Source organism: Telmatherina bonti (assembly GCF_933228915.1).
Source record: "Telmatherina bonti genome assembly, chromosome: 14".
Taxonomy (NCBI): domain Eukaryota; kingdom Metazoa; phylum Chordata; class Actinopteri; order Atheriniformes; family Telmatherinidae; genus Telmatherina; species Telmatherina bonti.
In genome coordinates this window covers 30558620-30627955 of record NC_136612.1, presented here as the reverse complement: position 1 = coordinate 30627955, position 69336 = coordinate 30558620, and the positions used below count along the sequence as shown (strand labels likewise).

At 38.1% G+C, this 69336-nt stretch overlaps 10 protein-coding genes across 11 annotated transcripts in view; 2 read left to right on the top strand and 8 right to left on the bottom strand.

Annotated features, from left to right (window-relative positions):
- Positions 1-4373, bottom strand: part of LOC306765641 (uncharacterized protein) — a gene marked incomplete at its 3' end in the record, with an annotated part of 12750 nt that extends 8377 nt beyond the window's left edge. Inside the window, exons 1-8 of the mRNA XM_079253126.1 lie at positions 4304-4373; positions 2697-2723; positions 2290-2358; positions 2171-2203; positions 1959-2033; positions 1778-1861; positions 1454-1483; positions 1169-1213 (exon numbers count right to left, since the gene is read on the bottom strand). Coding sequence (XP_079109252.1) covers positions 1169-1213; positions 1454-1483; positions 1778-1861; positions 1959-2033; positions 2171-2203; positions 2290-2358; positions 2697-2723; positions 4304-4370 — 430 coding nt within the window. The 5' untranslated portion in view covers positions 4371-4373. The remainder of the gene's footprint in view (positions 1-1168; positions 1214-1453; positions 1484-1777; positions 1862-1958; positions 2034-2170; positions 2204-2289; positions 2359-2696; positions 2724-4303) is intronic.
- An 8977-nt stretch (positions 4374-13350) lies between these two features.
- On the top strand, positions 13351-14644 carry cox6a2 (cytochrome c oxidase subunit 6A2). Its single transcript, XM_079252522.1, has 4 exons — positions 13351-13489; positions 13857-13932; positions 14212-14354; positions 14451-14644. Exons 2-4 carry the CDS (start codon positions 13857-13859, stop codon positions 14538-14540), a joined length of 309 nt encoding a protein of 102 aa, XP_079108648.1. The 5' UTR covers positions 13351-13489; the 3' UTR covers positions 14541-14644.
- A 1053-nt stretch (positions 14645-15697) lies between these two features.
- On the bottom strand, positions 15698-22740 carry armc5 (armadillo repeat containing 5; the record flags this gene model as incomplete). The annotated part of the gene is made up of 9 exons (XM_079253122.1): positions 21918-22740; positions 21794-21824; positions 21599-21709; positions 20235-21129; positions 19421-20145; positions 19109-19241; positions 17524-18973; positions 16036-16154; positions 15698-15932 (listed from the first exon to the last, which is right to left on the bottom strand). The coding sequence occupies exons 1-9, from the start codon at positions 22281-22283 to the stop codon at positions 15698-15700; spliced, it is 4065 nt and encodes a 1354-aa protein (XP_079109248.1). The 5' UTR covers positions 22284-22740.
- A 2156-nt stretch (positions 22741-24896) lies between these two features.
- Positions 24897-27541, bottom strand: LOC306765638 (uncharacterized protein; the record flags this gene model as incomplete). Its single annotated transcript, XM_079253121.1, has 3 exons — positions 27153-27541; positions 25676-25907; positions 24897-25594 (listed from the first exon to the last, which is right to left on the bottom strand). The coding sequence occupies exons 1-3, from the start codon at positions 27456-27458 to the stop codon at positions 24897-24899; spliced, it is 1236 nt and encodes a 411-aa protein (XP_079109247.1). The 5' UTR covers positions 27459-27541.
- A 699-nt stretch (positions 27542-28240) lies between these two features.
- elob (elongin B) lies at positions 28241-31994 on the bottom strand. Its single transcript, XM_079252514.1, has 4 exons — positions 31954-31994; positions 30654-30788; positions 29740-29848; positions 28241-29637 (listed from the first exon to the last, which is right to left on the bottom strand). Exons 1-4 carry the CDS (start codon positions 31954-31956, stop codon positions 29525-29527), a joined length of 360 nt encoding a protein of 119 aa, XP_079108640.1. The 5' UTR covers positions 31957-31994; the 3' UTR covers positions 28241-29524.
- A 1203-nt stretch (positions 31995-33197) lies between these two features.
- On the bottom strand, positions 33198-37425 carry LOC306765059 (uncharacterized protein). Its single transcript, XM_079252402.1, has 12 exons — positions 37299-37425; positions 36672-36873; positions 36484-36516; positions 36222-36340; positions 35418-35526; positions 35205-35237; positions 35076-35108; positions 34758-34991; positions 34208-34311; positions 33802-33967; positions 33672-33720; positions 33198-33517 (listed from the first exon to the last, which is right to left on the bottom strand). The coding sequence occupies exons 1-11, from the start codon at positions 37361-37363 to the stop codon at positions 33676-33678; spliced, it is 1143 nt and encodes a 380-aa protein (XP_079108528.1). The 5' UTR covers positions 37364-37425; the 3' UTR covers positions 33198-33517; positions 33672-33675.
- A 541-nt stretch (positions 37426-37966) lies between these two features.
- On the bottom strand, positions 37967-41326 carry rusf1 (RUS family member 1; the record flags this gene model as incomplete). The annotated part of the gene is made up of 14 exons (XM_079253120.1): positions 37967-38052; positions 38155-38220; positions 38331-38468; positions 38567-38631; positions 38707-38764; positions 38888-39072; positions 39184-39254; positions 39557-39658; positions 40328-40433; positions 40518-40550; positions 40661-40706; positions 40811-40925; positions 41015-41092; positions 41177-41326. The coding sequence occupies 14 exons, from the start codon at positions 41324-41326 to the stop codon at positions 37967-37969; spliced, it is 1299 nt and encodes a 432-aa protein (XP_079109246.1).
- Positions 41327-47605: 6279 nt separating this feature from the next.
- Positions 47606-61885, bottom strand: prr14 (proline rich 14). 2 transcript variants are annotated; one of them, XM_079252533.1, is made up of 11 exons: positions 61831-61885; positions 60953-60984; positions 60655-60850; positions 58569-58731; positions 58420-58485; positions 57642-57682; positions 54211-57093; positions 53973-54114; positions 52652-52761; positions 51395-51463; positions 47606-49872 (listed from the first exon to the last, which is right to left on the bottom strand). In XM_079252533.1, the coding sequence occupies exons 3-11, from the start codon at positions 60795-60797 to the stop codon at positions 49560-49562; spliced, it is 3930 nt and encodes a 1309-aa protein (XP_079108659.1). In that variant the 5' UTR covers positions 60798-60850; positions 60953-60984; positions 61831-61885; the 3' UTR covers positions 47606-49559. The 2 variants fall into 2 exon arrangements, with proteins under 2 accessions (XP_079108659.1, XP_079108660.1); XM_079252534.1 differs by lacking the exons at positions 60655-60850; positions 60953-60984; positions 61831-61885 and adding an exon at positions 58942-59030.
- An 860-nt stretch (positions 61886-62745) lies between these two features.
- Positions 62746-66730, bottom strand: cd2bp2 (CD2 (cytoplasmic tail) binding protein 2). Its single transcript, XM_079252264.1, has 7 exons — positions 66650-66730; positions 66314-66392; positions 64523-64655; positions 64168-64325; positions 63506-64088; positions 63339-63424; positions 62746-63026 (listed from the first exon to the last, which is right to left on the bottom strand). The coding sequence occupies exons 2-7, from the start codon at positions 66386-66388 to the stop codon at positions 62916-62918; spliced, it is 1146 nt and encodes a 381-aa protein (XP_079108390.1). The 5' UTR covers positions 66389-66392; positions 66650-66730; the 3' UTR covers positions 62746-62915.
- Positions 66731-68097: 1367 nt separating this feature from the next.
- Positions 68098-69336, top strand: part of pheta2 (PH domain containing endocytic trafficking adaptor 2) — a 3365-nt gene continuing 2126 nt past the window's right edge. The window contains exon 1 of the mRNA XM_079252747.1: positions 68098-68280. The gene's annotated coding sequence lies outside the window, so the exon portion shown is untranslated. The remainder of the gene's footprint in view (positions 68281-69336) is intronic.

Here is a 69336-nt window from a genome sequence, read left to right as displayed (position 1 = left end):
GCATGTGAGCACACAGTGCCTTAAAAATACATCTGTGATGCAACACATGACACAAGATTTTTTTTACTCAGGATAAAATTTTGTTTGATATCATAAAAATGATTTTAAAAAACATGCTGTCACCTCATGGCTTGAGAGAAAGATAAATTATATGACGATGATTGTTGTTACAACTAAAATACATTCTTTTTACAATGAGCTTCATCATTTCTGTAATTTGCTTGCAGTTCCTCTCCTAACCACTAGAGGTCACATATTCTTCAAAAATATAAAACAGGATAATTCAACAACTATTTAAATTTTTCAATATTAACTATAAAGCTGAACATATTTTGTGTGTTTAAAGCAAAATGGACCCTTATATGTTGGTTTGTTTGTTTCCTTCTTGTTAGCGATAAGTATTTGACCAATGCATAAACATTTTGAATTTCCATCTCATATAGATTCACCCACTTGCACTGACACAGAAAGACTCTGTAATAACAAAGTTGTCCTTTTGCATTTCATCTGGAAAACCTTTTTACCAGCAGCCTCAATTCAGGTCTTGTTAACCAAAACCAGCACTTCTTATTCTGCAAAGATCAACCCTGATGAATTCATGACTCAAGGTGAAGCACAAGGAGCTGGGAACTCATGCAACATGCAAGACAGACAAAAATCAGCACATAGATATCCTCTCTGCACACAAAATAAGACAAAGGAGCTGATGATTGTAACAGTTTGCAACAAACATTGTTTCATGCAAGTACAAAAACAACATATACTGAGCCACAACAACTTTACAGAATGCAGACACACAAAGCACGGAACAAAGACAGACTGAGACACAGAAAGACCACGTGGATTTTAGTTCATCAGATCAGCGGGATAACCGAATTAACTTTCCAATGGAAAAGTGTGCCCAAACTTTTCACTGGTACTGTAACTCAGGTATGACTAACATGGACATTGTGGTTTACAAACAGCAGGATTTAAATGTTTGCCATTTATTCAGAGGAGCAGGGAATTGCATGTGCACCGACATACTACAGAAAGTGTGGAAGAATCTCGTCTGGGCGCTTTTTTTTTTGTGTTTGTGGCCACCACTTTGAGACAGGACACTCATCTACTAGAAGCATCTACTTCTTCCCACAATGATCTAAGTGATAAGACATGATTCACCACTTACCTGGTCGTGCTCCTGGATATCCCATGCCAGCATAAGGCCCGTATCCTGGCAAGGAGACAAAAAGCTTCTTTCATCTTGAAATCAGAGAAGCACTCTTGGTTTTACAAGGACACACAATTTATCTGCTGATAAACAGTCTGCTTCTGCACAATATGATCACAGACATTTAAAGAAATTTGGGATTTATCCATAACTAAGCAAACAAGCAGAGGCTCAGAGCAGCTATATGACTGCTTACACTCAATTAAAGCGACGTAAGAAATTGTGGAAAATAGTATTCCTCACCTGGAAGAGTGCCAAGGCCAGCACCATATACTGGAAAGTCACAAAACAAACCAAAAAAAAAGTTCAATTCAGCTGATCATGTAAGATGCACCTGTCTCTACTTTTCCAGTTTAATATTCTGGATTAAAATGTGTACAGATAAAATCTTTGTGAGAAAGACTCCAGAATCACTGTAGAAATTAGGCGTCATGTGACTTTTGGAGGTTCAGCGTCAACGGTTTCCCACCGACATTCAACATGTCCAAGACTTGTCAGTTCACTGTTAATGTCAGTATGAATTCTCTACTGGTTAATATTTCTTATTTTTGTTCTTTTAAGTCTCACCACGTTTCCCTCCTTGGCCCAAACCAAGACCATAGCCATTTGCGAGTCCAGGTCCCAGTCCCATTCCTGCGCCTAAACTGGCTCCTGTGTCCAAAACATAGATGTAAAAAATGAATTATTGTTATAAATTTGGAATCATTTTTATATGAGTACTTGTTGCCATGAGGGGTTGATGATGTACCATAGGCTCCCTGGGTTCCATATCCACCATGCTTCAGGCCTGCTCTCCCTCCTAATCCAAGCGATCGGTACCCTCCTGTAAAAGCAAAAAACAACTCATTTCACTTCGCTATAATTTCAGGAATGATACAAGAATTAAGTCCTTTATATTTTGTTACTGATCATTTTATGATGTTGAAACATTTCTGACATTAAGATACGATCACAGCTTACCGACACCAAGGTGAGCTGCAGGATAACGCCCCACTAAGATAAAAAATACAAAATATCTAAACTTAACAAACATGAAGTTAAAGCTGTATGATGTGCTGTTGTCAAAAAGTTAAACATACTTCCAGTCTTCATTGCTTTGGTGCCATATCGACTCCCCAGCGCTCCAAGGGCGCCTGTAACTGCAGGAACTAAGAGAAAATTATGTTGTTTTTTTTTAATAAACTTTAATCAGATGTTAATTTCTGTGCAGTAATAGTTTAAGATAACAAAAAAATCATTTACACTTCCCTTGTTTTAATTAAGTTTATTAAATGTCCATCCAGGAGCAGGTGCTCCTGATATTACAAATAACATTTCATTTGTGGACACAATTCATAACAACATGACAGGCATGTTTTTAAGCTGTATTAGAGCTGGTCTGATGCAAATCGGTCAGAAAAATCCACAATGCAACCTGTAAAAGAATCTCTGACTTGTTGGTTTAATGTTTATCTGATGGTGAGTGTGCACTATGAGAAAGACTGACCTCCAGGCTTCACACCGATGCCGACACCTGGGAAGAGAGAAATAAACACAGAAATCAGAAAACACAACCTGACATAACATGTTCTCATTCTTTTTCATATAATTAAACATGCAAGAAAATTAAATGGAATAATATGAATAAAAACTTCATGAACCCCTGAAATATAGAAAAATTCAATTAACTGCTGTTAAAAATGAATAAAATTAAGTTCAATTAATCGTTAATTACAGTTAACTATATATATATATATATATATATAGATAGATATACTTTATAACACGTGTTTTATATATATATATATATATATATTTATATATATATATATATATATATATATATATATATATATATATATATATATATATATATATATATATGTGTATGTATGTATATATATATATATATATATATATATATATATATATATATATATATGTGTATGTATGTATATATATATATTTATTAAAAAAACACGTGTTATAAAGTATATCTGTTTATCTCAGAATCATCCTATAAAATGTAAATGGTGAATATAAGGCGTGTAAGTAAGGCTGCATGAAGCACGCTGTCATATAGGAAGAAGAAGCGATATGAGCCGACTGTAAAGAATCCTAGTGCCATCATATTTTTAGATTTAATATTTTCTCATCTTGAATTTAGACTTTAAGCTTTTAAATTAAACTTTCTGCACGTCAAGCAAGATGTTTAATCCAAGAAACAAGTTTTAATCAGTTTTACATTCGAATCAATACTACTATACAGTACCAGTCAAAAGTTTGGACACACTTTCCCACTGGATTTATGGGGGAAAGTGTATTCAAACTTTTGACTGATAGAGTACCTTTTAATTTCCACTTTGAGGCAAAAGACTATAAATGATTTAAAATGTGTGAGAATTACAGAGTAAATGCCAGCTGAGGGGTTTGTGCTGAATGAAGGTTGACTCAGCAACATGAGCATAGAGACAGTCATCCATTGATGGACACAGAGGACAAAATGTGGGGACTGTGTGTCCGATCAGTTCTTCTCACAAACCGCTGTCAGATTTTACCGGCTTCTGCCACCTTTTCATCGCATCCTTTGATCCAGTAAAACCAGAGAACATAAACCACGGTGGCTTGGCAGGGATGCAGATTTTGGAGCCAAAGCCCACAGAGACCAATGTTTTTTTTTCTTCCCTTCACTCTCACAGACATGATATTTAACACGTATGTGAGGTGAGCCAATGAAAATGTTTGATTCATCAAAGTTTCGACTGTAAAATTAGACTAATTTGTGCTGCTGACATATGCAAAGTATTTTCTTTGATCTAATATATTTATCACAGAAAATAACAAACAATAACTTGAATTTTGGTTGCATTAAAACACTATTCTGTTTATTTCAATATATGCTTTAGATTTAAAGCCCTTTCTTTAACAAGCACCCATGTAAGTTAAATTCCAGAAAAATTAGAATTGTATTGGTGACAACTGTATCAATCAAATCATAGTACTCAACCGTACATATGGAAATAACGGCAGGCATAAAGTAAAAACAAATCTTGAGCTAAGTTGTTTCAAAACTTAGATTTTCCAGCTGTGAACTTTCTCCTCTGCATTTCTTACCTCCTTGTAGAGTTTGCTGAGCCAACCAGAGAAGCAGTGAAGTCTGCAGCAGGGCTCGAAGCAGCATGATGGAGGAGGATGGAGGAGGATGGAGGAGGGCTGGGTGTTGCACAGAGACAGCAGCACTGGACAGAAGCAGCTGATGGACATCTACAAAACCAGTACTGAAAGCATCACTGCCCCTGATGTCTTATATATGTTGTTTTTTTTGGTTCTTTTTTTCTTTTTTTTTTTAATACACTCCCACTGAACCATCCTGCCTTCTGGACACACATTTGTCTTACAGTGTGGACAGTGTGTTTCCATTAACTGGAAGAGCACACACACACACACACACACATACACACACACAAGAGGCAACTATTTTCTTCTGAAATACATAAGTTCTTAAATATTATGAAGGCAGAAAATATTAACATTGGGGAAAAGAAACTGAATTTGAGTTAAAACTTCATCTAAAATGTTGTCATGGCAGCGGTTAGGACATATTGCAAAAAAATATAAATTGATTAAAACATATTATAAATCCTGCGATGGACTGGCGAGCTGTTCAGGGTGTACCCTGCCTGTCGCCCAAAGCCAGCTGGGATAGGCTCCAGCTTCCCCGCAACCCTGAATTGGATTAAGCGGTTTAGAAAATGAATGAATGAATGAATGAATATTATAAATCATTTTTGTTCAATATAAAGTAATAAAACCATTAGAATATGTATACAGTATGTGCTGGTCAGGGAGTAAGGTGCTAGACAAGGCAGAGTTGACTGGTTTTTCTGTGTTAGTGGTGAGAAGAGAGGCTGCCATCTTTTGCTGAATTGCTACACAAGCATCATCTTAATAGTTTTGGCTCTGTTCCACTTCCTATAATGGAAACCAGTTCACCGACCAGATGATGATGAATGACAGTCTCCCAATGAAAAATCCGAGACAAATGAAAGAGTGTTTTCTCTTCACGGATGTTCTTCAGGACAGAAAACTGGTGGCATAAAGAACAAAAACATTACGGTTATGCAGTAAAATTAATATTAAAATAAAGACACACCAGTTATGTCAGGCCGTTTGATAACGCCATGATAGATTTAACATGTTTTTCCCTGCAAATATACTCCTGTGATTTAAAAACTTTTTACTATTTTCCACATTTTTAGTGAATCAAGCAACATTATACCTTTTTATAAGATAATAGCCAATCATTGCATGACTCAATGATGGACTCACTTGCATGACTCCATCATTTAAATAATGATTAAATGAAATAAAATAAAAAATAGAAGTTAATGAGACCATGAAAATAAAATCTCTTTATGAAGTTAAATATCCTGTTGGAAAAAATAATGGAAATTGCAAAGTAAATATGAGATCATTAGTCAGAGAATGGGGGGGCTGTTGTTAGAGCAGGTGGACCAGGTGTAACCAGATGTGATGCCAAGGAACACATTGTGTGTTTCTGCTGTCTGTCGAGACTCTATAAGACCCACCAGGCCTGGTAGGATCACCAACATACGTTTAGGATAATCTTTATGTTGAATACTGTGGGAGGTCTCCTTGTATGAGAGCGATTTTTAATGCAAAGTTTATGTCTTAACCTCGAGCACGACAGCGTTCAATGCAAACGTCTGCCTAGAGAACCACATATTATGGTTAAATCTTGAAAGGAGCCACTTGTTTTTATGCCACCTTAGGAAAACTGTAGTCACATATGAGGACCACCACATCGTCTTCCCAGGTGGTACAAAGCATAAAACAATAACAGAACCCCCGTCTGACTCACGACTCCTTCACCCATGACTAACCTCTAAACATTTATCTGTCTGCATCTGTCTCTTCTATAAGGAGTGTGTCAGTTTCTCAAAAGAACATGTCAAAGCTTTGAGAAGAAGAGCGGGTAGTTGTCAGAAGTGAGAAAGAGGTGGAGGTGCAGACGGTGTTGGCTCATTTATCTGGAGAGGCGTAATATAACATCAGTTTGTGGAGACACATCTGGATGGCACTTTCACTGTGGGCTTTTATAAAACACTATGGGCCCCTGTATACTGTACATACAAACAAATGACAAACCGTGTGTGTCTGAGTCTTCTTTTTGTGTTATTTAAAGAGAAAAGACGGGTTGTGACATGAATGTATATGCAGTGTTCTCGATGAGTTTTGGTTCATTTCTCCTATTGGAACAATACTCTATCTATCTATCTATCTATCTATCTATCTATCTATCTATCTATCTATCTATCTATCTATCTATCTATATATCTATTATCTATCTATCTATCTATCTATCTATCTATCTATCTATTATCTATCTATCTATCTATCTATCTATCTATCTATCTATCTGTCTGTCTGTCTGTCTGTCTGTCTGTCTGTCTATCAAAATAATAAATGGAAATGATAGTGAATACTAATGATACAGTGTTCCAATTTATTCTCCACAACAACTTCCAAACATTAAATAGGTTCAGGGAACTAAAAATGTGCACCTGATGTATTTTTTTGCATTACCCAGGGGATGTTTTTTTTCATTAATAAGAACAGTTTCACAGATCCAGTTTGTTTATGTCACTTTAACGACTCTCCTATCCAATGAACATATAAATCCATGGATGGTTTCTGCTCGGGTCTGATTTGTTATATTTCCTTTGTAATTTATATTCTTTATAACAGCTATATATGTAAATATTTACTTCAAGCTTTACTGACTTATAAAAACGTTGTTTGTGTGGCACCTTTCACAGATTAATTGTTCTTTACAGAGAAAGCAGATCAATAAAATTCACAACCAGTAAAAGATGCCTCGTGTTACCACCAATACATGTACTAAATCACCAGCCAGACTTTTTCCTCTGTTGTGCCACGATGGTGGAATGATCTCCCAAACTCTGAAATGATTAAAGTTTCAGTCTTTTGAGGATTTAGCTGAAGACAATTTTCCGTCAGCCACATCTTTACACTTGACAGACAATCCATTAACTCTGAAAGTGTATGCAACTCTGATTCCTTGAATGAAAAGTACAATTGGATATCATCAGCATAAAGATGATAGGACACATTTTTTAAAAAGGCTGATGATTTTCTTCAGAGGGGTGATGTACAACAGAAACAAAATTGGGCCTAAAACCGACCCCTGAGGAACACCATACAGCAAAGGAGTAGCTTCAGACATAAAGTTATTCAAACACACAGAGAATGTCCTATCAGTCAAATAGGAGGACAGCCACTTAAGGACAGTTCCAGAGATGCCAAACTCTTTGTTCAGTCTCTGAAGCAACAAGATGTGATCTACAGTATCGAATGCTGCAGACAAATCTAAAAGAATCAAAATAGAATATTCACCAGAGTCTGCAGCCATTCGGATGTCACTGGACACTTTAAGTAGGGCAGTCTCAGTAGAGTGCATCTTACGAAAGCCAGATTGAAATTTGTCCAACATGTCATTGGTGTATAGAAAAGTGGTCAGCTGCTCAGCCACCACCTTCTCCACAACTTTTGAAAGGAAGGGTAATTTAGATATGGGCCTAAAATTACCAGGCTCTGCAGGGTCCAAGTTGTGCTCTTTTAAAATGGGACTTATCACTGCCTGTTTAAAAAAGTTTGGAACAGACCCAGTGGAAAGTGAAATATTGATCAGTTCAACAACATGTGGGGCAATAAGGTCAGTTACCTTATAAAACAAAGATGTTGGAATGACATCAAAAGGACAAGAAGAAGGTTTCATTTTCCCCAGCAATGCCAAAATGTCTACATGTGTAGAATAGAATAGAATAGAACCAACTAAAATAAACAGAATAAAACACAAAGTATAAAATGTAAAATCAGTCATAAGATCCTTTTTTAACTACAGGCTTGTTGGGATAAAAATGTCTTCACGTGCTTTTTAAAAACAAATATCTTGATCTTATTATATTTTTATCATTGATGAGAGAAATAAACATTTCAGTCCTCCTTCACGTCTGGTGAGTTCAGAATAAAAATCTTTGAATCTTGATTCCTGAATATTTCAATTTGAGGATCACAGAATTACCTCCTAAAGTTGCTGACAGGAAGTTGTACTGCACTCCACCCTCCCAGATGTTCCAATAAGAAATGCCCCAGGTCCCCAGTATGGTTGAGGTCATGAGATGATGGTGGACACATCATGAGTTGTTCTCTCTCCACAGCAGCAACACATTCTCAGATAGTGTTGTCTTTACTGCAGAAGACCATGTTCTTGACTTTATTCCATGGCTGGAAATGATCAGTTAGAAATTTTAAGTATTTTGCAGAGGTCGTTTTGACACCTTCAGGCATCCAAAAGGCTCCGTCCATCCCACTCCCCATTATTCTACCCAAAAACATCACTCCACCACCACCTTGTTGACGCCACAGCCTTGTTGGGACATGGTACCTATCCTCCAACCATCCAGAACTTCATCTATCAGAAACAATCCAGTGTAGCTTAGCATTCATCAGGGAATAAATCTGTTTGAAAATGAGTCTTTGTGTATTTCTGAGAACACAGCAAACATTGCGAGCATTGTTTAAGAATGGCTGAAATAAAACTTTACCCACAGCTGCAGCCTCTGGAGTACATGGCCCTACCTGCAGAATAATCTGGAACACGGAGCACAAAAGCTTGGCTGTTGGCAGAAGTTGGAGGGATTGACGCAGCATTACGTTTTATACTCATGAGACAAGCTTAAAGCACTTTTGGATTTACAATAGATGAAGGTTTTAGACATTGGGAAATGTGCAGAATCAGCTTACAGTTCTCTTCTGGAAAACTTAACATTACCAGTGCATGCTAACCGCTTAATCAGATGAAGGGTCGCGGGGAAGCTGGAGCCTATCCCAGCAGTCATTGGGCAAAAGGCAGGGTACACCCTGGACAGCTCGCCAGTCCATCACAGGGCTAGTTGTTGAGTAAAACAAGCTAAACTCCTTTTCATATCTATCATATTTCATACATACAGTTTCCAAGACTTTTTTCATTTCTTTAACAAACATTGCAATTTGATACTTGTCATCTTCCCCTTTTGCACTACAATCATTTTGAAGAAATCCCAAGTTAATAAATACAAAAATCAATTTTTAATTTATTTTTTCTTTTTGTTACATATTGTTCAAATGTTTAAAAAAGATTCATAACAAAAGATTTGAATTATCTCCACATTTTTCTTGAGTGGGGTTTTAAATGAAGCAGATCAATAAATCAGTTTGGCCTCTGAAGTAATAAAAATCAGCGTACCGCTTCTCCTCTGTGAGAGTCCAGTTGTAACTCCTCCAGCTTATAAAATACTCAGACTAATTCAAATAAAGCGATTCCATTTGCCTAATGATTGTAAAGCAGCTGATTTTCTGGACTTCAACAGTTTCATGGTAAATAAACACAAACAGCAGTTAAATGATATGATTTACTCATTGTAAACTCCAGCAGCAGTAAGTTTCATTCACTCAGCCAGGGGAATGGAACAGAAGTGTTTTTTCAGAGGTTTTATCGTCTTTTTCTTCCAGCTTGTGAAAGACTATGGTCCAGCTGCAGGAGGCTTAATATTAGTGTTGAGCTCCATGTAGCATACAGACAAAGAGAAAGACACGAAGACCTGCAGAGCAATGCTGCTGGCACTGCTTTTTTTTAGGAAGGTATCAACTGGAAGTTGCACAACTGAATGTGTTGAGAGTGGAAATCTGCTGACATTAATTCACCCTCCCAGACAGAATAGTTCATTTAGGGTTTTAAGGTATTATATAGTTACATTTTATTTAATTCGGGATGTTTTTTTAAAAAAATATCATCCAGATGAATATTTATTGGATATTTTGTCTGAGATAGCCATTGATATGACAAAGGAGAGGTTACTGTGTGAGTCAAAAATTGGAGTTTCCACTGGTTATTTTTGCAGCCAAATGTCAGTGGTACTCATCATTTCCACTTACTATGAGTTAAAAATCAAAATATACCTCAAACAAGTCACATAGTGTTAAAGTAGGGAGTACATTTCAGCGTCAGACAGTTAATAAACATCCACAGGATGATAATGTAGGTCCTTCACTTACTCTGTCTGCACGGTACCTGCCTGTGTGATGGACGGTGTTACATTAAATCACCTGCTGGAGTAATGAATGGTTCAAGTGTCTGCAGCCAGTTACTCTGCAGGCCTGTTGTGACCACAATCAGCTTCTTAGAGAGGTGTTTACTCCTTCCCACTGTCATTTGCCTTGAAATATCAGCTCATATTGATTCTACTCTGATGAACTTCTTTTGGCGGCAGATTTTGGTGCTGAAAGTATTAAAGAATGAAGCTTTATTTTAGGATTTTTGTTTTGATTTGCTCAGGTTTGCAGTTTTTATATGTTCAAGTATTCATTTAGAGCTTATTTCATCCCATGAAAACAATCAATGTAAAGTAATGATTTAAGTTTGTATATCTATTTATGGCTTGTATGGTTTTGATCGTAATTTATCAGCTTGTATGTATTCTCTGTCTACCTCAAACGTCTTGAGTTTGCATAACAGACATCAGAGAAGTGGTTGCCATGACGTTGTAGACTCAGTAAAGACGTAAGATGTGAGCCACTCTTGAAGTGCCTACAAATAAAGACGGCTTTTGCTTTATAGGGGAGAAAACAGGTCTGGGCTTCTCAGACTGGCCGAGACTGCTGTCGCCTCAGTCCAACATCACACACACTTACTGCATTGCACACAATCAACAGTTGTGTTTCTTTTTCTGGCATCAAAAATGTACAGACTGTGCAGGTGTGAAGGTTAAAAGTGCCTCAATTCAGTCTGCAAGTTATTTACTGAAATTAGGAGATGATTTTATTGCATCATTCCAAAGAGATAAGATATGTTCGCTCACACTCATTGCATCTTTTTACATGACTGTCTGTCTCTCGTGTGCACTTTGCAGTGTTGCATCTGCAGTGCCTTCATCTTCTGCTGGGTGTGTATAACCGTCACTCCCACTAGTGAAAGTGAAAAACACATTTTATGCACGGTTGTCAACCATCTTTCAATAAAAAAGTACTCAAGACATAACAACTCTGACATAGTTATGCTGTAGCAGGGTTTTATCTGTAATAATGTCTGTAATAAAAGGGGAATTTGTCCAGTAGCTGTTCATCCAGGATCAAAGTATTGAACCAATAAAAGGAGTTTCCATCCCTGAAGTCAAACTTTGCTGCAGAATCAAGAGGCTTAGGAAACATGTATCCTATACAGCTATTCAATAACTCATTTAGAAGTTATTGAGTTTTCCTGAGATCCAGCAGCACATGCAAACATCTCTGTACCTGCAAGTACTGAAAGGGTGTTCGCTTCTCTGCCCACAAAAACACAGGAGCTAGACGTTTAGACAGGCTGCTTGCATGACTGACTGACATCACTGCTGGCTCGCTGTGCTGTCTGCACTGCTGCTTGAAGCTGTCCAGACAGAGACGACAAAGCCCAGTGTGAAAACTGACACTCAAGAGGGGCAGAATACAGAGAAGAATTCAAGTCACACAAGTGCATTTTTGTCAGGATAAAAATCATGAAAACAGTGAGAAAATTTGTTTTATGCCCTTTGAAGTTATAAAAGAAAACTTTGCACTCAGCTATGAGCTGACAAATCTGCCAAAATCCAGACACATGCCATCACGTTTCTTTTAAGTACCAAACACTGTGACTTCAGCAGGACAAGGAGCCTGTGTGGAGGTGAGTTTGGATGGCGAAGTGAGCAAAGAAAGAGTCCTCTCGGAAAGTTTCAGATGCACTCAAAGCAACATTACCCCATCTGGTGGACAGTTCTTCATCTTCGATTCAGCGCAGAGCTTCCTGCCCTACTGACTGCCGTACAACCCCAAGACAGAATATTTACACACAACATTGTCCTTGTGTTGCTTCCTGTAAAACCTGAAAGATCCCTCTAACAAGTGAAATTTAATGCATCCACAGTCGTTAAACTGTGCCAAGCTGGTACTAAGGAGCCCAAAGTGGGTAAAGAACATGTCCCTCACACACCACAAGCAGCCTGCTCCACTGATACAAGCTAGGATGGATCCATGCTTTCATGTAGTTTCCACCCAATGTTGATCCTACTGTGTGAATGTGGGGATGCAATGGAGACTATTCAGATCAGACAACGCTTTCCTCATCTCCTGTCCAGTTTTGGTGAGTCTGGGTGAAATGTAGCCTCAGTTTCCTGTTCTTAGCTGACAGGAGTGGCATTCAGTGTGGTCTGCTGCTGCTCTTGTAGACCATCTGCTTCAAGGTTGGACATGCTGCATATTCAGCTCAGCTTTACTTGTATAGCGCCACTTCACAACAATGTCATCTAAGGGCACTTTACAGACACATCAATTCAAACCAATTTATGATAAACAGCATAGATCTGAGAGAAAGCAACAGATTGCATGAAATCTTGACTTTGATCCAATCCCCCATCCTGAGCATGCATGAGGCAACAGTGGAAAGGAAAACTCCCTTACCTTGCATAACTTGGTTAGAAACAAGTGCTTATTTGACTTCCTTTAGTCTTTATACCATCTCCAACCAGTCTGTTTACTTTCCTCTGATATCAACAAGACATTCTTGTGTAAATAACTAAATATTTCATCTTTTTCAGACCATTCTTTTTAAACCCAAGAGATGGTTGTAAATGAGAATCCCAGCGGATCAGTAGTTTCCGTAATGCTCAGACCAACAACAATGCCGCCTTCAAAGTCACTTAAATCCCATTTATTCCTCATTGTGATGCTCAGTTTTAACTTCAGGATGTCATCTTGACCATGTACACATGCAACAAAAATTGGCAAAAGAAATTATTTCTCTGTTTTCAAAAACACAAGGCATCACTGACTAAAATATTCAACTTTGTGACATCGCTGTTCATTTATCTGTGTAAAACTGACTAAGAATGGCATTAATCCATTAAAGTGTCAGTAAATGTAAATTAATGTGAATTTCCCCTCTTTTTCTCTTTTCTTTCCATTCTATTTGTCCTCCACAGCGCCTCCTCCCTCATCGCTGCTGTCACATATCAGCCTGCCTTTGCACTTGCCCAAATATAAACTAAGTTTCTTGGCCCAGTGACAGCTTGTAATGGGGAGGAGTCTGACCCAGTGAGTTCAACTTAGGACAGACTGAAGGACAAGCACGCGGGAAGGAGGATTTGTCGAGAAAACAAGAAGACAAGAAAGAGGACAATAAAGCTTACTGAACATTTTTGGCCCGAAAAAGTAAGTTTTTGCCATATTTTTTGCAGTATTCTCACTGGTACACAGCTAGCACCCTTCTGACCATACTGTAACACAAGTAGGCCCTGCCTCAATCCTCAGGTGTTTAGTTTAGACAGTTTGCTTTTGAGAGGACAGCTGTTCAATCAAATATATGTAAATGACTTTAAAATCAATAGAGTTATCATATGACTTCTATATTTTGTTGTGACCTAATACTGAGCTCATAAAACCCCCTGACATGTAATTACATTAAAACATTAACTTTCCTCATCATATTCATCAGGTCAATGTGTGTGGTCATCGATGAAAGTTGTATATATCAATATCATTCTAATAAAACTTTCTCAATCATAATCCCATGATGCAGATGTCTTTGTCTTCAGCCACCTTGGCAGCTCGTCGGGTGCTTGCTGCAGCGTCACATTCAAGCCATGAGGGAGGAGGTAGGGCGTCTTTACGGACCTTTAGAACCAAATACAACTAAATGATTTAAAACCTTCACGATTAAAGCCCTTGCTTGCAAAAGCACAACTAAAGGACAGAGAGTCGGATTCTCCTGTTAAATATTAACTGCAGAACTGGCAGCCAGCCTGCATGCCCATTCCTCTGGCAAATAATCAGGAACGGAGCATTAAAGAAACAAGAGCCTGTAATTTCCCACTGCTCCTTTGTCTCCTTGTTTTAATCAAGTATTTCTGTTGTTTCTTTTTTGTTTCTAACAGCGAGGACCTGGAAGATACTGACTATCGTTTTGGCCTTTCCTGGAGTTGGTGTCTGCATGGCCAACGTTTACATGAAGATGCAGGCGCACTCACACGAACAGCCAGAGTTTGTGCCGTATTCCCATCTGCGTATCCGTACCAAGGTGAGTCTGGAGGGAACTTACTTAAAGCTGATCTAAAACAAGTAGTAATTATTTTCTGGACAAGATATGATGTAACATTGCTACGACTCCTTCCAGAAATTCCCCTGGGGTGATGGAAACCATACTCTGTTCCACAACTCTCACACCAATGCCTTACCTGATGGCTTCGAGAGCTCTGATCACTGAGAGGATCGTTTGTCTCGGCTTTGACCTGCTGCCTGCCTTAAACTCCAATCATCAGTGTACTTCCTCAGCAAAGTACCACCAATAAAGAGCTGTATTTACATTAAAAGCCACTTCTTTTTTTTTCTTTTTTTTTTGTTAGAGAATCACTTCATTTTATCAAGACTCAAAATGTCTGTGTGCATCCATTTGGTGTTGAGATGAAAACTTTAACACATAAATATCCATATGTTCCTTTCCTGGCATTCTACTGAGGTTGGCAAAGATAAAAGTTAAAATCGACCATATGTGGGCTTTGAAATATTAAGAAAGAAAGGTGAAAAAAAAAGCCTGATTCAGCTGGAAAAATAATGCATAACATGTTGGCACAAGTTTGACACATATCAGATGGTCAATTGTTTATATGAGCATTATCAATTAAACAAGATGTGGTTTTGTAAACCAACCACAGCCTCCCTACCTGGGGTACCTGGGCCACAAACAGGGTCCCCAAAAGTGCATAGGAGGTCCCTGAGGTCTTAACTATTACGAGTCAGAGTGATTTAAATTAGGGCCATGTACACACACAGCCTAGCTGAGGTGTACTTGCTTAAGTGTTTTGACATTTGGGTGTTTCATTCACATGGAACCAGTGTTTTAGGAGAATAAAAATACTAGATTAGAATTTTTCATTAATGAGAAAAGTGCTGAAGATTTTTACTCATTTTAGGAGAGAAAAAGTAAGGTTATATGTTGATAATTACCTTAACTTTGGTTTTTAAAGGTAAATCTGGAGAAAGGAAATTTTCCAGAAGCAGCACAAATAAAGCTCACACTTTATTTTTGCTACTTAAAATACAGATTAAATAAAGATAATCACTTTCCAGTACCGCATTCTGGTTAACAATAATTTAACCATTAGTAGGTACTGGTAACAATTTTTAAAAAAGCCTCTAAAATGAATTAAAATGTGATGCTGACAGGAATTCTACAAAAAGTTCAGTGTCTATATTTTTTGTTGGCACCTAAAGACTCGGTGGTCGCTGAGGCAAACACTCGGGAATGGGAGAAGTTCAGCAAGGCATCCATTTTTTGATGGCTTCAAGGAAAATGTGGTCAACCATCCAGTGACTCGAGGGGGAAGCAGTTCTGTGTACAGTGGGGATGGGGGGCTGCTGACCTCAACTTGGGACATTGTAGGTTAGTGACGGGAATACTTCGAAGACCTCCTCATTACCACCACCATGTCTTTGATAAGGAAGCAGAGCTGGGGGACTTGGGGGTGGGCTCTCCTGTCTCCAGCTGAGGTCGCTGAGGTGTTTAAAAAGCTCCTCAGTAGCAAGGCGGTGGGGGTGAATGAGATCTGTCCAGAGATTCTTAAGGCTCTGCTTTGGGACGGTCCTGGCTGACACACCTCTGCAGCAGTGCGAGGACATCAGGAAATGTGGCTCTGGATTGGGCAGACTGGAATGAAGGTCCCCTCATCAAGAAGGGGAACCGGAAGGCATGCTCAAACTACAGGAGGATCACACTCCTCAGCCTCGCTGATAAGAGGAAGGTCCATTGGATAGTAGGAGCAGCGTTTTTTTCGTCCTTGTCGTTAAAATAGTGGACCAGCTCGATACCCTCTTCAGAGTCCTGGGGGGGCATGGGAGTTTGCCCAACTAGTCTACATGTGTTTTGTGGACTTGAAGATGGCATTAGATGGAGTATGGGATACCGGACCCCTTCATATGAGCCACTCAGCCCCCGTATGACCAGTGTTAGAGCTTGGTCCACAAGTATATCAGATTCATTTCTAGTGAGGGTTGGACACCACCAAGGCTACACTTCATTACCAATTCTCTTCATAACTTTTATGGACAGAATTTCTAGGCGCAGCCAAGTTGTTGAGGGGATCCAGTATGTTGGCTTCAGAGAATATTCAGCTGTCCCCCCCCCCCAATTCATTTGATTACAGCATGTTAGCTTGTACACTTACGTGGTTGAAATTCTTACTCAAGGGTTTCAAACCCCAGTCCTCGATGACTTGTATCCAGCAGGTATTTTTTTCTTGCACCAACACAGCTGATTCAAATTAAATGGATCCAACAGCTTCTTGTCAACCTATTTATGAATTTTGGTCAGATGTGTTGGAGCATGGAGACAAAAGAAACCTGCAGGATACCAGCCCTCGAGGACGGGAGTTTGACACCTGTCTCTCAGATCAAGGGTGGGAACCTTGCCCTCTTGTCCTGAAATTTTTTTTATGTATCCCTGTTCCAATACACCACATTCAAATGAATAAATCACTGTGCAATTCTTGATCAGCTATTGGATCCATTTGATTTGAATCAGGTATGATGGACCAGGGACACATGGATATTCTGCAGGATTCTGGCCCTTGAGAACCAGGGTTCCCAATCCCCATGTTAAATGGAGCTTGATCAAACCTTTTTTCGTTTAAACACACACACACAACACGAAACAAAACATACCCTGAAAGCAAAGGGATGTTCCAACATTATATTTAGTGAAATAAATTTCTGACAGACAGCTGAAACTTCTATAATGTGTTCTGTTCCATATCATTTGTTATGTACAAAATAAACAAACCTACCCTGATAAATCCAGCAACATGACATTTATCTAAAGTAGTTATTCAATCAAACGTTTTCCAAATAAAAAGCAAAATTAAAATGACAGTATCAATGCCATTAGAAAATAATCAAATAAGACAAAAATATAACACAAGTATGCCATGAAGGGACAGGCTTAAATTACATCAAAACTCAAAACATAAGCGTCAAGATTCTCGGAAAAACAAATCATCGCTTTAGCCCGGAAGAAATTCATCCATGTTTTTCACGCAATCATGCTGTTTTTGGAAAAATAAAACAATGGCAACTCCAGACGTTCAATAACTTGGCTTTAACTTGCACTGGCCTCCTTTGAAATTAATCCACCAGTCACTCCAGTCTATATGTGCTCCCTCTGCTCAGCTCAGAGCTGTTGAGGCCAGCCATACCAGGTCCTGTTTGAGAGTTTCTACACAGTCCGCCTCTCTGGCTAGTCTGCGAAGGCAATCCCCAGCAACGGAAGAGGACAAAAATGGCTGAGGACAGTCCTGACAGCCCAGCAGCAAGGTCAGGCAGGCCCGACCCAGTCCAGGATAGCTATACCGTTGAGAAAACCAGTACAACTGGGGCAGTAAAGCAGCCAGGGCCTCAACTGCAACAACAGTTTCTGAAGTAGAACCGGTACCCTGAGCTGCTGGTTTCACAACTTGTGTTTCACCTTTAACCAAGTCTTTTGGTCCTAATGACAACTCTTCTGGCTCAAGTGATTTGTCCATTGAAGCACACACTGATTTAGAAATAGAAGTGACTCTTTTGATTGTGTTTTGGTCTAATGCTTCACTCAGTCCTGTGTTCATTTTCTGTATCGTTTCAACAACAGAAGTTATCTTCGTCTCCATTTCTTGTAGTGAACTGTTCAGCTTCTTTGTCAGTCCAGTCAGCTCCAGCTCAGATGTTTGAAGAACCAGGCTCTCCTTAGCAGACTTTGGGAAATCTTGGTCCATTTTAAGTACAGTCTTTTCAGCGTTGTCCTCTGTTGGAGCTGACGCACGCTCACTAGAAGCCTTTGTGCAGCAGGACAGGAGACGAGACACACAGAGATCCTCCAACTCAGTCTGTAGCTCACTGACCAAAAACCTGCATGCTCCAATCATCGTCTCACCTAAGGGGGTTTTTTGGAAAACCATTTCGTCTGCTGAGAGGTCCTCTGCTTCGTTTTGGCAGACCCCCAACACATCAAAGGTTGTTGTGTCCAAAACCTGACAGCGCCCTATCCTCCCTCCCTCCTTGTCCTTCATTGTTTCAGCATATTTGCTGAGGCGACATCCATGCAGGTAATGCAGCACCGGCAGTAACATACCTGCACTAACATCTTTGATACGAATGGCTTCTTCTGCATTGCCCTGAGCTTCTCCAAACCCACCCCTTAACAGAGCCCTGAAGTAATCAGACCCTACACTATCTATGCCCTCCACTCCAGCCACAGCCTCCCTATTGGCTGGGACTCTGGTTCCATCATCCAGCAGTAAGATCAGGTCAAAGTTAGAGCTGTCATAAGGACATGTGTCAGCAAGACGGGGCTTTTTCAAGGGAGGGGGTGAATCTTTGTCAATATTACAGACTGATGGTGTTGGGAACGGATTTGTTTTTCTTCTGGTAAAGTCAGTTTTAACTGTGCCCATCAGAGCAGACAGGCATCCAGTCAAGAGAGGAAAGTACAGCGAATGAAGCTGTGAAGTTAGACCTGAATGTGGTGAATTAAAGAGGTCAGACAGCAACTGTTCACACTCTGTAGGGTGGTCGTCATCCACCTCATCGTCAGTGTCACAGCCAAGTCGCTGCAAAGCCAAAAGCAGCCCGCCACTATCCAGAAGAAGTTTCTTCAACAGGGGTTTGTTACTGTTGGAAGAGGAAAATAAATACAAGTCATCAAAGCAGATCAGAGACTGCAAGGATAACAAGAGAAAGCAACAATCACTAATTAAGTTCCAAGTTCCAACATAAAGCATATTCAGAAATATATTTAATATTCACCTGCTGATGAAGGGCAGAGAAAGTGCACAGTTCATCTTGTCCGACTCTGAGCCTGACAACATCACATGTGCAAGAACACCAGAACCAAATCCAGACTCGCACTGGACACGCAGATTGTTCAGAAGAGCAGTACCTACAAAGTTAGCACACTGTCATAAACTCATTCTGAATTCACTAAAAATTTGTTGAAAGTACAAAGATCAGGTACAGTTAATGAATTAATCATTGATAAATAATAATGGCATGAGATTAATAATCCCCACTTTTTGTCACTAAAAACAGTTAAATAATGCTTCTCTGTGTTTATCTTACCCAGCTGTTTAACTTTGCCTTTCACTCTGTCAGTCCGCTTTTCGCCTCTCTCCCATCCCCCTCCTCTCTGGCAGAGATGGTGGCGAATCAGCGCTACAGACCCGGTTCTGACCAGCGCTTGCAAACAATATGGGTTGCAGCTCAGCCTGCAAAGCATACGGAAACACCTGCTGCTGGGGTCGTGGTGCTGAGTGAGGTAGTACAGCAGGCCGGACATGACGCCTGAGCTGACCAGAGCGGCACTTGGGTCGCTGGCGTGGGAGAAACGTGACAGCAGTAGCAGGATGGGGGACTCGGGCGTCCAGGGCTCTGGGTGATATGGGTGATGGTAAGCAGTTGATCGAGGTATGGAAGGAGGGGTGTCAAGAGTGACTTTAGTAAGGGAAGCTGTTGAAGGAGCTCTTCTCCTTTTCTGTGAGGTTGACAACTTTGATGGAGAGAGAGGTGTTTGGGTAGTTTTAGTTGGAGAGGAAAGGGTCTGAGCTGTGAGTGAACTGGAGGATGATGAAGATGAAGAGGACACAGGGGAATGCTGAGCAGCTTTTTTAGGAGTTACAAAGCCAGCAGAGTTTTTCACAGAGGAACTGGAATATGGGTTTGGGGAGGAAGTTTGAGGGGATGATGATGATGATGGAACCTGAAGACTCCCCCATTCCCCATCAACAGTGGAAGCGTCCAGCAAGTCTCCTTCAGAAGATATCAATCCTTCAGACAACAACCAGGACCTGGAGAGAGCATGAGAGATGTGCATAAATGCTGTCATTTACTGGGAAAATGAGCTCTGAAATAAAGCTGCACATTTTATTCTTCATACCTGAGACTTAGAAAGCTCGATGAACATAGACCTTGTTCCCTACCAGTCTCCTCCCTCTTGTACCCGTCTGGAGAGGGAAAGTCAAAAGAATCCAAACCTGAGGGGGGGAAGAGCTCCATGGAAGACATGCTGGTGGAGAAGCTCACATCCATTTTCTCAGCTATCTGCTCCTCCTCTCTGGTGAGCTTCACTAACTGTGCAACAAGAAGAGGGACCAGCCCAAACTCTTGCAACTGCTCCATGGCAGATTCATCAAAAACAAAGTCAACACAGGCCAGAATAGCGAGCCTGGAAAGTGGGTGACTCCGATGAGCCGACAGGAAGCCCGTTAGCACCTCCAACCCGCCACTGTCTTTGACCTTGGCTCGATTGACTGCTTCTTTGCAGCACAAGCACAGAGCCTTAAGGAAGAGTCCTGACTTCAGCGGGTCCTTTTTAACCTCCTCAACGAATTTCTGAATGACCCCCAGGGATCCCACAAGAGGCCGCAGGCAACCTTGGGAGCACATGTTAGCCAGGGTTTTGAGTGCAAGCTCTTCAAAGGGAGTACCCAAGTCCCCTGTTGCCATGACACCAAGCTGAGCCAGCACCCCAGAACGGGACACCTCCCTGGCACATTCAACACCACAGCCCCGGGTCAGCTCATGGAGGGTCTTTAATGCCGCCCTCCTTAAACCCTGGGGATATTCTGAAGCAATGAGAGGGGCAAGAGCAGATAATGTCCCTTGAGTGAGAAGTGAAAGGCGGTTTGAGGGTGTATCTGAGAGGTAGAGAAGAGCCCGGGCAGCTGACTGAGCACACTCCAGTTTGGGACTGGGGTCTGTAGCTGGAGCAGCTGTGGGAGAGGATGAGGCAGAGGACAAGGACACGCACAGAAGAAGAAGAGGAACGCCACCTGGAAGAAAAACAGAAAAATATATGGTAAAAAAAAAAAAAAAAAAAAAACATGTACGCAGAAAAATAGAGGGTCAGAGATCACATTAAAGCTGCATACATTCAGAAATGGTACTTTTGTCAGGATTTGGCCTCAAAGTGTCTTTACCTCACAGATAATGAATAAATTGGAAAAAAAAAGCTTCGATCATTGATCCTTTGAAATGTTTACATGTTTAATTATGGAAACAGTGTCTATTTGTATATGAATAATTTATTCAGTATTTTAAACCAACAAAGACCGAGGATATGTTGTTTAAATCCAGCAACAGCAACAAACATGAGGGTTGTCCACCGTTTCATATAAAGGAATCACATACATGTGAATCTATGACTGATCTCCTAATGCTCCGCGTGTGTTTCATATTATTAGTCCATGCATGATTACCATTTTAATTATATAAAGAGACACAGCAACATTTCAAAATTACCAGAAGAGTGGATGAGTGCAGAGCTCTCTGGATCCATGGCCAAATTTCCCAAAGCCCGGGCTGCTCGATTCTGGACAGTCTCCATGGCTACATTTTTCTTCATGATGTCAACTGAGAAGATTCAGAAAAATGCGTAAATTTTAAAAGTCACTGGCTGTAATAATACCAAATACTGCAAGGGTAATCCATACTTACCCACAATATTTATTCCATCCAGTTTACGAACCTATAGTGAAAAACATTTTAATGTTAGCTTTTATACAAAGTACTTCCATTCATATAGTCATGATTTCATCCTCCATTATTCATTTCTTCTCACCTCCATGCGTGTCTCCAGCTCAGTACAGCAGTTGGCCAAGATGCTTAGAGCAAGGTCCAGAGTTTTTCTTGAGCACTCGGGGTCTTTGAGAAGATCCAACAAGGGTCGGAGACCACCTTGACCTCTGAATCTGGCAATGCCAACCTTGCCACCCTTAATGTGCTGTGTGCGTATAGCAACAAGAGCTCGCCACTGATAGACTCTAGATCTCTTGTCCATTTCTCTGAGACGACCAGAGTCTGCATGGTTTTCAGTACTTGATCCAGGCTTGTGGAGATGAGCCAAGCACCAGGTCAAAGATGACTCTGGTACTGACGGCTGCCCTCTCGCGTGCTTCCAGTCACCCTGCACAGGTGATGCAGCCATGTCTCCTCACACTGGCAGGTTACTGTTCCACTTATTTTTGCTTTCCTCTGCTTAGACAGTCATTGAAAACATCGTTCATCACTGGGCACGTCCAGTGAGACACTAACAAGTAAATTAGCATAGCTCTTAAAACAAATTTTAACTAGTCACAGAGCAGGAGACAGTCTGTAGTTTAAACGAAAACAATGCATTTCTCATACAGTTTTTCTTCAAAACAATAAGTTCAGAAACTACAGATACCGGCACAGAAACTGGAAGTTGTACCACCTGACACCGCACTGCCTGATGGGAAATGAAGTTCACAACTTCGGTCCACTCCCTAAAAAAACAGGCCTACATCGTGAGAAGGCCGACCACGCGTTATTCTGCGTAATGGACGTGTATTTTCTTAATTTAACACATCTTTGTACATCTAATGACCAATTAAAGCAATGTTTTGTCACCACTGACAGAATAAATTTTGTGAAACAAAATGCAATCGCCTGTGTTAGCCGCTAACGCCATCTTTAGCCAAACAACAAAACGGGGCGGACGTGGGACGGCGCAAGGAATGAGGAGGTGGATCGCTTACATACATTATGGGACTTGTAGTTCAAATACTGTTGCCTTGTGGCGCTAATTATAAAGCTTGTGCTTTCTGAGAACTTCATTACCCATGAACACTCTGTAAAGAAGCTTGCGTCAAGTCCGTCAGAGCGTTTAGGGATTGTAGTTCGTTTTAAGGTTCACGATCCTTAAATGTCTGTTATCGTCTTTCGCAGAGGACTACATTTCCCAAACTGTTGAGTACCGTTGTAAAATTCATCGTTTTTTTTCAACGCAGGAAAACACATTGGTGGATCTAGATGTTGTTTAATTCCGCGGTGTATACATACCGCTTGTAAATTAAAAACTTTGGTTTTTACTGTTTGGGATTTAATAGAATGGAAGTCATTGAGACAATGGTGATAACGAATCCTGAAGTGGAGGGAAAGGAAACGATCGTGTCTAGTATGGACAACGATAAAGCAAAATCTGGCAAGTATTCAGTTTTAAGTTCACGAGTTATATACAGTCATCGCATGAAGCGAGGAGACCCTGATGAGTGGTTCTATACAGTACTCTGATCCACGTTTAATAAATCATTAATATTCATCATGTGATGACTTTTGACTTCAGACATTTAGATAAATTGGCTGCGTTTAATAAAAAAAAAATGGTAAAAAAAAAATTGTGTGGAAAGCAGAGGTTAATTCAAGGTCATAACATTTATGCATCGCCTTTGTTTTTATCTCTAGAATTTATTTGGACCCTGCAAGCTACATGGCACCTAGTCAATACGCGACTGGAAATGGATCAGGCATTTGACCAGCCAGTTTGCAAGAAGAAGAAACTTTGGGAACTCGTAGCAGAGAAAGTAAATGCAAAACTGAAGGAATCTGAGGTCACTGATATCACTGTAAAGGCATATGAGTGTGACCTGAAGTGGAGAAATATGCTGGCCACATACAGAAAGAATGCAGAGAGAGCAAAGCGTCTGGGGGCAGCCAGCGTCCATTGGGAGTTCTTCAAAGCCATGCATGAGGTTTTAGGTAAAAGCAGGGAGGAGATTGAAGCTCAGCGCAGGGCCCAGCTCAGTGGGACAAGAGTTGGAAAGGCTATAGCCAGCAAGAGATTCACCCCTATCCTCCCTACACCCTCTGCAACAGCTACTCCCATCATTAGCAGGCCTCCGCAGGACATCCTGCAGCTATACATGGAGCTCCAGGAGAGGAAGATGAACATGTGGGCTCAACAGAAAGCGCTGGAGGAGAGGAAAATAGAGGCTATCAACAATTTGGCCCAGGCTATCTCCAACCTGGCTCAGAGGAACAGCACACAGACATCAAACGATGGACACTAGCCCAAAGGAGACGTGCTTGTTAACATACTTGAAAGCGTCAGCGATGCTGCACAAGGATAACAGTTTTTTCTGAAACATCCTTGTGGATTGCTACTATTTACTTTTACAGTTTATTTAATAATTCACACCCTGTTGTATCAACAAGCTTATCATAAGAGACTTAATTCATACCTCCAGTATCACCTGTGATATTCTCATCCCAAAGGACAGAGAAATGTGTTTTATAACCACATAAGGCATCCTACTATCACTCAATTAAAGCAGACAATCGTGATTTGTTTTATAGGAGACATAGAAATAACGGAAAATAAATTATAAAATATACAATTGTCAGATGCAAATGATATATTGATTATCATGAAGAAAATGTGTTAGAAATAGCATACATGCTATGTACATGTACATTGCAGTGCCTTTTTCAAATGTTCAAAGATATGTCAGACTTTATATTCATCACCTTCCAGCGGTCACAGGGCACCTATTTATTACCATTTTAAAAGTTATTATCATGTAATCTTCTTCCTTATATCTACTGGGGGTAGAAGTGATGTAAAATGTCATCTTAAGAGAGGTGTGTGTGTGTGTATATATATATATATATATATATATATATATATATCACATGAAAAACTAAAAATCATGACTGTGAAAATAAGAATTAAAGGACAGCAGACGAGCTCAGACAGTTGGGGATCTGTTGATATAAACTTTTATTGTTCACAAATGTGCCATCAGACAACATTGAACAGCAAATCTGCAATGGTGTCACGTCTGCGTACACCCTCCTCATCTTCCTGCCTCTCTCCTTCTTGAGATAAACCTTCTTCTTTCTCAATCTCTCCTTGAACTACTTGTCCCATGTTCAGAAACACATTATGCAACACACAAGCGGTCAGCACAACAGCTTTAGCTCGATCATAGTTTCCAATATCCAGATACTTGAGTCTTTGAAATCGGGCTTTCAGGTTCGCAACGGCCTGATCCAGGATCTGAAAATGCTGATCCAATGTTTTGTTAAAGAGTTCCTCTTTCGGTCCATAGCTTCCTGTGTATGGGGTCAAAATCTGTGCAGTTAGTGGGTAATTTCCTCTGGCTAAGAGGCAGGAGTTTGTGGGCATCAGTTCAGGCTGCCGTTGAAGTCTTTCCCTCAAAGCCTTGCCTCCTTCCAAATCTGATCCTTTACTGATTCTGCAGTGTAGGAACTGGCCGCTACGACTGCAAACCAGCTCAAGATTTAACCAAGAGTCAGGATTGTCCTCCCTCTTCATCCTTTTCACCTCAGGTTCTGCAGAGTCCATGTCAGTTTTCCCTACGGGCAGACGTATGGGGATTCGTGTGTGTCCCAGCACTCCCAGGACCTGAGGGACAACTTGCCCCCCTTTTCCAAGCAGACTGGAAAATGGAAAAAGTGTCTCTTCAGCCTCGTTACCTGCAGAATAAAAACATTGATAATGGCTATGTAATATGGCAAACTAATTTCCAACTAATCACAGCATGATAATTAACCCACCGACTGGCCATCTGATGTGCTTCTCCTCTAACATGTTGATGCTCTCACAGAAAGAGGAAAAGATCCTGTGGATGTTTCCTTTCTCCAGCTTAAAACGGCGGGACACTGAACGGTAGCTGACTCGTTCAGAGAGCAGGGTGAGAGACAGCAGCACGGTGTGGGACGCAGATAGCCGTGCCCGTCCGGCCATCCGAGTCCTGCATTTAGAGCTTTGCAGCAGGTTTGAGATGTACTGGGGAAAAAGTTAGGTCAAGAGTTTTGGTCATTCAGTGGATTAAAATTCACAGTGCCTAAGCCATAGTGGGAATTATGTCCCCTATGCTAATATAGGGGACATAAGTTAAAAAGTAATCCTGTATTAAACATTAATATCAACAATCCTCCTATAAACTGTGCAAGAGACCAAACTTCTGGGAGTGACAGATGATAACAAATTATCATGGAGAAAACACATAAATAATATGATTGCAAAGGTGGGTAGGGGTATCTCAATTATAAGAGGACAGGCAACTTTTATGATGCAAAATATCCTCAAAACTATAATTCAATCACTGATTTTATCTCAACTAAATTACTATCCAGTTGTCTGGTCAAATGCAACAAAAGATGTGTTAGACAGACTACAACATGCACAAATAGAGCTGCCCGAACGGTACTGAAGTGTGATTTCAGGACAATTATTATCACAATGCATAAGAAACTTAACTGGTTGTTGGTCAAAGACAGACCCTTATACTCATTGACCGTTGTAATTAGAAATATATCTGTATTAAAACTACCTGTTATTTTATTTATTAATCATACTTTTAGTGCTGGAACTCACAAATATACCATAAGACATGCAAAAGAAGGACGTTTTAGCTTGCCGAAAGCAAAATCAGATGCAATAAAAAGAACTGTTATGTATAGAGGCATGAAAACATGGAATTCACAACCAAAAAACATTAAATTAACCACTGATCTAAAAACAAAACTTTAAAATATTATTAAAAGACTATTTGTCCAAACTACAGGTATCTATATAAATCATAAGTGCTTAGTGAGAAAAGTATCATAAATACAAATGTGGGTGTAATGGAGTAAAATATATAATGTGGATACAGGTGTACTAGAAGATTTGTATTATAATCAAATATATCGGTTAATTTCAATTATAAGTAAGCATATTTTGAGCATGAAAAGGGTGTGTATTATAGTAAACTGTTTATATGATACGATGTATTATGGTAAAGTACTAGATATAACATAAATAGACATGACATGCATGTATTTAGGATGTAAAAATGGATGTAAAGAGATGGATTTCAGTATGTAAATCGCTTGTAATCTATGATTGAACAGAAGTGCTGATGTGCTGTGTAACTTTTACAAGTTTTTGATGTTACAATTGGAAGAATAGCTGTAGCTGTAAACTAAATTAATATAAAACTGTAGGATAAAATATTCTGTAAGAAAGTCGGATAGTGTAATGAATTACCTTGACTGCTGCATTTTCCAGATCAAACTGTGGTTCTTCGCACCTCGTCTCGTCCGGGGAGTTTATTTTTGTTGTGCTTTTTGGTAGGATTTGGGGTCCCGCATTAACTTGACTTTGCAATAACTGTACATAAAATGTAGGAGGGGGTTGCGTCTCGACTTTTGCAACAATTTCTGATTCTAGCATCTCCTCAACCACCTGGTCCAGCCGATGCTCCAGCTCACTCTCTGAAAGGGGTTGCCATTCCCGGTCCACCATGTCCAAAACGGCCTTTCCTGCCGATAAAACATGCTCACTGAAATCCATGAACACTAATGGCTAAACCAGATTAGTTTCTTCCATGTAACAGAGGTCGAAAATTCAACAAGTCGTTCGTAAACATCGCGAACTCAAGCATTAGCTAGCAACATCATGCTAACCTGGTGCTAACATGCTAGCGAGGTTGCTGCCTTCAAATGCTGTCGGAAAATTCCAAGACAATTTGAGGCAACATCGGCAAATACGATCTCTAAACGCTGCTTTTTTTTATTATCAATTTTTATTGTATATACTGAAATAATTGTCCACTTTCTTCCAGTATGGCGGTTTTTTTTTTGTTGTTTTTTTAAAAAAATCAAACATTTCTGTTGATCTGGAGGATTCTTCACACCCTCTCCACAACACAGTGAAGAAACAACAAAGTGTGTTCAGAGAGGCTTCTTCAGGTCTGATGTAAGACTGAAAGACACAAGATCATTCCTGCCAGCAGCCTCTGGAACAAGGCCTCCTCAAATGAATTATCTACTACAATATTGGATTTCCCTTTGGGGATTAATAAAGTATTTTTTTTCTTAATTTCCGTTTACACTGTCATATATGATGGAGTCAAATTGAGTAGAACTACAACTTCAATTTAATAAAACATTTAGAAGAAAAAAAAACTAGTCAAGAGCCACCATCTGTTTCATACAGATGGTACACCTCAGCAATGGTTTAAACCTAGGAAAACAACAGACATGCACTGGCCTGGTAAAAATAAAGTATCTCTATATTTATCAGATAAACTTCAGCGACTAAGTCATAAAAAAACATGACAGTAAACAAATATGAAAAAAACTGTTTTAATGTTAACTCAATTACAAGTGCAACTCTGTTTATGTCCCACTGTTTAACAGCCATACTTTGGAAACTTGTGTCTAATGCAACATTAAACAGTTTTATTCAACACCCCCAGCAAATATCATTGTCCTGTGTCAAGTACAGGATTTCTTTATTTTTTTTGTTTCTTAAAAAAATGTAATTTTCTAAATCATAAGATCCAGTGTTACACTTTTAAATTTGAATGTGCACAAGTGGTCGTCTCTTATGAATCTTCAAATGTGGGGAAGGAAAGGGTACCCATCATGTACACTACAAAAACAATGCCAGCATGAAATAATTTGGTAGTGATGAGAAGTAAAGAGTCACATGTGCATCCCACTGTAAGCAGCTTTAAGTCACATTTTATCATGACATACTGCCCCATTAAAATAGGTTCATGCTCATTTTTAGCAAATGAGGCCACTAATCAAAGTCACCATCTCTAAGATTTCAAGTGCTACAATCCCAACACTAAAACTCAATCAGTCCCCTTTTCTGCGTTCGTTTTTCGGTGTCTGCTTCTGGCAGCTATTTCATGAAAATATTTACTAATCTGCGAAAGTACTGACATTTTTCACCTCAACGCCAGCTCATCCACCAGCAAGTGAATCAATGTTTATTTTAGATTGTTTTTCAAAAGTTCATGAATACTCAAGGTAACTTAGACATCAACAAACTCCTGGTTGTTGTAGTAACACATTTCCAGGTCAAAGACCAAAAAAGGGAAAAAAAAAAAAAAAAGAAAAAGAAAAGAAAAACGTTAATCCTGGTTATAGTTTAATAACGAAAAACACACAAACATAAAAGTCTAAAAATGTCATACATTGTCAATTCTGACATTTAAGCCAGCAAAATAAGGACCACAAGTAAGGCAGCATCAACCCTACTCCAAACAAAGACTAAAATTTATTAAATAAGAGGTACAATTCTTATCTTCAGCCTCATACAATTCTTATCTTGTCTCATAGATGACCTTCAGTGTTGTGACAAGTCCATCAGGTCGATCTGAAGGGTCTTGTGTGAAATTATAAATTTAAAATTGTCTCATCAATTCCAATACAAATTACCCACTTTGAAATTTGCAAAGGGAATCTATGTTTGTAATTTTTAACGCCCAGGTGAAGATCTGCAGTTGACTTTCAAAAACATCAACTAGTGAGGCATCATTTCCCAAAATTCAACTCCTCCCTCACAAGTTGTGTGTGTCCTCCCTCCAATCCCATTGAGTACTTCTCATTTCCCAGTCCCTCCCCTCACTGAACAGTCTGCTCATTGGCTGTACTCCCTGAATCCTGAGGCTTCATGACGTCAGGAAGCTCTGGGGGAGTGGAGAAGGGCTCGATCCTCAGCTGCTCAAATGAATCATCTGGAATAACAGCAAATGAAAAGTAGACATAACACAGATGGAACAGTAAACAGCACAAGTCAGAAAAACCTAAGTCAAAGAGAAACTGATGGAAAGCCTTACCACTGAGACGAAAAGCTAATCCCACTGTGGCTGGGGCCTGAGGTCGGGCTGTTTGATTTGTGAAGCCGCAATTTCCAAGAGTTTGACTGTCATTAAGCAACACATCATCCTGGAAAAGAAAACACAAACAGAGCCAAGTTATGGTCTAATTTCTCCACTTTTTTTCAGTGCACATTATGAACCAACATAAGAGTTTATTTCAGCACATAAATAGCAGTGATGGTGCAATGTCTTTGAATTCACTGAATTTTTTGCAGAATTACCTGGAAGTCAATCAGTGAGAAGGTGAATATATTGGGGAGAGAATAATGACTAAAGCTGCCGTCTCACGCTTTTCTGCTACTCTGCATATCAATATCCACTTAGTTGTCAATAAATTAAATTAAATTGAATTAAATAAAAAAGACATGTGGTGTCAGCATCAAAAGAAAATGTCATCCTTAAAATTAATACTTAAACTCATGGCATGCTTCCTGGAAGTACTAACTTTTCTCCCCTGAGAGGTTCTTGTTAGAACAAACTGCAAAGGGGAACCTTCTTCTGTAACGTACATATATGTACAGCAACTTTGAAAAAAGTCATCTGTTCTGCAGATTGTAAAAAAAAATCAGCTGTTCATAATAGAGACCAACTTTGCTCAAATATGTGACTAAAATAGCAGTAAATCCCGCTTTGAAAAAGTGAAACATGGTACATTAATATTGACTTGATAATGCTTTATCACTTGTCTGTATAAAACACTTGATTTTTTTCTAATACTATTGATTAATCACTTTAATACAAATAGCACAACAGATACTTGGATGACAAGTTCAATTTGTCCAACATCAACAGGTGGACCTCAACAAATGTATGTCAACAAATGTGTCCAAAAAGATTTTGACCTAAAAGATTTTCTATTTAGTTTAGTTTACCTTATAAAGCCTTTGATCTTCAGGGGACCTCTTTAAAATACCTTCGACAATTCGCTTCAGTTCATAAACTGTGGTAGACTCTTTGGCATCTGTGAAGATGGTCGTCTTATGACGTCGGATCATTAAAAACACATCCTGAGCGAGATCAAGTAACAAAACAAACAAAATTATACTGACGACTTGCAAGTTTGATCATATCACTAAAATGAAGTTGCTTTCATAAACATCCTGCAGATAAATCACGACCATAAACACTAGGTAGCGTCAGATTGCTGGGCAACAAGATTCCACGCAATGTCAGTAAAATATTTCTGCTTATTCACTACAAAGAAGTTCCTACCTTAATACAAGAACAAGTAATGTACATAATAGTTCCATCTTATTTAATATATATATATATATATATATATATATATATATATATATATATACACACATACATACATACACATACATATACATACATACATATATATAAAACCGGGAAGGTATGAGCATAGTTGTTAATATGTGAATAAAGCTATAAACCTTGGCATATAATGGTTTAATATGGCATATGTTGACAGAAATTTTGAGGGTATCATGTTCTTTTGCACCAATCATTGCTAATATAAGTTGTTATTATAGCACTGGTTGCTATTTCCCTAAAATCTACAGTAATCTTCACACCTTACTGGACGTTTTAAGATCCCAGTACAGCTGCTGGTTTGTGTCACGACGAGATAACAGTAGTTGCATTGCTAGCCAAAGGTAAGGCTTCAACCAAATATTAATCTTAAAAACACTTTTACAAAACAAACATAAGATATTTGAACCCTATTGAACTCACAAATATCTGAGACACAATGTAGAGCCCATTTAATATTAAAAAATGACCCCTTAAAAACTTTAATCAGGTTGTTTCATATATAATTATGTTAGCCAAACTTAGCTCCCTCTCGGCTAACTAGCTATTCGGTTAAAGACTTAAGTTGGTTTAGATGTGATTTGTCTAAAATTAAGATAAACCCATTGTCATTTGGCTGAACTCCACTCTGCTGTCAACTAGAGTGACCTAAAACATAATGTTTGTTTATAGAGAGCTGGTCTGTTGACGTTAACATAGCGGAAGCTAACTCGTTAGCACACGGTCGCTGAACAAAGACATCAGCTTTTAGATGACGGATTAACTAAAAGTCTTGTTCGGCTGTTGACAGCTGACTTTTAACGCTTAAAAATGTGTTTGGTGACTAACTAACTTCAGCTTTGACTAAGTAAAAGGTGGTTAAGTGTGTGAACTGTGTCGGCTTTCCCCACTCACCATCTCTTGCGGTTGACTGCACAGCAACGCGTCAAACAGCCACACATGTAATTCCCAGGTCGACCAGATGAGGGCGCTGCAGTCACCTGTAATTCCCAAGTCGGCCAGGTGGTGGCGCTGCAGTCACCTCTGCAGCTTTCATAGCTTTTAAACAGTGAAGTTATGGGACGTTCACGGCGCCTTGTGTACATCAGAGAAAGTACAGCAAGACAAGGCTAAGCGGCAAAACACGCAATCGGTAGGGAATAGCACTAATAAAATAAATGTGTAATTACTGTTTTAAACTTTAATACTATATAGTTATAATTTACAATCGTTACGTAGTATTAAAAGTTTATATATTACTTTATGTTGGTACCTTCAAATTATAGATGAAACCTATGAGTATGGAAATAAAGACACCAGATATCCAGGTCTAAATAAGGACTTAGATTTAATTTCATTCTTGTAGTTCTTATCTTCTCACATTACTCCGCCAAATTTCCTTATTTATTTGCATGTTCTGTGTGCAGATTACATGTATGGCAGGGGGGGTCGGGGGGGGTCACAGAGAGTAAGACAACTCTAATGCATATCTATCCATGTGCCTCTGGAGGCCAGGGAATTGTTGCTTGTGTATTTTGTGCAGTTTTTTTTGTCTGATGCCCCTTAAGGCTAAGAGTATATTGCCACATGGGGTCAATTGTACACACCTGTGATAACTATAATTGCTCTGTTTGTTTGTTTCACTATACACACTGAGGAAGGCATTAGCCGATACGCGTTGGTGTATTTTTATGATTCTTGCCCATTTTTAATAAAGGCTTTTTATTCAATCCACTCTGGACCTGGATTTTCTCAATTATTTGGATTCAGTCCTTTCTCCATGCTTATAGATTAAACCTTATTTTGATCTGATTTAGAAACGAGCTACAATTTCATCAGAAAAATGCCACCATAAATTATTTTTAGTTGTTTCTGCTGATCACACAGTAATGCAAACCAATTAATAGAAATATTCAGAAAAACCATTAAATGTCACAGACACAAATTCTCATCCACTACAAGATGAAAGCAGTTATTTGTTATTTGAATTAAATCCATTTTTTTTTATAAAGTTTGGAACTTTTGTAAAACTCAAGAAATCCTTAACAAGGGACAATGAAAATGGAGACGGACAAAAAAAAAATGATTTAATGCAAGACAAAATACAAAAATCTTGCGTTATCAGTCTGACATAGGTCATTTTGATAGTCTAGAAGAACAATCCACACTGCAAACAATGTTAATGACACACTATCATAAAACAACAAAGGAAATAATATTCTACATCAAAATGTCTGCAGATTAAAAACTATCTTTCCTTTTAATGGACAAAAATGCAAAAAAAAAAATGCAGGAACACTGTTTCGAAAAGGCAAAAAATGTCTGAGTTTTACCGTTTTTGTTCACAAATTCTTCATCCTGTGCAAACTACCAGTACTCTTCACTGTACTTGTGATGATTAAGTACCACAGCAGAAAAATATTCTTCTTCCTTGATTTCCGAATGAAGTGAGTCCAGTGTGGCTGCTCATGCAAATGACCTGAACACAACAGAAAGTGAGGCAAGTGGTTCATTACTGGAACTACTTAAATTATTTCCCAGAAACTAAATAATATATTAGTATTAAATAATCAAATATAATTTGTGTGTGTATATATATATATATATATAAAGCATATTCATTTTCAACTTACCAGTTTATCTAACCACAAAAAGACTCTCCTGGATCCTAGAAAAAGTGTACTGTGGAATAGAGAATAAAAACAACATGTCTTTACATGTATAAAGTAAATGGCTGATTAACATCAAATCACCTAAACTTACATTCAGTTCTCTGGGGGATTGAGCAGGCTGTAAACCTTGACAGAAGAGTGATGAAAATGGCCTCTCCATGGTCTTTGAATGCTCTTTGAAACACAAACTGAAAACTTTGGCAGGCAGGTAAACGTCCCAGTCAGCTGCATGCTCTTCTGCAAGATCACTTACCATCCTGTTGGAAAGTCACAGTTAGAGAAGTTACATTGAGATGCCAGCATGATAACAGAGTAATAAAAAACTAAACTAAAAATCACCTGTTCATACTGAAAAGTTACACTGATGTAGCAAAAACAAAAGTCTAAAATCAGAAACACACCAAAACAAAGGTACAAATAACATATTTCTAGATAAATAAGACCACTGTGTAAAGAGACAAATCTGTCACACTATTTAAAACATCTTGGATACAAACCTGTCAATCAGCTGTGGTGTGATCACATCTGCTGTGCCTGTCTGCTGATGGTAAACCACAAGCGCAACGGTAATCTTAAGCAGATCTTTTAGCTCTCGGTTGATCTAGTATTGGAAAACATTCACAGAGTACATCCATGTGAGACATTTGCTCATTAGATAACAATCATTTATACATTTTTCTGAAATAAAACTTGTACTAGAACATTGGAAATAAGTCCTGACTTTTTAGCAGACAAATACTAGAAATTAACGCAGTTTTTTAATCATAGTGGAGCTGTGGCAGCGATAAGAAAGCTCACATTGGGAGGTCATCAATTATAAATCATTGTTTGACTGCAAGGTTGGTCTTATGAGCGTAAAAACTATTGGTGACACTCATGTACATCAGGGTTTAACTGTTGTATTACAAGATCGATCAGCTGATAGGATGTTGGAGTTTATTTGGTTCTAAGGAGAATCACTTCTAAAGAAAAACTGTGATTCCTATGTGGAGTTGAACCTTTGATGCTTTAAGTTCTGTGTAAACGGTGAACCAGAATTCAACTCACTCTATGGACTATGTCATAAGGAAGTCTGGAAAGGATTCTGAATGGGTATCCAAAGTGGGCGATGATGTCTGCGGTGCTTTTCGCCACATGTGAAGGGAGGCACATCTGCATAGGTACAGCCTCCACCCATTTAGAGTAAAAGTCTGTCACTGTCAAAATGTATTTAGATCCATTCAGAGTTTGGGGCAGAGGTCCTCTGACATCTAAAGCAAGCCACTGCCATGGCTCTTTCACCTGCAACAGGAAGATTACAACATGTATGGCTTATTTTAGGAGTAATTCTGTCCAAATTTCAGTTAAATCATTGGGCATACATACCTCTATCACATTTTTAGAGACATCGCAGTCGGCCTGCAAAATAATGCAGAAGAGCATGTGACTACAATACTTTAAATTACACACAATGTGTATCAGACAAAATATAAAATTTCAGTTTTGATAACTTACACTGAGCTCATTATCAGGGGCCCACTGAATACTCTGCTGATGCGTATGACGAAATTCACACAGACAATTCGTGCAAAAATAATAAGCAGAATTAGTCAAAGTTAGACCCGGACAACAGATTCATTTACCCACCGTCACACCTTTAAAATAAAATGAAGCTCAAAATGAACACTTACACCTGTGAGATCAAATCGATGAGTGCTTGCCACCTACCTGAGGCACACAGTAATCTCCATGAAAAAAATGTGGAAATGACTCAATCTTCATCAGCCCTTCATCCATTATGATCCTCCATTTCTCTGTCTTTTTTCTGTCTTTGTCTCTGATCATAAAAAGAGATAAGAAGACAGTGTTTTTAAGATCTTGTAAATGTTTTTTTTTCCAGCTTCCAATTGATACAATTTTATACACAAATTTATAAAATGAACAAACACTGAACTGTTTAACTATTTTTAGACTATATACACAGAACTGAATATCAAAGTTGAGACTGAGCTATTTTTAATGAACTACGAACCACTCTGTTTATTTGAACTAACACAACAAAAAAAGAAAAACGTGAATCTTATTCCTTCAATGATTATTTGATGTCTGTAGGCTTACCTGATTGTAATCAAAGCATTTGCACTTTATTTATCAAATACCTCAATTTACAAAGGAATGGCCATACAATCTATGGCTGACATATTGGAGCTGGTAGCAAATGTATTTGCCGATCACAGAGATCACCAACTGCAGACATCTTTGGCCTGTGTCTTTCAGGTTTTACAAGTTACCCTGTTGATTCTACAGAAATATTTTCTTAAGAGCTTGTCATCACGTTCCGCACAAGACTCTTAATGGCCCACTGATTTTAGTGAGGTGTGTTGCGACAAGGAAGCATCTAAACTTTGCATGTCACTGGCCTAACAAGTCCAGAGTTGATGATATCGGGTCTACAGGCCTTTTTTTTTTCTTTTTTCATTGGTTGTGAATGATTCATGTAAAAACTATGAATGTTCTTCGTCTGTTTCTTACCCTGGAGGCTCTTGCTCATTTTGGTTGGGTTCATTGTTCTGAACCCTGCTGTTTGTGGTGGAATTAGGGCTTGTTGAAGACTCATCTGGTTCTTTCTCTGATGCTTTAGGAGCCGGGGGCTAAACTCATAACATGGAAAAACAACACATCATCTTTAGATCTTGCTCAATTCAGATTTTAATTATTAAAGATGAGGAAACTTTCAACAAGAGGCAACAAACCAAAATCAAGAAACTTTATTTTCAGTACACTATGCCCTCACCTTTTGTCTCTTACGTCTTGTAGTGACAGAAACCTACATTAGAGAAACAAGAGGCATAATTCAGTAAAAAAAAACAAAAAAAACCAGACATTTTAAAGGGGCTCAAGTCAATCTAAAAGCTTCTATCTTTACTATCAAACCACATCAAACTGGGAATGTCTTCATCTAATAAAAAGGCAGATACAAACCTTTCTTTTCTGAGTATTGTCACTAGAAGGAAATATGGTAGGAAATGCATCTTCACGAAGCGTCACACATTTTCCTGTTCTGTTAAGGTATTGCTCTTCAAAATGATTGATGCACAGCACAGAGAAGCGAGTCGGAGTCCAGTCTTTCAACTTCATGTTCATGAGCCATTTCTTAAGTTTTCTGGGATTGTACAGAGGAAACCTGTAATAAGACAAAGTCTTGACCATCCAGTTCTGCAAGAACACCTGGGTGATACTGTTACATCCATAAATATTAAACATGCTTTATAAGGTTTACACTTTAAAGATAAATAAATAAATCATACCCTCATCAATAGATTACATTTTATTTTGCTGCAATAATCATACTTTTCCAACTTAGTCTGAACCCTGAAACATACTATTTAAATTAAGCCGTTTTCATTAAATGTCCTTGTAAAATTGTTGTAAAAATAAAGAGACTAAAATAGACTTTCTTGAGCAGGATAAAGGTGGAAAAGACGGATAACTAAACACGAACAACGAAATAATACGATGAATATAAATACTTAGTTTAACTTCACAAATATGCTAGCTAGCTGCTGATTGTTTCTAGGTAACAATTTACCGATTAAACTGAGTACTTACTTAAAAAACTTTATATCTGGATCACTGGAGTTGTCGCAATTGTAAGCGCAATTATATCTTCCCATTTATTACCAAATTGCGGTTTCTAATATGAAACAATTGTTGTTGCTATTGCTAATGTTGTTGTATACATCGGATCAAGCTAGCGTTAATACATCTACATCCGGTTTGGCTTTTCAAAATTAATTTACCTAAAACGCAAAATGATAAATATTAGTGCAGTAATTTGTTGCAATTCGGCAGCGTGTACAAATAATTGTTACTACTATTGTATTATGCACTTATCAATTGTGGTATCAGTTCTTACCACGTTTAATTAATGACCAAACGCATTGTATTCTCCAGAGTTAACAAACAGGATGTTTTAATTTGACAACCGCCTCCCCTTCTTCGTCGTTTCCACATTTTCACTACCAGCTTATTGCCCTCTGAAAATGACAGATTTGTGCATTGTTACTTATGACATGGTCTTTTCCTATTTTGTGAATAAATTATACAACTAATATCTGGACACTGATTGTTGAGTAATATTTTTTATTTCAAATTGTTTTCAATGATTCATAAAAAAGATCATAATAAAATTATAAAAGAATTACCAACATAACACAGACAAAATATAATTGTTTAATGAAGAGTAAATCATTATATAAACAACAAGCCGATGTAGCTTAGCTACTTTTTGCTTTCCATTCCACTCTCCACTCATCCCAGTCCAGCAAAGTTCGTTTTATGTCCCATCCTGCTGCTTCAACACCTGGAGATTATAAAACCATTATCATACCTCTGTTGGTAAAAATCGAGAAAATAGATGAGATAATGCTAAATTGTTAGTTAAAACTATAAGGTATGAATTCACCTTTAAGAAATGGGTCAAAATTTGCATCCATCAGCTTGTAACTCTCATGCACCATTTTCCAGAGACCTTTTGTTTAACAAAACAGAAACAAACAAAACAACAACAGTAAATGTGCCATGTGCATAACGTAACATGAAAAGGTATTTGATGCAAATGAAAGGAGTCTGAGGGCTTACTTTGCTGCTCTGATGCAGGACACACATGCTCTCTGGAAGTTGGATGACTCAACATGTCACTAAGCCACAAAGCCTGACACACTGCTCTGATTTCATCACACACTGATGCTTCTGGTCCTAAACAAACATACACGCAGCCTACAAGAAAAACAGATAGGTTTAAAATAAAAAATGGGTTTCAAAGAATGTCACATTGTTCTAAAATTACAGCTGATCTGCAGAAAAAGGTGAAATACCATTTCTGATTCCTAAGAGGAAAGGCATGTTGTTTTCCTTCAAAGCCAAACTCAGTTCTTCTGGGCTACAAAATAAGAAGAGTAACATAAAACATTCAAATTATAAAATGTAGATAAGCCAACATGATAAATGCAGTTACCTCTGTACAACATCTTGTAACCTCACTCCAAGTTTGATTGGAGTCATTTTCCCAAACTCTGAAAAATGGGAAATATTTACAAACTAAACATAATAAACAGACTGAACATATTTCTTTTTTATATTACAAGATTAGTTTCTTTGAAAAAAAGCAAAGTAAACCTTCATGTGTGACAACATACCCAAAAAAACTGGCTCTGTCTGGTTGGCCTGTGATGGACTAAAGATTTGTTTGTCCTTTAGGTACCGCAGCAAAACAATCGAAAGTCGGGCCTCATTGAAAGTTTCCATGACAACTGAACGCACAGCCTTGTAGTTGGCAAAAAGATGAAGGATGGTGAAGAGGAAGAAGAGGCTGACAGTCAATCTAAGGGTCAGAACAGAGGAAGAAAACGGAGATACATGAAATTTAAAAAAAAATCAGTGGTTGGAAAATATCCTTGCATGCAAGTATTTGCGTGTTGGTTTTAAAACTTACACTGGATTATCAGTGACGAGGGGAATCAATATCAAACTCACCAGCAGTCCAGCCAAGTTTACCAACGTCTCCTGAACAAACCAAACATGTCATTACTGAGTAGACTTGGAGACTCTGGCCTTAATGGGGTCAATTAGACATGTTAGGACTCAGAGGGGCTCATTTGTACAATTACAGCATGAAAAACAGCTAAACACATCAATATTAGCTATATACTTTGCATCTTTCATAATAACAATCAGAATTTGACCAGCCCTTTTTCTGACATAAACAGATGTGATGCAGACATTCGTAACTAATTATTAGGCAATGCATTTTTTTTCTTGCTCACACTGACTTTCTTCATAATGTTAAGTCTACAATGTAAAGTTACCTGACTGCCATCTTTAGCAGAGATGTCAGCCATGTTGTCCCTACGAGCCTGATGGACAGTGAGAGCAGCTCTTGTCGCCCCACCAGCCACTCCAACGATAGACTAGAGAACACAAGCACAAACACTGCTTTACAGTAATATTCAGCTGATATCTACTTTTTGCCCCGTAATGTTAAAGTGAGTTTCTTGTATTAATTTCATACCAGACGTTTCATGACTCAAAAGCAACTCTTTAAAACAAGGATTCAACACGTCCAGGTCCCGTATCTCCAAGCTTGCAAGGTAACCAATCATAGTACATGTACCTGCAGGTCTATAGGGCAGCAGCTCTGTGTGTGTGTTGTTGTAAGCTGTTCCACTATGGGTCAAGGGCCCTTGTAAGGCACAGTAGTCCCTTTTATGGGCAAAATACCACAGCTGATATAAGGACATTGCTTGTGATCTGTGAGTCATCCTTTCCCCGCTAGGTTCTACCTTATAGATAAGGTGAAGAGCTCAGATATCTAAAGCCGTTCTCATTAATTCGACTAGGGTACCTCCTGGAACATGTCGTTCCAGCTTCTCTTTGGCTTGAGGTGTCTATTTTATATCATTGAATAATGGAATACACTTATTTATACACATCAGAATACTCTAAATGTTCTTGACATAATTGAGCAATTCTAACATTAACTTTCACTTAGTTATCAATACATACTACGCTCCAGATATAGCTGATTCAGTTAACCTTAAAAGTATCACAGCAAGGTTGAGATTGAATTACATCTTTACCTTGAATATCCCTGCAGTGCACACAATTAAAGTGAAGCAAGTAGGAAAGTAAGGGGCCAGGATTTCCATGAACATGGCAATGTCATTAAGAACATCAGCAAAAAGTCTGGTGGGGAAATGAAAGAAAGGGGGATCATGATACAGAACTGTAATTACCGGATAAAGCAATACTTTCATCCTTTGCACATACCTCCATTTTTTGGCCTCAGAGTCCAACTTAGTTCTGGAAAGCAGACACAAAAACTCATCTTTAAAACAGAATATCCTTTACAGAAAGGAAAATGAACTTTCTAAAGCCTTTGTTGTGCTAACAAAGCAAAAATATGAGCCTACCCTTTCTGCCAAGCAAACAGGATTCTTCCCAGCATGCCAGTCCCATCTGCAGATGAAACATTTGTTTGTATGTAACTCAAATACCAATGTTGAAAATACAACCTATGAATGATTAATGTAACTTAAAAGTATTTATTCAGAAGGATCCACCTCTTAATAACCAGGTAACTGTGGCTGCAGCCACAGTTGCTTCTTGGTTTCCGACACCAACTCCTTTGAGAGAGGCTTGAGTGGCCAGAGTCCCTGAGAGAGAGCTGGAAAATGCCTGAGAGACAAAAGGAGCATGAATGGACTTTTCAAAATTATAGACGACAAGGATCTCTGTGGTTTGGGTGTTCCTTATAGTTTCTGCACCTGTAAAGTATCCCAAAACTGGTACTGCAGGTAGTCATCACTGACACTGTCTGGGTAGCCTTGTGGCAGAAAAACACTCTGAAAAACAGCCAATATGAAAAAGTCAGACTAGGAGTGCATGAGCTATCAGTGCATCTGCAAGAATCTTAAATAACCCCTTACTTTAAAAAATCCAACAACAGAATGGCTTCTTGTTTCACCTTCACGTCCATCCCTCCTTCTCTCTATCACTCCATCCTTTTCTAAATACTTCCAGGACTGTGCACTGCCATATCTCTCTGTAGCCAAAACGACACCTCCTTCCTTCCTCATTTCGGAATATATATATGCAAAGTCAGCTAAATGCTAACGCTGTTGTCTGACATCTGCTTTAGCATGTATGATTGAAGTTAATATGAGAGAAACATGGGCTGTTTACGGTCGACGTGTCGCTTTTCTGATGTTTTTGTGTGGCATTTCCGGGTTTCTTTCCGCCTTCACGCTCATTGGTGGAAGCCGAATTGAGGGCGGAGCTTCAACGAGCGTTCATTGAACCTCGCTGGTCAGCTGAAGGTGAAGTTCACTGGTCACAGCCATAGACTGGTCACAGCCCACTACACCTGAAAATACAGGAGATTACCGATATAAAAAATGTCTATTCGACCTGCAGTTCTAAATTTTGCGTTTGGCGGACTTAATTTTTGACAATAATTTTTCCACAAACAACTGCTGATAAATTAGATAAGTAATTAGCTGGAGAAATAAATAAAACTTTATTTTAAGAAATAAAATAGGGCCAATACATTTAATTGGTATTTTTGAAAGAAAATGTTGTTTTCTTTCGTTTGCATATGTGGCTCTTCAGCTGAAGACCCTATCCAGACACGTTTCTAAACATTTACAGCCTCCCTGGATCATGTCCAGCATTTTTTCGATGATTTAAGTCAACTGCTCAAATGCTTAAAATCACTTTAAATTGCCCTTTTGTTGGATTTTGATATTTAAACTTGTCTTGCCTGTCTTCCTCTCAGTGTTCAGGTCATTTGTGAATCATGCTTGTAAAGCACCAGAATATTGTTGTAAATCTTGTTAAGCAAAGTCATCGCTTTCCTTAATATGCTCTAAATTTCTGTGTAAGCATGTCCCAGAATCTAACAGAAAACAAAACTTTTTTGTTTTCATTCTTACTTTACTTTTTTTATTTAGCAGACCTAATGTCCAATTACATAATTGCACCAGAATGAAATCACAGCTAATTTGCATCTTATTGCCTAAACTTAAATCAAAACAAAATAAATAAAGCAAAAATCAAATAAGAAAAAGAAAAGGGAAAGAGTAAAAATAAATTAAACTGATTTAAAACAAGTGTGAGTGTAAATGCTTGTTTGTCTTTCTGTGTTGACCCTGCGGTGGACTCTCAACCTGTCAAGGGTGTACCCTGCCTCTTTCCTGATGATTGCTGGAATAGACTCCTGCATCCCTGCAACTCTTAACTGAACAAAGCAAGTGAGAAAATAAATGAATTACTGAATTACTGACTGACTCAATGAATGAACGAATGAATGAATGATAACAATAAATAGAAATAAATGATATGAAAATAAATATGCCTACATAAGTTATAGTAAATTAAATAAAGAACAAGATAAACTAAATATATTGAGTTAAATAAAATAAAAATAAAAAAAACTGGTTTGCAGCAACTTTCTGACACCAAGCATGAAGTAGTTACAGCTATTTATTCTTCAAGGTGAAAACTGGAACTGAAACTTAATTTTAGTTCCAAGATTTTGAAGAGATTAATTGTTATAGACTACAAAGCACAAAGCATTATTCATGAGCATTTACTGCAGACCAGTAAAACCTGATATCTGACGTAACTTTCATAACTGTACCTCGTGTCAAAATGTGCTTGTCTAGATTGAAGGACCACACCTGAGCAGACAAGTCCTCCACAAAAAGTATGAAGCTCCCCACTCATTTAAGAGTTTTTTTTACAAACAGGAAACCTTTTTCAAATAAAAATTTGTTTAATTTGAAAAAGAGATGGCTTGAGTTGCTAATTTTTTTATGGATCACTCTTAGACCATCCATGATTCATGTAGTACTTCTACTATCAGTCCGACAAAGATACACATCTGAGTCTATTTGTATTATCTACAAGTTTAGCTCTTCTTTGACCAGATGGAAGAGAGATGGGCTTCTTTAATCCTCAAGTTTGATCCAAACTCATTGTCTGCATCCCACTATCATCGCAGACATCTCTGGCAGACAGTGAGTTAATCAGGATTAAAGCTAAAAGAAAAGAAAATGACATGTTACAAAGATCTCTCCATAGCCTTGGTTAAATCAGTGACAAGTCTTTACAAAGTTAGTTTTATTATTTTGAAGCACTTCAGGCAACTTAGACAAGAGGTAAAGCATGTCAACAATCCTTCATTCTTCTTAGAGCAGCAGTAAGTCCAACTCACACTTCAAACTATAATCAGCTGCAGAGATTTGGTCTGTCTAGTCAAAGCAACTGGATGATAAGTCAGAGCAAATCCGTCGCATGTTTATTGTTACCCAGAAATAAAAGTCAGTTTGTTTACAAAGGGCTAGTCATCTCTGAAAAAAGGCACCTGTGATGATCAGTTGGTGAGTCAAGGGGAGGGGATTCACCTTATCTCCTGGTCAGAGAGCAAATAGGTGGCAGGAAACCCAAAAACACATGAACTTGTTCCAAGATGTTGTGATAGTTTGTGTTGTGAATGATTATTAACTGTGACACACAAGCATAAAATTGCTTAATTATTAATGAGGCACAGTGAAGACAACAGGAATCTGCTTGTTTCAGCTGAAGGCAGAGCAAGAACCGACACACATTTTCACACACCTGTGGAATGTGGACCAGAAACAGGAGCTGGCTTTAACACTGAACGGTGTGTTTCACTCTGACTAACAAGGGTGAGTGGCACTGACAGTTGCAAAACACAAGAAGAGGAAGATGGGATCTAAAGTAAGAGAATCAAGGAGGACTGTGACGTGCGGGACAAGAAGAGGGCGTCATACTAGAAGCCTTGCCTGATGGGCGTGGTGGTTTCACACTGAGTTTCACCCAGTCCTTCCTGTCACTCAGCAACTTATTTAGAGCTGAGTTCTTGCAGGAATAAGTTGCCCTCGGAGGAAGCTGATTCACAGCATTCGCAGGAACTGTGTCTGACAGACTATATGAGAATATTTTCAGTGGATCCTCTCAGTTTTTAAGGACATCACATGAAGATACTGCTGTCAGCTCAAAGTGGAATATTTCTAAGGGGATAAGAGGATAATAAACCTCAGTGTCTCTGTTATTAATAAACAACCGGACAAACTTGACTTGGCAGGAGTAAGTTCAGACCGAGGAGTTCATTCAAGACAGTGCCTTTTAAACATAACCAGGTTTGTAGATCAACTCTGCTTTTAAAATGTCTATTTTATTTGCTCAAACTGACTAAACTGTCCCAAAGCAGAAGCTTTATTAATGAATAAACCAGGTTTAGTGTAATACTCAACACGCTGCTCTCTATGCAGAGGTTACTACAGTCTAATGTTACTTGAAGGCAACATTTTATTTTTACATTCTCAAAAAGTAAATAATCAAGTTATTCCAGTTTGGCATGTACCATTATTTAATCAAACTAGATATCAGGTAAGTTACATCTGCTTTCAATATCCCATGACAACTTAGTCAAGCAGGAAGATTAGAAATACTAAAGATGCAACCATACAAGTTTTTCAACTTTTTTTAAATGTATTTTTCAGTTAACAGCAAATGTTGATACTGTTACGCCATTGTGTTTCATGAAGGAAACAAGCAGCTTTAAACCTACCAGAAATATTTAAAATATTTTGAGAAACATGTTTCAGCTTGTAGGGGAAGCTGTTAAAAATCTTTGAGCGGGGTTGTTTTGTCCAGCGCTGCAGAAAACTCTCAGTAACTTATGGTTGAGTGAATTTATGACATTTACAAGAAGCACAAAGGCAAAGTGGAAATAAGATTTTCTAAACTCAGGATTCAGTAAAAAGAAGTAGGAAGCGTTCGTCACACTGTTTGTCACAAGGATGAGATCTGAGGTAAATTTCCAGCGCTGAAATTCCCTTTGGTCATGTGTTGAGATTCATACTGAACAAAAAACAACCATAACTCAAGTTCACAGCTTTATTATTAGGAAGACCATAACAGTAATGTTGAAATAAAAAGAAATATGGAACTGATGTGCTAATAATCACACAAAGTCTGTAATTGTAATATGTTATTTTGGTAGTCAGAATATTATGAGATGCACTTAAACCAAAAAAAAAAAACTTCTCTGAGACCATTGGTTTTGTTCTTTGGCTCCTTAAATTAAAGGTAAAATAATTTGTTTAAAGAAATATTTGTCTTCTAACAACAGGTTTTAAACTTCAGTGAGCAAATAAACCAGTGACCTTTTACTTTTCACCATTGACATCCACATGACTAAATACAATCTCCTCATTATGTTTACCTGAACTTGTCCTGTTTTGCAGCTATGTCAACTCTGAGATCTGACAGTGAAGCTGAGACTGTACTAACCATTACACCAGGGGCAGGAGATGAACAAAATGACACTTTCAGCCAAGTGAAGTACCCTGTTGAAAGGACTGCTCCATCCTGCTGCTGCAGTGAGACCCATTACAGGAGACTGGCTCGCTGCAGCATCATCTGCGGGTGCTCCTGCATTGGAATCAAAGCTCTGGAATATTCATTTAAGGTATTTTTTATTTCTTTTCATCCCACGGGTTTTCTGTTGGTTATCAGCCAGAGTGGAACCAGTCCTGGAATTTTACATTAAAAGCAGTTCACCTCTTTATGATGTGGTATAAACTGGATAAATAAAACACAATACTGCAGTTTATATTGGGAAAATAAAGACATTTGGTAAAAATCTGCTGTATTAATGCACCAAATCACAAAAACATTGATTAAAATGAGTTCCACCTCACTTCATGAAAAGAGGTATGGGAGGTACACACGTGTTGACTCACATGTCAACAAGCCAAAATGAAAAACAACCCACTCCCTCTCTCTCTCATGTTACTGTCCAGCTTATCTATTCAATGTTTTTCCAGTCATTTTTTCTTAAAAAGTTCACAGCAGCTGTTTTATTCCCAGTACTTAATAGACACCTGGTCTAAGCAATGATCCAGTCTGCAGGTGATCTAACCAGGCTGAATCTCAGCCTGTGGAACTGAGGCGATCTCAGGGATGTGTCACTCCATGCTGATTACATTCAGTTATTTATCTAATTTCATGGCCATATTTAGTCAGTTACTGCATGCAGTTATTTATAGTAACATTGTCTTAATTATTTATTTCATAACCATATTTGAACTACTATTGGATATTTAAACAAAGCAGGAAGCTACAGGAAGCTTCTGTTTAAACATCAACACAACATAAACCAGCAGACAGACGTAAATCATTTCCCACAAACCCAGTGACATTTTTACATATATTCACCAGCTCCAAATTTTCTGCCTCTGGACTGGACTGGACTGGACTGCAGCTCCAAAGAACTCAAATTAGTCTGTCTCTGTCCTGCAGCACCTGTCCTCCTCTTCTCTTCTTAATGTGGCCTCATTACCTCTGCCACTGTTATAATCAATTCTCAGATGTTTAATGAGGGTCGTGATCTTCACAAACACACCAAACTGTTAGTCTTTGCTATTTCTGTAACTGAAATATCTCCACAATCACTGTATCAGACTGATCACCCAGCAGTGAGGAAACTGCGCCGCTGCAACGCGACGTCTATAGCTGACAGTAGTTCTTACCCATCCTTAAGGTTATATGATGCTGATGTAGAGGTTGTATTTTAGAATTGATCCGCAGATCACTACTAGTTGCTGTATTCAGGTAACTACTTCCTCCCGGCACTGGGTTTTCAGATAGAACTAACTCATGTCGGCATCTTTAAACTAAAAAACAGCTTACAGTCAGAGCTTGAAGAGGAATAGTGTGCACATAGCATGCTTGTGTTTGGCAAGCATGTTAAATCACGTTAGGCATCCACTGGATGCCTCGCCTGTAAAACAAAAAAAAAGGGACTGAGTTGCTTCTAATATATACTTGTGTTCTTATGAACATTCAAAGAGTATTTAATGTAATTATTCCTCCTGTTCAGATTGAGCACAAAAAAAAAAAAATACAAATGTTTTTTTTGTCTAATTCTGAAATTAAGTTTTAATCACAATAAATGGCCATTTAAGGAGTTAAATGTCAGAAAAAAAGTCATTTATGTTCAGCACTCAAGCTAATTATATTATCTAGTCGTTTTATTAATCATGTAAAAATCTGCAGCATTTTATGATATTACTGCATTTGTTTAGTAAGGATTTAAGGTGTGACAGGCGTGATGAAGGAGGGTTAACGCAGAGGATGTCAACTTTCTATGCAAAAGCAAGTGACTTTAAATGTTAATTTAAAACATTTTCTCTCTCTCTCGCTCTCTCTCTCAGGCTGAGAGGACAACAAACCCAGAGTATGCTGCAAAACTCTCCAAGAAATCAAGATATTACAGCATCATCTCCTTCGTCACATTTATTGGCATTCTGTTGTCGGTGCCCATATTAACACTACTCATCTCCTATCTAATCACTTTAAAAAACTGACGAAGCTCAATGCAAAAAAAGTGATCTTATGAAGAGATTGACCGAACAAGACAAAGCTGCTGAGGAAATTACTTCAATTCATGAAAAGACGGCAAGTTACATAAAACCCCAAAAAGCTACACTTTCCCTTTGTTGGCGCAGAGAAAGACGGCTACCCAAGTTTACTTCATAATTACACTTTCTTGTATTATATTAAGGATAAGCAGCCTACAAAGTGGTAATAAAACCATACAAGTTATATATGCTTCCTATAATATTCATTAGATAATATACAAACAAATGGACAATTCTCAATCAAAATGAGTGTATAAAATCCAGCATTAACTTAAGTTTAAAACGTGGCACTACAAGATGGAAATATAGTCCTATTGGAAGGTTTTCAACCCATTTTAACTTCAATGTGCTTTCAAAGATAACGTTAAATTTAAGAGTGAACACTGAGTAATTTCTTCTTGAGGAATATCATAAGTGTGCTGATGACAGAAAACCAAGACGGGGTTGAAAACTTTCCAAATGCACTTTACATAATGTATAAAAGATTACAACAGTTATGCTCCAGTAAGACCCCGGTTCTGTTATGGTTGTTTATATTTAACCCTCATTGTCACTGTACATACTTTTAAATATGTGAAACCCAAATGCACAGTCTGGCATTATGGCAACACATGCATAAAGCTCAACAACTGGATGTCTTACTGGAAACAAAGATGGCATGGCAGTGCTGAACCAGGAAGTTTCAGGTCTGGCTCTTGAGGTGCCAACATTATTTTGATGTTATTGCATTGTTACTATAACTTTATTATTTTTTCAAATGTATACATATGTTGTACTTTTATACATTTACACAGAGTATTTTATAATAAAATGGGTTGTTGTGCTCCAAGTTGCTTAATGCATTTTATACAAAAATGGCATCGATTACAAACATAACACATCTAAACAAATTTTACAGTTAAGGCAACCTCATTTACATTTGGAAAATAAAGTGGGACAAAAAACACACACACACAGACACACAGACACAAAGTTGCAAATGCAACACAAAAATATAAACACCACAAAGCAATCTGCAGAAAACAAAAAGAAAGGAACAAAACAGTGAACACTTTTTGGCAGAAATGCTCCCTGGAGTGCCCCATTTTTTACACTTCATATCACATAAAAACAAAGACCCCCCCACAACCACAAAGTTACAACAAACACAAATAACATATTCATTTATTAGACCCCGCCCTGAGCCGAGTAAACTGATTTATGTTTGGATTGTAGAAATTTCATGGACATAAATGCCACTGTGAAACTGCTCGTAGCAAACGCAAATCTCTTTCTGGCACATTTATGTTTTATTCAGCCGTTAATAGAAAAAAGTAGCTGCCCTTATCAACAACTTTAAATAATGCTGCAAAAACAAAACACTGGTTTTCTTTTAAACACAGGCAGTGCAGCAGAAATCTGATGCAATCTGAAATGTATTTTATGAAAACAAACAGTTATCATATCATCTATAATTCCTCATACAGGCTGTAGATTTCAAACTGGGTAAGTCTGAAATTAAAAAAAAAAACAAACAAAAAAAAAACCTTTATCTGTGTGAGCATCTGTACAAAAGAAGTTTTGATCATATTACCAAACATAAAAAGGCTGAGAAAAGAGACGGACAGCAGAGATTTGGGGTCGGAAACTATTTAGACAGACTTCTGTAAATATAGCTAATTATTTTTAACACTGTGTTTATAACCAGCTTCTATGATACATTACATTTATAGTGCTATGATGTACTGTGACTTAACTCGCAGGCCACAAATGCTAGAAAACAAATCATTAATAATACATTTAGAACCTGCTATCACATCATTCATATACTGACTGACCACACAAAAAGATCCGGCAACCTCACGTTTGATACACAGCCCTATGTGTGAAAAGCCTCATATGACTTGTCCTTCTGATCATGTATCAACCACAAATTCAACTGATCAAGCTTTGCGCAGAGCAGTGAGTCCACATCCTGAATGTTGGAGGACGATTCGTCTTTTGGGAAGCCTCCTCGTCTTGTCCTGGAAGAGGAGTTACCTGCTTTTCCAAGTCCAACGAGAGGTTTCTTTGGTTTTCTTGCTTCACCGACCTCCAAGAACTCCATAAAACGTTTGACACGTTTCTGGCCAAACCAGGACTCGGAACCATTCCTGCGACTTAAAGGCAACTCGAATATGGTTTCCAGCCGGCTTAAATGCAAAAGACAAACACCAATCAGAGATTCCATTACACTTATTAATTACAGATTACATCTCTATGGTTTTTTTTTTTGCATGTTTTGTTTTAATTTACTCAACATATTTACTCAATTCTGTTTTTTGTTATACTTATTTAACGTATAATGTTATTGTATTTTGTTCTTTAATGTTAAGGTGAGATGTCTTATAACCCTATAAGGAGTTTTATCTAACCTGCACAATATGTTTTCTTCTTTTTGTTATTTTTTGCTTACATCTTGCTTACATCAACTGATCTTATTTTGTGCAAATAAAATAAAGAAAGAAAGTCTGTTAAAGTTAATTAAGGGAGGAAAATAGTGGACATACGCTTTTTATCTATCCATGCTTTGTAATGAATGTTATTAAATTATTTTTATTTTTATTTATATATATATATATATATATATATATATATATATATATATATATATATACACAAAAATAAATAAACAACATGTGATGCCACCTTCTGGTCAAACTTAGAGTGACTGAGCAGAGAGTCACAAGTTCCAATATCATCTTTAGGAGCCATAAATAGTGTTTTGGGGTCATTATCACTGCCTGGATGGTTTGTGTTACGTGGTTGCCATGGTGATGTGGGCTGGGGTCACATGGATGTTGTTGGTGTAAGTTTGAACAGTTAAAAAGCGTTGTCAGTCACTGAGGTTTTGCCGGAGAGGAGGGCTGGGTAGCTGTAACTTTTCTTGACCGCCTGGTTCATACAGACGTCACATTAGATTACATACTGTTTGAACTTCATCTTGCCCGGTGCGTCAGGCAGTAAATGTCATTATGTTTACCAATAAGCTAATAAATACATATAACCTATGAGCGTTATTCGAAAGACTGGCAGCGTATCATGCAAATAGACTGAACACAGCTACTATGGAAGTTGCTCCAACATCTTTAAAAAGAAAAAACAGTCCTTGTTCAGCTGATAGTGAAGTAAAGTTGCAGACTTGACATGGCGAGTGGACCTGACATTATTCCACTCTTCAGAAATAAAATGACAAGATTTTACAATGACAGCATACAAGGAAGAGGTTTTTAGCAATTCAAACGCTTAAATTGTTTACAGATGTGCTTGTTTCTGCATGCACTCTCTTCTTTTTTCAAGATCAAAATGACCTACTTTTACTTCCAGCTCTGCAGGTGCATTGCTGTGGATCTAAAGGAGTGGATTGAATCTAGAGTCGGGTAGATGAGCAGCTTAAAAAGGTAAAAGTTGCTTTTAACTTTGACAACTGAGGGAACACGGGATCACGCAGAAAGGCACGCTCCATTCCCAAATTTTTCTACAGTCATAATTTTTAAAGAAAGAAAAATATATCTGGTTTTCTCTCCAGAAATACAGCGCCGTGTCATAAATAAAGCAACTTTTCGCTTCCAAAGTCCAAAGGCGAAAGGTGTTTAATGTAAGTCAAACTATGACTATTTAGTTTCCCTAATAAGCATGAAAAAACGTTACCATTTATATCAGTCATGAGTTTACCTCTCTGGGGGTTTGCAAAAATTCTTATTGGTGTAAATTTCTTCCAAGCTAAACTCCTTCTTTTTCAGCCTGAAAAGAAAGAAAAGAGAACAGTGCTGTAATCAGTCCAGATATTGATTAGAAACTGCTCAATAGACAACACATATAATGAAATCAATTGACATAAATTTGTTTTCAGTGTGACCCGGCCGGATTTGTCCTACTTCCATTCTCTTACTATAATCACACAGATGTCATAACTTTTGTACTTTGTAAGTGACCTATTATTCAGCTGGAGAGATCAAGCTCCACTACTTTTCACCTCAGGATTTATTTAGAGTTCAATGTGAGTTGCTGCTTGGGAAATAATAATAAATTGTTCAAAATACTAACTTCTCTACATCCTTTGCAAAAAATAAGAAAAAAAAACAACTTTCAATCAACTTATTTTCAGTTAACCCTACATTTTTTCCCATATTTCAGCTAATTTTGCTGCAGAAGAAGGAAGTCAAGCTGCAAAAAGCATGCAGTTCATCTGTGGCTATGGTAAAAGAATTAAGAATAGACACGTAGTGAGTACATGCTGGAAATTTCTGTTCTAAATAGAGCACATCATTGCATACGCTAGTAGCCCTCATGGCTGTAGCACATATAAAGTATGAATTATAATAAATCACATTTCACTTGCATTAAAACAATGACTGCCACTTACCAGTTGAAATTTTAACATCACAATTGATGCTTAAAAATCAGGGATTCAACCTCGGTCAATCTCAACAGATGTTTCTATAGTCTTGACTTTTTCCATATATCATGGTATAAACATTTTTTACTGAATTTTCCAATTAATTTGTAAAAAAAAAATCATGTAATGACGACCGTTTCAGCTTCAAATGAACACTTTAAAACAACTCCCATCAAATTGGAAATCCTCTAAAAGTGATTGCCAAAAAAGGCAAATACTCCTGAGATGGTGGGGAACATGTCAAAATGATGGCACTTAAAATGACACAATATGTGCCTCCACATTTACTCTGGATGCTTGTTTAAGTTACATGCCAACTATTTGGCAGCTCGGTACCAAAATTCCTGATTTGTTGAACTGGAGTGAAGTATACACAACTCTGCACACACTGTTGGACTGCTTCCTCTGCTATTGAGTACTGTTTTGCAATTTTTTTTTATATTTCCAAAAAAGGTACACAGACTTGATGCATCCAATGTTTTGGTCTTGGTCCTGTAAGTTCCAGTTTTTACTGAAGCACATGTAGGACATACCTTACGGGTTTGGGAAGACCCATGGGTGTCAGGTTAGTCTGAGGTTTAGGTAAAGTTTTCCGAATTCTAATGGATGACACTTTTCCTCGCTCTTCATGCTTCTGCACAACCTATGATGAAGAATAAGAAAATACAACATTTATATGATATAAACAAACTAGGGGTGGGACTCGATGGAAAAAAAAAAAAAAAATCTAAATAATTACAGGCTTTCATTATTAATTACTCTTGATCAATTACATTTTAACTGCATAACAATATTTGATCCAAAAAGCAACATTCTTTTCATTTAAATGAATTATAGTGGAGGACTAAATAATAGACAGAGACAGACATTAATACTGAAAACTTAACGTTTATATTAATGTCAGGAAAAATACATTTAATTTTAAAATGTTAATGAAATAGAAAATACCCCTGGTTAGGTTAAAAAGTTATTTTACATACTTTAACTAACCAGCTGTTTGCTAATAGTCTACATGTTACAGTACTTGTAACTTTTAAAATGTTTCCATTCACACTCTTCATTAATAAACATTAATATCAGATAATAAACCGGCGAAGGATCAGTCAGTGGCAACTTCAGTCTAGTCATGCTGCAGAGGTGATCACCTCCTGCTCTGACTGCAACTTGATATGAAGATAAATGCTGCATTAGGACCAAGCTTCAAGAAGTTCTCTTGCAAATGCAGCAGCTCACGGAGAGTAAAGATGCGTGATTTCATGTTACTCACCAAAAGTCTCAAAAATTACCAGAAAAGGTCGCTAGACCTATTGATAGTCCCTCTATCTTTAAATAGTCTCACTATAGAGGTCTGAAAAACTGCTAAACATAGCGCCAAAGTTGCTAAGTTAGTAGCAACATCAACATCAGTGTTAATTTTTCTGTCATTATGAGCTCTAACAGATTTACCAAGAAACAAGCCTAGATGTTCTACAAAATGTGAATGACAATAATGTGACAAATAATGTAGGTCCTTTAGTTGTTTCAATTTCAGAAAGACTCCCCACGGAAGACAGGCATCTTCAACTCTACATCAACATGGAGTTGGATTTCACCATTCAGAGATGTTTTACTTCAACTCTTTTTTTTTAAGCTGCCTCATCAAAGCTGATTCAACAGTTTGCATCATACATCCATGAAGATATGTTCTAAATCAGCGATTTTACTTAAGATGAAGCTTTAGTTGACTTGACATTTACTTCAGACAAAATACTTGACAAATTGAGACTAAACTGACAGATTTCATTAAAAAAGCAGATACACGGTTATCAAACTGCTTACGGATTTCAATAGATGCAGAAAAAGAAGATTGCTTACTTTAATTTCAGAATCAGACAAAGCTTTTTCCTCTCTCAACCCAACATCTTCAAACTCATGGCTGGAGGAGCTTGTGTCTTCCCCATCCTCCTCCTCTTCACTCTGCTGTCTCTTCTCAGATTCAGACAGCAAAGGACTCCCACTTTTTAGAAGAATAAAACACATTAATGTCAGAACAGATTAAACACAGATAATCTGGTCTATAAACGCTAATGAGCAACATTAAAAAAAGTGTTACCGGTTACTAGAATCCATGGCAGCATCAGAGTCGGCCCTTGGGATAAAACCAGGAGGATGCCATATGGATGAGCTCATTGGGGATGGTAGGGCAGAGGAGGAGGAGGAGGAGGGAGAGGTAATGTGACATGAAGTACTGGGACTGGCAGTAGGACCTTTGCAGTCAACCTTCTTGGAAAGGAAAGCCAGTGGACTCGACAGAAAGCAAGAGGCAAGAGCTGAGAGGTACATGCTCGGGGAATGCGTATGACTGGGAGACATGTGCTGGACAATGGGATCATATGGAGCAGATCTTCTGGAGGGGTAAATCTCCTTCCGGAGACACAGGGGAGCAATTTCCCTCTCTACTTCCAAACTGCAGACCGTGTGTCGACGAGCCCTTCGAGTAGATTTCTGAGCTGGAGAGGTAAAAAGGCTGTGGTGGTGGTGGTGATGTTGATGATGGTGATGATGATGTGCTGTCCGAGTCCTACTGTGATGTGGTAAATGCATAGAAGTAGTCCATGGTGCCTCATGGGAGGGGAGAGCCAGAATCTCTGGGCAAGAATAGCTGCGTAACAGGCGTCTTGACAAGTCATTTTCTGATGAATGCAAGTGTGATGCAGTCAAATCTGCATCCTCCATAGTGATGGATTTTGTCATCTCTTCACTTTTATTTCCTCTACTATGGAAAACCCTGCAGCGCCTCCTTTGGTTATCTGTTCTCCTACGCTTCGCATTAATTCGTCTTGTGCCAGACCTTCCGCTATAATCACTCATTTGAAAGTCTGGAAGAAATATCTCATCTTTCATAGCAGCCGAACTCTTCTCTTCCTTGTTTGCAATGTTCCTATTAACACTGGGCAAAGGTACACAACAGTCCAAGTTCGGTTGGGATTGTCCCAGTTCAGGTTGGGAATTATATTCAGACGGTATCATTTCAAAATATACAGGATCCACTGAGATTTTTTTCTGGGTTGTTTTCGACCGTCTTTCTTTGGTTGCCAGATGGCGGTTGCTGAAACCTTGATTTGTTTCTTGAGCTGCGCTGGACACTGAGGGCTGGACGCTATTTCTGAGACTGTTTTTGAGTCTCTTGGACAGCTGGCTCTGTCCTCCAGTGAAGTTATCTCCTTTCTGAACATACTCAGAGGTCCTAAGATCTGTGTTCATACGTTCCAAGGTTTCATATGATGAGGTAGACTCCAAAGTGCTGTTCGTTTCTGGCACTAAACTTGGATGGTTTGCTGATTTCCTTTTCAGTGGTTTTTTGTTTGTGTTGCTGCACTTGTTTGTGCAGTGGAGCTGCTTTTTATCAGGACGGACAAGAACTTCACATAAAGACATCTCCTCAGTTTGTTTTGTAGAGGTGATTGCCCCAGCTGTTCCTAGATCCATATCGCTACCATTGTTTACATCAACTTTACCAAAAGCCGTTCCCTTCATTCTCTTGCATGAACTGCTGGTCTTCACTTTGTTGCTGCTCTTCGGGTCGTCTCGTGGTTCGCTACTTTTATTAAGTGAGTAAACCAACACACCATCATGGGAACTTTCAGTTCGCGTGATAACTGCTTTGTCTACTGTATTGATTATCTCTGATCTACCTTTCCTTCTTGCTCTTGTTGACACAGCCCCTCTTGTATCACTTTTTACATTGTCTTCCTCATCTGCAATAGTTTTCATCAATGCAACTCGTTTTCTAGGAGTTCTTGGGCCCCTAATGATGTCACCATCTGAAGCCATGCTCAGTGACAGCTGATTTTTTGGATCATCTGTATGTAATAAATCTCCCTTTCTTCTTCTCTTTACAGAATCTTGAGAATCACAACTCAGTTTTTGCGCTCTCTTGACACGTCCAAAATGTGACACTGGACACATTTCAGAGTTGTGCTGGCTTTCCATCAGCTGTGTATCCAAAGCAGAGGTTTCAACTCTACTGTCACGTTGGTTGTTGCGGATACTTTGTCGAACCAAGAAGCCACTCTCTACGTTACCAGAAACATCCTCAGCATCAGTTTGAAGTCTCATATCACAGTTACTTGACTGAACCGAGTTCCAGTAGCCATTCACCTCTGGGTCAGATGGTTGGGTTTTGTATTCAGACATCAGAAGCTTAGAGTTGCCTTCCTTTAACTGAGATCTATTTCTGATAAGTTTTCTGGGCAATGGTTCCAGCTTGCTTTTCTGGTCTTCCATTGCATTGGATATCTTCAATTTGGACTCATGTGAGGCACTTACTTTGGCAGAGGGCTGCAAGGGGCAGGATGAATTCAGAGAGGACCCAAATGGTTCTGAAACTCCCTCAGAAATAATGAAGGGTAAGGAGCTGTCTGGCAAAGGCACTAAATCAGGTAAGACTTTTTCTTTCTGATTTATACCGCTTTCAACAGCATGATTAGGATGTTGTGTTGACAAATCGTCAAATTCAAGTTTTTTTGAATATTTGTGAACAACAGTTCTTGTATTTCTTGTTTCGCCAGTGTCAGTAAGATCATCTTGATCAGTTTTAGTATCCTGATTACTGTTCGTATTTTTTCCTTCTGGATGGAATATGTTGTCTGGCTCTGACTTTTCCATGTCAGCTGCTCCATCAGCCTGTAGCTCACAGCCAGGGAGTTTCTCTGACTGTTCCATGGACGGTATAGGGCTGCTGGGCCTGAACAGTTTAACTGGAGTCATGACGATCTCAGTGAAACTAGCCATCTTTGACTTCAGTGACTGAAACAATGGGACAATCTTCCATCCCTTTGGGGCAGACGCATTTCCAGTGTTCCCAGCAGATAGTTCTCCACAAGCATCCATGTCAGGTTTTTTCACATCGAGGTTCTGAGTAGTCTTTTCTTCAAATGGTTCAACTACATTATCTCCATTGGCTTTCTTCTCCAGGCTTTTGGGGTCTTTCTGCCTGTTATATCAACAGAAGAGGATAACAAAGTCACTCAGAGGAAAACAAAAAAATCACATGTCAAAAGCCTCAGATTTCAGCTGCTACACCCTGAATTCTGTTTCTTCTTCACTTATTGATGTAAAATATCATAAATTTTATTTTTAAAAACATTATACATTTATTATAACACATATCAAAGTGTTACACAATAACAAAAAACACACAGTGTTAAATAGGACAGTCTCTTTAAATCAGGGGTGTCCAGCTCCGATCCTCAAGGGCCACAATCCTGCAGGTTTTCCATGCATCCTTGCTTCAAAACTAACTCAGACTAACCAATCAATGTGCAAAACTTCATTGGTTTTTGATCCATTCAATAAAAGTCAGGTGTGTTGGAACAGGTATACATCAAAAACCGGCAGGACAGCGGCCCTTGAGGACCAACTTTGGACACTCCTGCTGTAAAACCACTAATAAAAAAGAATAATGTCTCTGCGACACTTTACTATTGACTATATCATGAACATGTAAAAAAAAAGCTGAGAGAAATTGTGCATTATACTTACAGAGTTTGATGCTTTGTAGTAAAACTGACATCATCCTCTTCCTGCAATTAAGTCAAAACAATGTTTATTTGGTTATCACACTTAAAAACTAATACAATTTATATCATTTGCAGAAAAGCAACATTCAATTTTCTATTCATGGAATAAAAAGTAAACTTGTTTTTTGTTTAGTTTAAATTGACAAATTAATGTGCACTAATTATTCATATGAAGTATGTTACATGGGGGAATATGCTCATTTTTGCAAATTCACATAACCCGCTCATTGGAAAGAAAAAAAACATTGCTTTAGTTTCCAATTAACAGAGACAGACATCTTTAAAAGAATTAGTAAATTTTAGTGATTGGTACTCTGCTAATTTTACCTACTCCACCCACGTGGTCATTTGAGTTAATCTCGGAAAAATATAGTGCCAAATGAAATGAAATGTTGTAGGGTTTTGTTGTTTGTTTTTAAATTAAGAGGACAATAAAGATTAATTCTGCTATGTCTGCAGTTTTGTGTGCTTGTAGGTCACATTAAGTCACTTAATTACGTGTTTGTGTCAGATGCAGCAGACCGTGAAGGAGGATTAAAACAATTAACCCTCACACTTCTTTAGCTGTGCAATACAACAGCAAAGCTTCTGCCCACAGACAGCAAGCTGACAGCTTCATGCTAGATAATACCAAGGAGGGGAAAATAGTGTTTTCACTTGCATCACAATTACAGTCACAGAAGGAGAAAGTAATTCAGATGCAGAGGAAGGGATATGTAAATCATGGAAATAAAACCAACCTTTTTCGGTTTCTTATGTTCATTTTTACTTTCATATCTTGGCTGCTTAGACTGTGACATTTGCACCTATAAATCAGAGGATAGAAATTACATAGAAAGACTCATTCTATTCGTGATTTCTAACAAGAAAGGCAAAATAATCTTCATACCATAATTGCATTTCCTCTTTGTCGCTTTGAAGGGGACGGATGTGGTTTGGATGGTTTCTGAATGGCTCGGCTTTCTGTGTAACCCTGCTTTTTTGGGGTCTGTGCCCTGATCCCCTGAATCCGACCACTCCTTCTGTGTCCAGACAGTCCATCCTTCGCAAAGCTGAAAGGGAAAAAAGACATTTTATTAGCGAATATTCTGCAGAGTCTTTGTTTGCTTTTGGTTTATTTGGAAGTACACTGTGGAAAAATAACTTAGCGATGAGCGATGCATCTGTAACAGTCTCAAATTATACTTATCAAAAGAGAACACACTCCTCATTTTACAGTATTAAAATCTTGTTTCAGTTTAGGTGTAAATATCAACATGTACCTGCAGGTTTTAACAAACCCAACAGGTGTTTCCATGATCGCAGGTGAAGCTCTGGTACTGTTTTGTCAGCTCTTAACCAATCCTGGTCCGCTTCCACAGAACACGCTTTAGAACTTTAAAATGAATCCTGGTGAATATTGCTTGCAGTGTGAAAACAAACAGACCATCCGTAGGACACCATCATAGCTAGAGGTGGGAAAATCGAATATCAGGATTTTTTTGCTTCACAATTTTAAAACAGATTTGTTTGTTAAAAACAAAAAAAACAAAAAAAAAAAACAACTTTATAAATTTTTTGTCTTTTTACTTGTCTTCTTGGGCATTTTAGCAGCAGAATGATGGTCTAGCCACTGTGTTGCTTTTTCATATTTCCAATCAAGAAAAATGATGAGCAAAAAAAATGTTTTGTACATTTTTTTCTGTTTTTAATCTACAAAAATCAGCAATATCGAAGAATTGTGGGAATCGCAATTTAAATCAAAACGGCACCCAAAAAATTTGAATTGAATTGGGACAAATGCATATTGTCACAGCCCTAATCATAGCACAATATCCTGAATCGCTTGCTGCCTCTCCTGCTGCTCATACAGGACAGATTCTGGTGAAAAGTGCCATTAGATTTAAACACCAAAGTAAAAACAAAAACCCCCAAGACATGTATAAAATCTATTGTGGCTCTTTTTCTTGTGATGAAAGAGACTGACAAACATTACATAGTTACAACAACTGCTTGGTTGGGGTATTAGTCCTAATCGTGACCGATAACCAACAAGAATGAAGAAAATCAGGCTCCCTGACTGTCCGAGACTAAAAGCACTCAGTCCACTGCAAGAAAACATACACAACGTAAACATACACAACAATAACTGTATGCACTCTTGGCATTACTGTTTTAACTTTGGTGTCCAAACTTTTGGATGTTTTTGCACAATAAGCTGCCTAGTACAAGCAGCAAAAGAGCCAGAGAGTTATCCAACATTATGTCCCACATTGCGTTTTCTTTGGCTCATTGGATAGTCTGGTTGCTCTCAACCGTCCCATCTTGCACTGGACACTTGTGTACTTGTATCTACTCATTACTCCACATGTACAAATAAGCATCTTTCTTAGTTTTTTTTCCCCCCAACTTTCTCAGCAGGTTTTCTTCGTGCCTAGAGTTATGGTGGTTGCTGAGCCCTCTTTCCTGTCCTCTCAACCCCCAACCAGTTGAAGTTGATGGCCACCTTGTACAAGTGTGGTTCTAGTGGCAGCATCTTATTTTGTTGTTTTTATAAAAAAAAAAAAAAAGAAAATTAAAAAATTAAGTTTCTCCTCTCCACTAGAACCTGCTGCCTCACAAATGCTTAAAACAGGACACTAAACTGGAAAAAAAAAGCTAAATCTTTGGTTTTCTCTGCTTCATGAATGCACCGGAAATAACCTGAACTAATGTAGATAAAAATTAGTTTCTTTTAATTGCAATCTCACTGGACTGGATTCTATTTTGATTAAACTGTGTCTTAAAATGTGCACTTATCGAAATTAGTATGCTGAGCTCCAAAAGGATAAAACTACACCCTGAAACTAAACAGAGCCAGCTAATAAGTTTTTGTGTGTGTGTGTGTGTGTGTGTGTGTGTACTATATAAACCCATCAGTCCACTGAAAAGCTACAGAGCAAGAAGGAGAAAATTTTCCAACAAAAAGAAACCAAAAGGTGCCACAACAACTATACCTGGGAGTGATGGAGGAAAGGGGGAGGAGAGGTGGTGGAGGTTCACTGTGGGGAGGTGCACTACAGACAGGGATTGGGGGAATAGCATCTTCATCCATTGGACAAACTATGTGAGGGAGCAAGTCAGAGGGCAAAGTCAACATCTCCTTGCTCTCTCACACGTTCTCTCTCTCTCTCTCCTCTTGTCTGGTTTTCTCTGTAAATAATAATAAAAAATGAGGAAAAAAAACATGCAGGGTACGGCAACAGTACAAAAACACTTAAAAAGCACGTTTGGAGAATGATGAGTTGCACTTACTCTCCTAAAATTATAGGAAATGGAAGCTTAATCTGTAATGAAAAGTAGAAACTATTAGTCTATAAATTGCAAGAAACTAAAAAGTGGTTTTAAAGAGCTTGTTTTATGTGACAAACAAAAAAAGGACAAATTCACACAAACATATATGTATACGTATATCATTTGTATTTTCTTAATGGCTTAACTCATTTTCTCAAGCGTCATGTAATATTAAGTGGTGAAATAAGGAAGTTGTTATGTCCAGGTGTCTGTGGATTAAGGGATGAGTAGCCAATAGCAGAAAAATGCATTTTAATAAAGTAAAATCAGTTCATACATTCATACTTTCGGTCAACCATTAATGCTCGGCTGTTGAAAATTCACAAGAGCTACAGTGAGCAAACGAAAAGTTATCTAGCTTTCATCTAATAATCTTACAAATCGGATAGATACATGATTTTAAATGAACAATTTTAAGTTTTTTCCGTAATTTAGGACAAAATTATGTCTGAGCGTTTTCAACTGGAGAAGGCGGTTCGCTAAAAACTGAGCGGGTCGAGCTGCCGGAGGGAAACAATCTTATTATCAAACTTCTATTACTGAGCTGCCATAATACAATTATATCTACCATTAAATGGATGCTGGGCATCTCAATATAGTTATTTTAGGCTTTAAAATACACCATTTTGGTCGGAGCGACGCTTTGTAACTCAGTCAGCATTGCATGATGCGGCTAACGTCAGTACGTAGCAGTTTCTGCACCAGGCCATGGTCGTAGCCGAGAACTGTCATTTCCCCCCAAATCTTCTACGTTTTTTTTCCATCATATGTGGCTATATTCAAAGTTTCTAGGTTGTTCACACGCGGTAAGGATAGCTAATAATATCCCAAAAACTTACCCGAAAGGCTCAACTGGACCGTGGGAGAGTATTCCTACCCCACCGTAAACAAGACATGCCGGACGGACGGCGCCCTACAGCTACTCGCCGATGTATCCGTTTTTACAAATCCTACAAGCAGACAAGACCGATCAACCAATCACAACGCGAGGCAATTTTCCACCAGGACCGCCCTGTTTAAATCTGACCAATTACAAGGAAGGTATTAGGGTCGCTGGTTGAAGGGAGCCAATAGGACCGCGATGGAAAAATGTAGTCTTCTTTTATGTCCTCGGGTGACCCAGTGTCTTGAAGGGACCCCCTCGCTCTACCCAATTTTAAAAGTTTGATTTATTTTAAAGACCACAGTAGCAAAACGGTGGTATGTGACCTTATGGTTACCGATTTATAGAAAAAAAAAAAAAAAAAAAAAAAAAAACTCAATAGATTTTTTTTTTTAAAAAAAAAAAGCATTTTAAACATAATTAGCTGCAGCAGATCGATTTCAAAGTTCAAAGTGAAAAACAATTACATATAAAATTCAGTGTAATCTGAGAATGAAAATGTTTAATTTAATGGATTTAGTGCTCTAAATTGCCAAATAATTTAATTTGTTCTCCACCACAATCATGGCATTATCCAGATAAGATTGCTGACAATAAATAATTTTACTGTATGACAAAATTAAACTGTGCTAAATATAGATTCCATCTTTTTTTCCATTTTGATGAGGAAGATATTTTTTACCATAAATAAAAAGGCCATATATAGCAGAAACAGCAAATTATTTACAAACCTTTACTATGAATTCTCATCTCAATCTTTAAATGTACTGGATAGTGGGAAATATCAACTTCAGAGAAAAACATATCAGTAAATGCTATTGTTTAAGGAGTTGGGAAGTAATTTCATTCTCAGTACACACACACAATCTCATAACTTTCCACGTAAACTATTTATTTAAAAACAATGTCAGGAAACAAAGGCATAGTTTAAATGATTGAAACCAAAACCCTGACAGTAGAGACTGAGAGATCATTTTTGAGTAAAACATCAATGCTCAATGGTGAACAGGATGGTTATGATTCATTCACTGTTGAAAAGTTTCAGGTATAGAGGTCAAAGTCTATTCTTTTGGAGTTGTAGAACTGGGATCCCTCGTTGTCCACCCTCCTGCAGTAGACACCATCGTTGAAATAGCCCTCATCCACCCAGCCCTGGATAACAGACGGTAACAAGATTAAAGGTCACCACGTTACACTGAGTTTGAGAGTTGAAGTCCAGTAGAAAACTCGATAATCTAATAGAGATAATATGGTTTACTAAATTTGCAAATACAGGAGAAAAACATAGTATCATCGTAACTTTTTTAAAAGAGCTAAAGTTAAACCCATCAGTGTGTGGGCAAAACATAAGATTTCAAAGTAAAAAAAAAAAAAAAAAGAAAAAAAATGTTTTGAATCCAAGCCACAATATGCCAACTGCAAAGATAGTGAACTTATCTTCATCTCCATAAAAATAAGAATCACCTGCATCTGCTGGCTGGTAAAGGGGCCATAGATCTCTGAGTTATCCTTATTTTCCCATTTGTACTCCCACATCACATCATCACTCACTGAAAAGACAAACATGCATTAAACAAATTTTGACGATATTTTGTGATATTCTGAGTAAATCGTATGTGTAACAAAGTAACCTCTTGTTTCCTCTTCATTGTCATCTCCTGTCTTCTCGCCAACCTTCTCATCAAATTTATCAGCAAACATGTCAAGCTCCTCTTCTTCGTCGTCATCATCCCCAGGTTTCTGCTGCACTGCTGGCCGCTTGTCCGTCATGCTCTTCATCTTGTATGCTAGTTTTTCGTAGGTTTGTTGATAGATTTCAAACATCCCAGATCCAACCAGTCTGTCAGCTAATGCTGTGAGCTTGTCCAGCTTTTCTGTATCCCTTTTTGTCTCCTCAGTGGGTACGCTCTCTTCCTTCAGCTTTCCCCTCTTTTGTCCCCTGAGACCTCCTAACCGACGGAGCGCTGTGGCAACTGTTTCTCCTGGTTGCATTAATTCAATAACAGCTTCGGTGAGTTGGTGCTGGGTGTACGATGCCAGTGGGTCCTCTGCAGGCTCCACCTCCTCCTCCTCCTCCTCTTCTTCATCTTCTTCTGCCTGCTGTTCTTCTCTCTGTTTTTCTTCCTCTGCCTCATCCTCATCACCAGTTCTGCGTGTCCGTTTGGCTCCAAGACCTTTCTTCTTTTTTTTCACAGGCTTCTCTTTTATTTTCACCTAATAAAGAAAAGTTTTTGTTGCACATTGTTTAAAAGCCGTTACAACTGATGCATAAGACCCCAAAATAAGCAATTACCCAGTCTATGTTGTCGAGCCAGTTGTCCCTGATCTGTTTTTCCTTTTTAATGAAATAGTTTCCCTCTGAGTCAAAGTGTCCTTCTTGCATCTCCTCTTCCAGGTTGAAAGGGGTGATAGACACTCCTTCGTCAAAATCAATTGTTGCTCCTTCTTGGCCTACAAACAAAATCAAAATTGCATTAAAATAAACACGAGAAACATGTTTAACCAAAGCATAATCTTTTAAATTTGTGGACTTGAATGAAGTAGAGTTCAGGTTTCTTCCTGTAAAAAGAAAATCTAAGTATGTCAGAAATATATATGTATCACCTGAAGAACACTTTATATTTGACATAATAATAAACAATAATTACCTTCCACATCATCACTGGCTAGGATGTCATATTTGTTGCTGTTTTTGTCCTCCCCTTCATCTTCCTCATCACTGTCAAGGGAATGTTTACCCTTGAATCTGGAGCCTGGTCCACTAACAGCCTCACAGCTCTTCTTTAAGGGTGAAAAGAAAGCAAACACAAGACATCACCCAATAAGTATATATATATATATATTCTTTTCCATATGTCTCCTGGAATCTGTCATTGGAAACTTAATTAAAAAATACATCCTCATCCAAAATTACCAAACTACAGCAGCCCATTTGTACATGCAGACATTTCAAAAGTTAGTTAATCAAATAGGTAAAATCTGATTATCAAACAATGTCAGTATGCTACTTCAGAGTCTTAACTAAGCAACACGCTTTTTGGGTTTCTAAGCAGATTATTAATCATGCTTCCAAATTGTGTGACCAAAGACATGTTCTCTTCTGCTGAAACACCGTCTTTTCTGAAGATAAGCCTCACACACCGAGCATGAACTTTTTAAATACTTCCAAATTAAGAGTGTACTTACTAGAGTCTCAATAAATATAATGACATAGTCTATCAGCTAATGTTAGGAAGACTATTTTTATTCATTCTGAATAATATACAACATTTTGTATTTATGGTGCCTTCTAATATAAATTGGGACCAAATAAGGCAACATTTCTGGATCTGGGTTTACGGAATGTCATACACCATACCATGTACATTTTCTTGAAAAAACATTATCCTTAAAATTGCAATCTTAGAGTCACCAAATCCTGCTCATATTCTTTTCACAAAGTCTCACTCTCTCTTGGATGTTGTTTTTTTTCTAATCATTTATTTATTGCAGGCTGCATGATGGTATAGTGGTTAGCACTGTGGCCTCACAGTAATAAGGTTGCTGGTTCGATCCTCGGCTGGGTGAGGCTTGGACAGTGTCCTTTCTGTGTGACAGTTTGCATGTTCGCCCCGTGTATGCATGGGTCCTCTCCGGCTTCCTCCCACCGTCCGAAGACATGCATGTTAGGTTAACTGGTTACTCTAAATTGCCTGTAGGAGTGAGCATGTGTGGCCCTGCGATGGACTGGCGAGCTGTCCAGGCAGGGTGTACCCCATCTTTCGCCCAGAGACTGCTGGGGTAAGCTCCAGCTTTCCTGTGACCCTTCATCAGACTAAGCAGAAAGGATAATGAATAAATAAATTTATTTATTGCTAATTAGCTCACTACTTTGTGTGTTTGTCTTTTTTTGCTTCATTAAATTCTTCTACGTTTTACTCCAACAATATAAGTGATAAAGGAATCAAATTTAAGACTAATATTGCTGAAGACTAATATTATTAAAAGGAAACTTATTTCTCAGTTTCACACTTTGTTTATTAAATCTCATATTAATGACTACAGAAATCATTCTTTTAACACGTATATTTTACACTGCTTTGCATCTGTAGTGAGAAGGTTTTATTTTATTATATCTTTATTCCATAACAGAATTTTGATATGACTAAAAGGATGACATTTGTATAACTGTACTGAGAAATAAGCAAGGATTAACTGCATAAGATACTGAAATTGTCAACCAGGTACACAAATCATTAACACTATCCATGTAAGCGCCAAACTAAGATCAAATATTTTTGCATGCATCCTAATAACTACATTTTAGTGACATTTTTATTTGCAATCAGATTTATTTTAAAGACTTTGAAAGATTTTGACCCCATGCTTAGTTTAAATAAAGTTTTTAACACGTACACAACTTCACTTTGTAAATGAATACGCTGAGACAGTAACATTACCTTTTTACTGAGGCCATCTTCTTCCAGGTCAAACTCTCCGTTACCGTCCTCAAATGTCACTTTTCTTTTTGACATGGTACTACAGGAGGGGCAAAAAGCCAGATATTTATTCCTGCAAAACGACTGCTGGTGAGTTAGGATGACATTAGTGGATCATGTTGCTCACATTAGCTTTGTAGCTAACACATTAGCCAATAACAACAGCACATGCAGAACAAGAATTTGTCACTACTCAAAAATAACTAGAGGCAAGGTCATGCTCAGCACGTAAGCATATTTTCTATCTAACATATCTATGCAGAAAGTTGTTGAACGCATATAAAAGGTGCCAAAAACCTGCTGAAAATAATTCAAGCAACGTTGCTTTTCGTGTCTTGCGCGAAGATTTTCTTCTTCTGTTTGTTTGCTCTTTTTTTCACACTCTGACAACACCGACATGCAGCATCACTGCCCCCTTCTGGTGAGACTGACACACTGGATTTGTTTTCATGCTGTCAACTTTTTTTCAAAGATATTTTCAATAACACTAAAATATTTTGTGTTATATCCAAGCCTAACTGTGAAATCTTTTTTTTTTTTTTTAAATGGAATAAATCTGAATAAAATGAGATTTTTTTAATTGCAATTCTGAGGCTTATGGAAGCCTATTTCCATCACTTGAAATTTAAAAACATCTCACAAACAATCTCATAATTATCAGATCATAAGATTTTTTCATTTCAAGTGGCGGAAATGGGCATCAAAAGAGGCTCAATATCACGAAGAATAATTTCTGAGTTTAATTTTTGGTCCATTCACTGTAACAATAAAAATACTATCATCTAAAGTCTGAGATTACCCTAATAATCTGTACAGTTGCATCCACCAATAAAATTTTTCATTTTTTTTATCTTTAAATAAAAAATTACATAAGATATAAGTGTTTTAGGCATGTTTTGTCTTTTCTTCAACACCTTCAATGTGAAACATTTGAAGATGTTTTTAATCTTTAACCTTAAATCCAGTGCCGGAGTGAGAATGAAAGCTTATATGAACAGCAATGAAAAGATTATTGGTCCCTCACTCATTGAAATCACAGATGTCTCATGAACACCTTGGCATTTAGTTTTTGATGTGAAGCTTCATCAGTAGCATTTTGCTAACTCTGACATGCAATGCTTTTCCTTAATGTCCTCTACACCTTGTACCATTTTAGATTCAGGACTCTGATCTGGTTGGATAGAAAGGTTAAGTCACTCTCAGAAATCAACATGGAAAGCGAAAAGATATAGGTTCACCCTCTGAAAATGTTATTAATGGTCTTTCTTTCCTTTCATGAATTAGATTAGATTAGATTAGATTAGATTAGATTAGATTAGATTAGATATTTCTTTATTTCAGACAAAATAACACAATTTAATCAACAGGTTTAAAAAAAAAAAGTAGCAATTATTACAGATAAATAAATATCAACCAGGTCTGAATAAAACTTTCAGTTTTACTCTGAAGAATCAACCATCACATCACATTAGAGACTAATAAAAAAAAAAACCTCATCTCATATAAAGAAAAGTCATCGAAACATAGAAGTGAGAGGGTTAGGGCGGCTACATAAACTATCATGCTCCACTTCAGCCTTTAGCATCTCACTTCCAGGTAGCATTTCTTGTAAGCGAGGCTGGTTTCTCAGCTCAAGGCAGACTCTGGAGAGAATATAATGTGTCAGGATATTGTTACCAGGAAGTGGGTCGAGTTATTTATATTTCAACACTCGTCCTCACACCCGTGAGAGAACCAGTGGTAGTAACCTGAAACTAAATATTCAAACCTTGTCTGGTTATGGTTTTTTCAATCTGATGGAAAAGAATTGATTTTGCAAGAAGAAGAAGAACGGCAAGAACCAAAGGAAAAACATCTGTGAGTGTAAATAATGGAAGGACGGCAGAGGAAGGTGAAGTGACCCTGTGAGGCATTTCACCCTGGCAAAGGTAAGTCTGACTCACTGTTTTCTATTCTTTCAACTTTATTCTAAGAAAGAGAAAGAATTACTGTGAAAAATTTAATCATTGAACTCCATTTCTGCCATTGTCAATATAGTAGACAGTTTACATTTTATTTTACTTATTTTCAGCACATATCTGTACCTCCTTAAATACCTTTAATACATTTTCAGTATGAGTATTGTATGATCACACACAGCTGTGGAAGCAGAAGTTATGTGTCAGTCAGAGCAAAAGTTATTTTATTCTTGATAATAGGCATGTAGTTTCAACTATTTTTCCCATGAGAGCCTGACATATATGACACATACAGTTTCTGATACATTTGCTATCAGTTTATGGTGTAAATGTTGCTCTAAATCCTGTTGAAAACAGACAGACTTTGTCCTCTGCCCCTTACTGAAGACCAGAAGGAATTTTGACGTATCACGTGGTAATAAATCATAAAAAATAGTGTTACCTTGTTACTTGGTTACATTTGGGTAAAGGCATCAAAAAATATCTTTTTTTTTTTTTTTTTTGAAAGGCCTTCCTTACCATTTTTTCATGGTCTGGGTCTTTAGGGGTAATATGTATTCACTAGGTAGTTGCAGCAGTCCACAGCGAAAGAGTGAGAGTGAAACCACTTTTGTGAAGCACAAAGGGTGATATAAATTTCACAGCTATGTTTATTTATTTATTTATTTATTTTGTTGAATCAATAATTTATCATTTTATGTTTTTTTTAAAAAAATTATTTAATCACGCATGTATTTATTTTTTGTTGTTATTGTTCTTCCTTGTTCTTCTTGAGTTTAGGTTTATTTTATACAAATTTTACTTTTTCACTTCATTGTTTCACTCCTGGGGATCCTTTACGTCAGGGACTTTGCCTACTGGCTTTGTGGGGTCTTTGCTATGGATATCCTTCTGGTTGGGGTGGTTGGTGCGGGCCCTGCACTGCAGCCCTGGCTGTGTTGGGGGCCCCGGCCTGCCCTGATCTGGATGGTTCCTGTGGTGATGCTCCCCGTGGTCACTGGTGAGGTGGCTCCTAGTGTGTAACTA

What these genes read in the sequence shown, in the direction of transcription:
- cox6a2 (XM_079252522.1), top strand. Translation starts at nt 13,857, where the DNA reads ATGTCTTTGTCTTCAGCCACCTTGGCAGCTCGTCGGGTGCTTGCTGCA. An exon ending in TTCAAGCCATGAGGGAGGAG is followed by an intron (nt 13,933 to 14,211) that starts GTAGGGCGTCTT and finishes TGTTTCTAACAG; the next exon opens with CGAGGACCTGGAAGATACTG. An exon ending in ATCTGCGTATCCGTACCAAG is followed by an intron (nt 14,355 to 14,450) that starts GTGAGTCTGGAG and finishes GACTCCTTCCAG; the next exon opens with AAATTCCCCTGGGGTGATGG.
- elob (XM_079252514.1), bottom strand. An exon ending in AAGATCAAAGGCTTTATAAG is followed by an intron (nt 29,849 to 30,653) that starts GTAAACTAAACT and finishes TTTCTTTTCCAG; the next exon opens with GATGATGTGTTGCTTAATGA. An exon ending in ATTAGCTTTTCGTCTCAGTG is followed by an intron (nt 29,638 to 29,739) that starts GTAAGGCTTTCC and finishes CTGTTATTCCAG; the next exon opens with ATGATTCATTTGAGCAGCTG.
- LOC306765059 (XM_079252402.1), bottom strand. Translation starts at nt 37,363, where the DNA reads ATGGGAAGATATAATTGCGCTTACAATTGCGACAACTCCAGTGATCCA. An exon ending in GAGATTACTGTGTGCCTCAG is followed by an intron (nt 35,238 to 35,417) that starts GTAGGTGGCAAG and finishes ACGCATCAGCAG; the next exon opens with AGTATTCAGTGGGCCCCTGA. An exon ending in ACACCACAGCTGATTGACAG is followed by an intron (nt 33,968 to 34,207) that starts GTTTGTATCCAA and finishes ACTTTCCAACAG; the next exon opens with GATGGTAAGTGATCTTGCAG.
- prr14 (XM_079252533.1), bottom strand. Translation starts at nt 60,797, where the DNA reads ATGTTGACTTTGCCCTCTGACTTGCTCCCTCACATAGTTTGTCCAATG. An exon ending in AACATAAGAAACCGAAAAAG is followed by an intron (nt 57,683 to 58,419) that starts GTTGGTTTTATT and finishes ACTTAATTGCAG; the next exon opens with GAAGAGGATGATGTCAGTTT. An exon ending in TTTTGCAAACCCCCAGAGAG is followed by an intron (nt 49,873 to 51,394) that starts GTAAACTCATGA and finishes TTTGCATTTAAG; the next exon opens with CCGGCTGGAAACCATATTCG.
- cd2bp2 (XM_079252264.1), bottom strand. Translation starts at nt 66,388, where the DNA reads ATGTCAAAAAGAAAAGTGACATTTGAGGACGGTAACGGAGAGTTTGAC. An exon ending in AGCCAGTGATGATGTGGAAG is followed by an intron (nt 64,326 to 64,522) that starts GTAATTATTGTT and finishes TTTTGTTTGTAG; the next exon opens with GCCAAGAAGGAGCAACAATT. An exon ending in GGCTCGACAACATAGACTGG is followed by an intron (nt 64,089 to 64,167) that starts GTAATTGCTTAT and finishes TTTCTTTATTAG; the next exon opens with GTGAAAATAAAAGAGAAGCC.